Below are 72,089 nucleotides of genomic sequence, written 5' to 3' on the forward strand. Positions count from 1 at the left end.
AAAGCTATGGAGAGGATCATAATGGAGCTCATAAACAAAGATATAGGGGACTTGCAGACATTGGACCCGACCCAGTTTGGCTTTGTCAAGGGAAGATCATGCCTTTTGAACTTGGTCAACTTCTTTGAAACAGTCACCAAGGCCATTGATGAGGGAAAGGCAGTCCATACAGCCTACCTTGACCTTGCAAAGGCTTTTGACACACTACCCCACTCGAGTATTGTAGAAAAACTTACCAGCTTAAATGTAAACCCATATGTCACAAGATGGGTTGCAAACTGGCTTAAGGACAGAACCCACAGGGTTAGAGTTGCTGGCGCTATGTCAGACTCCATGCCGGTCACAAGTGGTGTCCCACAGGGCTCGGTCCTTGGCCCCCTATTGTTCGGCATCTACTTCTCAGAAGTACAGACCAACATGGGAGGACTTTGGCTGACAAAGTTTGCAGACGACTGCAAACTGGGTGCCATAGTGGAAAGTGCATCGGACACGGATATCCTTCAGAAGGGACTCACGGAAACAGATAGCTGGTGCCAGAGCCATGGCCTGAAGTTAAACACCAAAAATGTATAGTCATACCCTTCGGGAAAAACAAGGTAACCCCAAGCTACCATATAGGTGGCAATCCACTAAGCACAGAAGAGGTTATCAGGGACCTGGGGACCCAGGTTGACAGTGGCCTTTCTTTTGACACTCACGTTGCTAAAGTGGTTAGAAAGACCTTCTACATTGCCCACCTGATCATGAAGGGATTCACATCCAGATCTAGTGAGGTCATTGTTCCCTGTACTCTTCACTTATCAGACCAATGATCGAGTACAATGCCCCATTCGGGATGTATCTCACCCGACATCTGCAGCAATTGGAGAGACCCCAAAAGTTCCTCACCAAAAGGATAAAGGGACTCCAAAATCTGTCATATGCTGCCAGATTGAAGAAACTCCAGCTCTATTCAGTCGCATACCGTCTGCTCAGAGGTGACATGTGCCTGACATACAAGGCCATGTCCAACCTGGAATTAATGGACATGCTCCACCTCAAAAAATCCAAATCCACCAAAACCACTAGAGCAAGCGACTTAAACCTTAGCACGGACATAAATAGGACGTGCTGGAGGGATAGATTTATCACTCAGAGACTCCCTATGCTGTGGAATAAAATCCCGGTCCATGTGAGGCAGAGCACCTCGCTGGCTCTGTTCAAGAGAAATCTTGACCTGTGGATGGAAGATCATAGGTTTACCCCGGGAATCATCTCTGTGTCACTGCTGGACAGAGGCACAACAAACTAATGGGCACAGTATTTTTTCATATAAGGGGTGGCGTAAGCCACAAAAATTTGGGCTAGGCTTATAAATGCCTTAGGGCAGATAGCCTAGTATAAACCTATGAACCTATGAACCTATGTAGAATGCAGCCTGGGATATTGTCAGGTCCCATGGATGCTGTGTTCTTGGCTTTGGAGAGTGAGTTTTTTACCTGTGCAGCCGTGATTATAGGAACTCTGCATTCTTCCGGTATAGGGATTGGCCATCTAGGGGGTGAGAGGGGAGTAATGTTAGCACTGAACCTATCTGCTAGGATGTTGGCAATATCAGTTGGTTCTGTATATTTAGTTCCATTGTGCTGTAACTCAGAGCAGATCTGAGTGTTCACATTTAGATTCTTGACATAGCTACAGAATGCTTTGTGGTTGTCTTTAGAGTCAGTGGCAATTTTGTTTTCGTAACTAGCTTTGGAGGATTTTATGAGGGATCTCAGCTTCTTACTGAGGTTGACCAGGGAGTTCCTCCAGTCATGGGATTTTACTATTTTTTGCAACAGTTTCTTTCTTCTGTTGTAGAGTTTGTTTATGGCAGAGGACCACCAGATTGGCTTCCTTTTTTTGGAGGATAACATCTTGGTTCTATTAGGGATAGCATGATCCATGCATTTGTGTAAGTGCTTATAAAGTGTATTTGTGTAGGATTTGGCAGTCATACCTCTATTGTCTGTCTGCATGGGTGTCGTGAAGTTTGCCACTTCTGTCTTAAGAAGTGTGAAGTTGGCTTTGGAGAAGTTTTTTACGATGGTTTCCCTAATTGGGGGTGGGATGTGTATGTCTAGGCTGATTAGCTTGTGGTCAGATCTGACCAATGAGGAATTGACCTCTGGTGTGGAATACCGGTTTCCCATGTTGGTAATGACCAGGTCTAGGATATTGCTGCCCCTGGTGGGGGTGTGAATAAGTTGATCCAAGGCGTTGGAATTTATGAATTCTAGAAAACGTTGAGCAAAAGAGTTGGTACATGAGTAGCTTTCTGTGTATTTTACCATCGTCAGTACATATTCAAGTCTGTATCGTACCATTGGGATTTTTTTCAAGTTTTCGAGAAATTTTTGTATGGTGCACTTTACGGAACATTGGATTACATCCAGGATACATGTCTTTTGGCCGATGGGTTTAAAAATATCGCTTAACCAGGTACTGTGATTTTCTACATTGACTAACTGAATTTTGTGGCAACTACAACGGGAACTGATAACCGCTACGGTGTGTGGTCTCTTTTCTAAACTTGTGCGGATGTCATGGCATATGCTTTACTATTTTGAACTTTGTTCGTTCCTACTTTTTGCTGTGGTATTGAGGGCCTTGGTCGCATTTGATATACATGCTGATATGAGGGAAGGTTCACAGCATGCTATTTTTTAAATTCCATACATCTTATGGAATGTTGTGGAACTAAGCTTCTAAATCTGGAATATTTCTTTCAGATCTACGAGTCCAATATCACGGCATATTATATTATATACCTTGTTGAAATATTGTCAACTTACATGGTGTATTTATAAATACAAAAGTAAGGGGAACTATTTTCAAACTTATTTTGGAACTATGTCATAACCGTGAACTTTGTTCTACATTTTTGGAATGGTTTACATCGAGGGCCGGTGTCACATTTGGTGTATACGCTCAGACGAGGAAAAAAGGTTAACAGAGCATCATTCTTCAATTAAACATACCCTGCAGATGGTCGCGGATGCATGGACCATAGCATGTCAATTTGGGATAATCTTTTTATATACATGGAACTTTTACAGACATTTTCCCTTTTTTTGTCAACTTGGAAAAATCTCTTTTTGTATACTGCTTTGAGATTATGTGGTATTTATATATGACTATGATAGGGATCATTTATACATGTTGAATACTTTGGACAAGCATTGTTTTGTTATTTAGACCTTTGGGTCAGTTATATATTGGTCACTAGTCAGTTTTCAAGCATCTTAATGATTTATTATCCTATCCAATATCTTTATAGCGTTGGTTTTTGTTTCAGATGTCATTATTTTTTATGGCATTGTTATTTGCTTGAAACAAAAAATTTTTATGACTTGGGCCTTGATGTAACAAACCATTACCTGATTTGCCACTTCATATTTGTCACAATATTTGTGCGATTGATGACATTTTTGATTTTCAAGGGTGAGATATATACATATTTCACTTATCATTTAGACATAAAGTGGATTAGGGTAAAAGACTTGTCTAATTTTTTCAATAAGATTTTTGCATTCTCAGTTACAATATATTTCTCCATGTATGTAGAATATTTTTTATAGGTGGATAATTAAGATACTATAGCAATAACATTGGTATGTTTTATTGATCTTTGAACTAGTCTTTGCTATTATGAACATGATGATTGTAAGCAATATTTAGCTCAGGTTATAACCCTCATGGACACAATTTTGGGAGTTAACAACGCCGTGGATATTTTTTCATGACGTGCCCCTAGATTGAACCTCATATACAAAGAACAAATATATTTTTTCTTAGTGTAGCTTTCTGACATAGAGTCACATATTCAACTCATACTAGTTGATTGTTAGTTTGCATATGGTCTACTCAACATAGGTCTATATATTAGCAGACCTTGCAGTTCAATCTACATAAGTTTTGTATGTTTTTTAGCCATTCTCTTGGACAATAGGATTATTGCCAATTTTGGGTGTACATTAATGTGTTTTTCATATATTATAGGTGACCTATTTGTTCTGGATTTATGATCATTATAGGTTTTGTTTACTCTAATTTTGGCATTTGTTACACAAAATACTCCAATTTTTGCATAATTAGTTTATGACAGTGTATCACTGGGATCTTACGCATAGTAGTTGGTTATACACAGGTCCAATTATACCTTTTGTTTATTATATAGGGTTTTTGACTAAACATTTTGTATATTGGATATTAGGTACAATTATTTTAGGATTCTTCATATGATACACTGGGGGACTTTGGTCTAAAACTGGTCCCAATAGCATTTCAACATTTGTTGACCCTTTTTTTGCTTAACAACTCTGGACTATCTGGTCCTGTCCTTGTTACATTTGGTCTTTTGCATCATTTTTACAGTTTACTCCTTGGACAAGCCCTCTTTATAACATGGATCTGGACAAAATTTTGGATGGGTTGTGTGCTGATAGGGAGGATTTGGCCATTTTTGGTCTTAATCATATCCCAAGCAGCAACCCTAACCAACCGATTATTAACACTATTGATGATTGTGAGGTGTCTTTTAGGAATTTGGAAAAGGGCCTGAAGGGATTGAGAGCCAATATTTGGCATCTCAGGCTGTTTAAGGCTTACCTTTGTAAAAACATGGCACCCAGAGGATTACGTATTAAATTGCATCCACTTGTAGGCAGATCTGAACAGAGGCTTACTGAAGAATGGGATGCAGCCCTTCGAGAAGGCTCTATGGTCTTTGTTAAAATTCTCGCTTCCTATTATGAAAGAACAATAGATTTGTGTTTATCAGAAGTCAAGGATCTTGCTAATGAATGTAAGAAACATGAATCCAGCCCTAAGTATCTTGAATTTTTGGGTAAATTGTCCAAGGAGTTAACTTTATATGATACTACCATTAAGGATAGGAAAATAAAGAAATTTAACAGGGATACTAATGATTATGATAAGGGACATCCTTTTCAAGTACAAAGAACTGTTAGATTTCAGGAGAATGTCCCTAATGTAAATAAGGGCAGGACCAGAAAAAGACCCAGATCTATATTAAAGAATAGGGACCAGTTTCACACCAGTACCTCTGGGGAAGAGTCTTCTTACACTGACAGTGAATCTGGTAACATTGCCAACTCTCCACTTAAAAAGAAAACCAACACCAAATACCCTTTAGGTATGGGAGGAAATCCAGAGGGGGGGAGGAAACATAGAAACAAACATATCTACAGAGTCCATGACGGGACTAATTCAAGCACTACTGAAATAACTACTCCAGTCTTTAAGAATGTTTTGAACTTATCAGAGCATGTACTTACAGAAGATCAAGAAAAAATTTTGAATAAAGGACTTAACTTTGTTCCTAGTTTCTTTTCTGATGAGTATCAAACTTCACTTGATGTCCTTGATTTTTGTCATAGACTTAACCTCAAATTGTTTTTTGCTGAACAAGATAGTTCCAATACTCAAAGATCTACTGATTTTACATTCCATAAGTCCACATTTCAACCGCCTATGAATAAAAATGTATCTATTTTTCAACAAGCGGTGTTAAAAGACTTACATTTTCTGCTTTTTGAAACTTCTATTGGCAGGGATAATGTCACCACTTTAGAAAGGGAGGCCTTATCAGAACTTAGAGCCAATCAAAATATAGCCATTCTTCAAGCTGACAAGGGTGGTGCAGTAGTTATCCTTAATATGGACTATTATGTTAATGAGGGCTTACAACTATCGGATGGACATTGTTATATGAAAATGGCTATAGATCCAACTAGTCAATTCAAGCGTGAAATTGACTTATTTCTACAATCTGCATTGGAGGAGGGTATTATCACATCTAAAACTGTACAACATTTACAAGTTAAAGATCCTGACAGACAAATTTTATATTTGCTCCCTAAAATACATAAATCTATCACACACCCACCAGGAAGGCCAATTGTTTCTGGCCATGGCTCCCTCACTGAACCATTATCTGCATTTCTAACCCAATTTCTTAAACCTTTATTGTCATTGGTTAGAGCAAGAATTCAGGATACCACGCAATTCTTGAAAATAATTGAGGATAGTCAGCTCGAGCCCAATTGGTTGATGTGTACATTGGATGTAAAATCTCTTTATACCAGTATACCACATTGGGCCGGGCTTCAGGCTTTGGAATATTGGCTTACTAGAGCAGAACTCTATCCTCCGGGCTTTAATACTTTGCTTATTTGCCTAACAGAACATGTCCTGACCAAAAATGTGTTCTATTTCCAAGGGGAGTGCTATTGGCAGCTGCAAGGTACGGCCATGGGGGCTTCTTTCGCCCCTATTTATGCAGATCTTTTTATGGCCTACCTGGAGGAATGCATTATCTACAATCCCCTACACAACATATTTCTAGTGGAAATGGACATATGGAGGAGATATCTGGATGATTGCTGGATTGTGTGGCGTGCGGATGAAGACTATCTTAAAGAATTTCTGGAATATCTTAACAATAATATCTGGGGAATTGAATTTTCGGTCACATTCCATAAGGAGACGATTGACTTTTTGGATGTAACCATATATCGGAACATTGATCATACACTTAATACCAAAATTCACCGGAAATATCCTCAGTTCAATACTCTATTACATGCTCAGAGTATGCATCCACGTCACACCATCCGCAACATCCCCAAATCTCAATATTTGAGAATTCGGAGAATTAATTCCTCTCAAGAAGATTATACAGCTGCCAAATCTGATTTAAAATCCAGATTTTTGGATAGAGGATACTGTACCTCTGATATTGAATCTGCTAGAATTTAGTCAGATAGACAGGAAAGGGCAACACTGTTGGAATACAGGGACAAAAGTCTACATCCCAGTAGTCAAAATATCAGACTCATCACTACTTTAGGTAAAAACTACCAAACAGTGAGGCAAGCTGTGAATAATAATTGGAATATTCTATTAGCCAATGACTTCTTGAAGGGTATCCTGGATAACCAATGCTCTTTTTCATTTAGAAGAGGTAAAACGTTGGGTGGCTTGCTTTCCCACTATAAACACAGGGAAAGTGGTGCAGCTAAATATAAACAACTTACCATCATGGGGGATGAGTTAATAGGAACATTTCGATGTGGACATTGTGTATCTTGTGCCAACGTCAGTCAGTTAAAACAGTTCACGAGTTCTAACACAAGTAAAGTATATGATATGAGGATCTTTGGCAATTGTTCAACTAGCTGGGTTATATATCTGGCTACATGCCAATGTAAATCCTTTTACGTTGGCAAAACATCACATTCATTATGTATAAGAATTGGTGAACACCGTAGTGACATCAGGAACCACAAAACATCCAATGCACTATATCTACATACGATTAAACATCCAAGTGCCAAGTTTATGTTCACTATTATTGATAAAATTACTGGTAACAGAAATAATACGACAGGTTGGCCAGGAATACTGAGCCATAAAGAAAAGTACTGGATCACACACCTTGGTGCCCTTTTTCCACCTGGCTTGAATGACCATCTATAAATCATGATATTTACTATTTAATCATCATTTGTGTATATGGTTGCCATTATTGTATGTATACTAATACATAACATATTATTAGCCATATATGTCATAGGATCAGATATTTAGATGTTCTTTTTCCATCTGGTCTGCATTATTATCTATGCATTATTATCCATACATTATCATATTTACCTTTCTTGTCATCATTTGTATATCTCTTGGTTTTATTGTAGTAATATTTTTATGTAATAACTTACTACTTGCCTATATTATACCTTGCCAGAGGTTTGTTTCTGATAATTATATTTTTTGATTACATGTTATTATCAGGCTAACATATGTAATTATATCCATGAATTTGGATATATATTTTTTGTTCATCATACTAATTTTTCTGTTTTTGGTATGACTTTAATTTTGTGCTGAGAGCCTAATTTGAATGTCTCTATTCCTATTGGACAACAATAGTATTTATACTGACGTTGGTTTGAATTTAAATAATTTTGTCTGCTTATACTCACTGAAGAAGGCGGGTGCCGAAACTAGTATGAGTATCTTTGTCTAAATTACGGTACCATTTGGTCCATTTTCTTACCTCTAAATAAACGGTGGAACTAATTTGCTGGCCTCTTCGTGTTTGTGACATGAGTAGCTTTCCCAGTTAATGGTGGGGTAGTTGAAATCGCCCATTATTAGGGTGTTGGGTTGTACCCTAATACTTTCCAGTGTATCAAGAAATGAGGAATGGGAATCCTGGGGCATGGTGGGGGGTCTGTAGCAAGCTACAATTTGGATTGCGGTCTTGCCCAGAGTTAGTTGCACTTGGATAATCTCAAATGCATTATGCTGTGCAACTAGCCTGGATGTGTGGATATCCTTAATGAATATGGACACACCTCTGCCTTTAGTGCTTCGTTCTGGGTTAGGTGGCCGAAAGGTGTGGTATGAATTGTAGCCTGGTAATGAAGGGGTGCTCTCTGGAGCTTTGAACCAGGTCTCTGTCACTGCACAGATGTCAATGTTCTCCATTTTAAGGAGTGCCTCGAGTGAATGCATTTTGAGGTTTAGTCTTCTAGCATTGAGTAGCATTACCCTCAGATTTTGCTTGCTTGTACCTGTTATGGTGGCGAATTTGTCATTTGAACCTTGCCTAAAAAAGGCACTATAGGGGTGGCAAGAGCCTTAGCCAGTATCCGGAATCCTAAGGGTGACAGGTGCAGGCCATCTCTGGCAAAGCATCATGGTCTGTTAATCATGTCGTCCCAGGCAGACAAATACTGGATCCCCTTAGAATGACACCAGAAGCTTAGCCAATTGTTGAAGTCAATCATTTTGTCCTTGTACTGTGGTATCATTCTGCATGATGGCAGGATGCTACTCAGGGTTAGGGTCATACCTGCCTGGGATACAAGATCGGAGAGCTTCTCCATGTCTCTTTTCATGTAGTCCAGGGAGGTACATCTCAGGTCATTAACACCAACATGGACAATGACAGTGTCATATTTGTACTTATTGTGGAGTGACCTGAGTGCATGCGTTATGTGGTAGATCCTTGCACCTGACAGGCAGCTGACAGTAACTTTCTCCTTGTTTAGTCTATTGAGTGGAACATCAGTGTGCCTGACTATAGAGTCACCTATGACTAGAGTGTTGGGTATGTTGTTATGCCTTATGGGCTGTGGTTGAGTGGCACACTGAGTTTTTGCGCTATGTGTCATTTTGGTTGTGTTGGGAGGTGGAGTTTGCATACGTTTATGCTTTGGATGTCCCTGATGCTAGGGCAGGTTTTTATTGAGAGTCTCCTTGAATGTAGGTGCGTGTTTTGTGATTCTATGTGTGTGTTTTGGTGGTGTAGGTTTTGAGGGACTATATGATGAGTGTGGTGTGGTGCAAGTGTTTACCTTCTCCTCTTGAATGTCCAGTCCAGTCTTGGGTGAAGAGAGCTTTGCTTCAAGTTTGGCTATATAAGTGCATCTCTCACAGGTTGTAGTGTCGGGTGGTAGGAGGAGAGGGTTGTCTGTGTACATGAGGCAATTGCTGTATTGCCCCAAGATGCCCAGATTCATCAGGTAGACAGGAGAAATCACTGGGAGCTGACCCTTAGACATGCCTGGATAAATGCTTATTTATTAAGTACTAAAAACTGCTTTCCTCTAGACAAGTGAAGAAAGTTGAGTGCTGTAGTAATTTGCAGCTTATGTAGTGCTTACAATGAGTTCTGAACAAGTGCTGAGTTTAAACAAACAGATTTGAGTGCTGAAACTAGAAGACTGGCTAGTTATAAGAAACAAAACTAAGCTAGAAGGCTTCCCTCCAACACAGAAGGGGTTGGGTCTCAGAAGCCTACAAACAGTCTAGACCACTTAACAGAAAAGGGAGGAAACAAGCTAATTTTTTTTTGTTCTTCTTCCCAGATGCTCTCTTTGTACACAGTAGGAGTGCCTGAAATCAGTATATGATCTCACTGCACTCAGTTGGGTGAGCAAATGAGATGGGTCCAGAAGGAGTATCCAAACACAAATTTACAAGAGGGGCTGGCAGTTTCAAAGCCACTAAGATTAACACCAAAACAAAAACAGGGAGGGTGGGAAAACTAACTGAAGAGCAGATTCAAAACTTCCTGCTCAGTTAATATCCGTGCAACACAATTTAATCACTTTAAATACTGTATTATTTGAAAAAAAGTGCAGATAAAGGTACTTAAATTCTCTTATACATCCAGTTGAATACAACTAGATCTTAGCTGGCCAAAGCTGAGGTTTGTAAGCAGAAAATATTTCAAACTGTACCACTTAAATAGTCACTGACAGGAAATCAAAGAATGTGGCTACCCCCACACCTGCAATTACTAACAGATAATAAAATTTAAGCATGCACTGAATGAAGAGCAGATTCAAAACTTCCTGCTTAGTTAATATCCGTGCAACACAATTTAATCACTTTAAATACTGTATTATTTGAAAAAAGTGCAGATAAAGGTACTTAAATTCTCTTATACGTCCAGTTGAATACAGCTAGATCTTAGCCGGCCAAAGCTGAGGTTTGTAAGCAGAAAATATTTCAGACTGTACCACTTAAATAGTCACTGACAGGAAATCGAAGAATGTGGCTACCCCCACGCCTGCAATTACTAACAGATAATAAAATGTAAGCATGCACTGAATGAAGAGCAGATTCAAAACTTCCTGCTCAGTTAATTTTCATGCAACACAATTTAATCACTTTAAATACGGTATTATTTGAAAAAAAAGTGCAGATAAAGGTACTTAAATTCTCTTATACGTCCAGTTGAATACAGCTAGATCTTAGCCGGCCAAAGCTGAGGTTTGTAAGCAGAAAATATTTCTAACTGTACCACTTAAATAGTCACTGACAGGAAATCAAAGAATGTGGCTACCCCCCACACCTGCAATTACTAACAGATAATAAAATTTAAGCATGCACTGAATGAAGAGCAGATTCAAAACTTCCTGCTCAGTTAATATTCGTGCAACACAATTTAATCACTTTAAATACTGTATTATTTGAAAAAAAGTGCAGATAAAGGTACTTAAATTCTCTTATATGTCCAGTTGAATACAGCTAGACTTTAGCCGGCCAAAGCTGAGGTTTGTAAGCAGAAAATATTTCAAACTGTACCACTTAAATAGTCACTGACAGGAAATCAAAGAATGTGGCTACCCCCACACCTGCAATTACTAACAGATAATAAAATTTAAGCACGCACTGAATGAAGAGCAGATTCAAAACTTCCTGCTCAGTTAATATCCATGCAACACAATTTAATCACTTTAAAAACTGTATTATTTGAAAAAAAGTGCAGATAAAGGTACTTAAATTCTCTTATATGTCCAGTTGAATACAGCTAGATCTTAGCTGGCCAAAGCTGAGGTTTGTAAGCAGAAAATATTTCAAACTGTACCACTTAAATAGTCACTGACAGGAAATCAAAGAATGTGGCTACCCCAACACCTGCAATTACTAACAGATAATAAAATTTAAGCACGCACTGAATGAAGAGCAGATTCAAAACTTCCAGCTCAGTTAATATCCATGCAACACAATTTAATCACTTTAAATACTGTATTATTTGAAAAACAGTGCAGATAAAGGTAATTAAATTCTCTTATATATCCAGTTGAATACAGCTAGATCTTAGCCGGCCAAAGCTGAGGTTTGTAAGCAGAAAATATTTCAAACTGTACCACTTAAATAGTCACTGACGGGAAATCAAAGAATGTGGCTACCCCCACACCTGCAATTGCTAACAGATAATAAAATTTAAGCATGCACTGAATGAAGAGCAGATTCAAAACTTTCTGCTTTTATATAATTTGGTATTATTGATGAAGTATATAAGCTTTTACCATCCTCTGATATATCAGTCTTACATAAAGCTCTGAATGAATCATACTTACAAGGTATAATTCCACCTTCGTGGAGATACTCATTCATTACTCCTATACTAAAAGAAAATAAAGATTCTCATTTGTGCAAATCATATAGGTCAATTTCTCTGATTAATAATGACTATAAAATATTAATGTCTATTTTAGTTAATAGATTTAAGAAATCATTAACTCATGTCATCACTGAAGATCAGATGGGATTTATTTATAATAGACATACTCAAGACAATATTCAAAGAATTCTAACTACCATAGAAATCTTAAAAACACTTAAGAAGCTCTTATAATTACTCTTGATATTGAGAAGGCCTTTGATTCATTAAATTGGAAATATCTCTTTAAAATTATCAAATTATGCAAATTCCCTATTCAATTCATTACTTTTATAAAAAGTATTTATAATAACAATTTAGCCTATGTAAAATTAGAGCCATTTATGTTGGAATCTATCAAAGTTACTAAAGGTACCAAACAAGGATGTCCAATGTCTCCAGTCGTATTCGCTTTAGCAATAGAACCCCTTTCTTTGGCAATCAATTCTGATCCCAAAACTATAGGCTTGAATATAAATATACTCTAATGAAGCCCGGTTTATATTAATGGGTGAAAGCGCTTAGTAGTTTAACTCAATTCTTTGGTGCCATTTGTGTTTTTTGTGGTTTTCATTGTGATTTTGCTTTGTGGTCTGGTCCAATAAAGCACTTTGTGTTCAGGATATCAATCTGGTTATTCTTTACCAGTTAAATATAAATAAACAATTTAACTCTAAGATAATGCTATTTTCAGATTATATCTTACTTACTTTAATAAACTCAGAAGAATCCCTACAAGAATTAGATTTACTAGATAAAAATGTTACTGTATTTCTGGTCTAAAAATCAGCAGCTCTAAATCTAACCACATGCTTTTAAATAAAAAAAATCAATGACAATACTAAATTGACTACTAATGAAATAATAGGGAAACAGGTTTCTTCTTTGAAGTACTTAGGGATTGACCTATGTGAAAATATTGACCTAACTTTAAGCACAAACTATAAAAATGTTATAAACATATTAAACATTTTACAGAGAAATGGAATAAATTACATTTAAAATTTGAAGATAGGTTACAATTTATTAAAATGATTTTGCTACCAAAATAAATTGCATTCCTCTCTCTATTCCTATATCACCCAGTGAAAGTGTTTTAAAAGAAATAAATACATTTCTCTTAAAAATTTTCTGGTATCCTAAAAAGCATATAATAGCTTTATCAAACCATATTAGACCATGGGAACTTGCAAGAATAAATTTCCAGATCTAGAATATTATATTAAAGCCACTAACCTCAAAACAATATTAAATTGGACTGATCCAAAATATTCTTCAGCTTGGAAATCTCTATATGTACCTATTATACTAAATGAAAATAAATTAATAAAAAAATTACAATTAAGCAAACTAAGTAAACTTTGGTATGTACTCTGTTTTAATATACAATATACTACTATTAAACTCACTAATTTAAAATATTTAAACCATATTTACAATACTTTTAAAAGTTTTGTTAACCACAATAATACTATTAAACTGTGGATCCAGCTTATATTCCCCTTTAAAACTACAAAAAACGTTTTTGATAATATTAGCGTACATACTCTCAGCAATTGGGAAGTGAAAATATTCACATGCTGGTACCATTGCACAAAGAACCTAGTTACCCTAAATGCTCAAAATTTGATTAAAATGTTTGATTTACCATCATCAGACTGGCTAGCTCTCAATAGTCTACTTCCAGTCACTAAAGATCTATGCAGAACAATACAAAACTCTTCCTTTAATTCATCACCCAAATTTATAATTCTTATGCATGAAATACTACATGGTGAATTTAACTGGAAAAATCTAATCTCAAAACTTTATAAAATCGTTATTAATTATAAAAATATTCCTAATCAGAAATTTTGGGATTTTGTTACTAGAGACTGTACATTGTCCCTAACTCCTGCGATTAAATCTATTTTTTTTTCACTCTCTTAAATTAACTTCTAATCTAGAAGTATGGATGATTTTCTCCTGGAAATTTCTGCTTAGAGCTTTTTATACTCCTAGTAAAATTATTAAATTTAATTCCTCTGAGCAAGTAATATGCTGGAGATGTTCTTTAAAATGCAAGGCTGATTGGTCTCATATCTTTTATGATTGTTCTCACATTAGGAATTTTAGGAGTGACACAGAAAATTTTCTTCAAGCTATCTTTACTAATTCGTTTATATTATCAAAACCTTTAATTTTTGAGTGTAAATGAATCTATTACAATGAGTAACAAAAATAAATATCTTCTTTGGACAATCCTGGCAGTAGCCAAAAATGTATTACAAGAAGATGGAAATCACCCTCCATTCCAACCATACAAGACTTCATGATCCTATTGGATGAAGTAGAGTCAATGGAAACTAAAAGTTAAAGAATCAAGAATATATCCCAGAAAAATGACTAATAATCCTTGGGTGAAAGTTCTATCTCTTATTAAGTCATTGAATTCAGGTATGTCTTCACCTAATTAATCATTTTGGAAGCATGAATTAGTGAATATTGTATAACCTTCTTTATATGTTTATATTACCTGCTGTTCCCTTTTTTCTTTGTACTTGAGGCCTTTGTAAATTTTGTACATAGTTTTATCATAATTTGTTATTTAAATGGAAAAAAAAAATGTTCTCACTCTATTGTCATTGGAAAATTAAATAAAATATTTTGAGAACAATTCATATACTCAACTTTGGCAAGGCTGCTGATATCATCCAATGTGATATGCACCTTTGGGGAAAGAGTACTCCAGTAATCTCCATGGTGCATGCTATAATTGCATAATGTTGTAGTGTAATAAACTAGTTAGGTAGAAGTTCTATCCCCAGACATCGTAAGTTTGAATGTTTGTGTGTGTTCCTTTGTCAGAGTAGGGAGCAATGTTTTTGAGGCCATTCACAGGCAATACAACCTCCATTGCCCTACTTTGGCATGTCTGCTGACATCATCAACTGTGAAATACACCTTTGGGTTAAAAGTATCCCAGTTATCTCTGTGGCACATGCTATAACTGCATAATGCTGCAGTGTAATAAACTAATTAGGTAGGGGCTTGATTCCCAGACATGGCAAATGTGAATGTTTGTGTGTGTTCCTTTGTCAGAGTAAAGAGCAATGTTACTGAGGCCATTCACAGGCACTACAACCTCCATCGTCCTACATTGGCATGTCTGCTGACATCAACAACTGTGAAAAACATTGTTGGGGTAAACATATCCCAGTAAACTCCGTGGTGCTTGCTATAACTGTGTAATGCTGTAGTGTGATAAAGTAGTTAGGTAGGTGCTCTAAACCAAGACATGGCAAGTGTGTGTGTGTGCCTATCTCTGACTGTTAGAGAGCAATGCTTTCTAGGGTACTCACACTCCTTACAATTCATATACTCAACTTTGCCAAGGCTGCTGATGTCACCAACCCAGAAATACACCTCTGAGAAGGTTGCAGACCAGTAATCTCGGCAGCATGTCTTGTAACTGCATACTGCTGTAGTGTGATAAAGTAGGTAGGTGTTCTAACTCCAGACATGGCAATTATGTGTGTGTGTCTGTCTCTGACTGTAAAGAGAGCAATGCTTTTTAGGGTACTCACACTCCTTACAATTCATATACTCAACTTTGCCAAGGCTGCTGATGTCCCCAACCTAGAAATATACCTCTGGGAAAGTTGTCACCAAGTAATCTCCATAGCGCATCCTATAACTGCGTACTGCTGTAGTGTGTTAAAGTAGTTAGGTTGGTGTTTAAACCCTAGACATAGCAATTTTGTGTGTGTGTGTGTGTGTGTGTGTGTGTGTGTGTGTGTGTGTGTGTGTGTGTGTGTGTGTGTGTGTGTGTGTGTGTGTGTGTGTGTGTGTGTGTGTGTGTGTGTGTGTGTGTGTCAGTGTATGTCTGGCACCCGTGGCCAATGTGAGGTGGGTTTTGCATATTTTTTATATGGTGGCCCTACTATAAATCACAATGTCATTCGTACTGGGAAAACAGATGTGAAATAGCTGAGAGGCTGCGGTGCAAAGCCATACACATACATGTGACATCAAGTCCAGGCAATGACAGTTAACAATGCCAGTACTACCCAGATCACACTCGCTACCCATGTGTCAAACACACACATGCCTAGGCAACAACCAATATTTGGGTAGTACACTGCATATTGGCTACCGATAGTGACAATGGAGTGATAGCAGTGGGCTACAGAGAGCATGTCACCTTGCCCATCTGTCCAATATGCACATACATGCAGACAGTGCACCTCCCCCATATTCTCCAATGGACACCTGCACCACCTGTGGTGCCTTCACATGTGACCCACAATAGACATACTATGCCTGACATCATGCCCTGTATGGACAGATGCCACTGACACCAAGAAATGCTGTTGGCATGCTATCAATGTAGGTTCAGGGTAAACCTGCTGCCCATAACCAGTTCCTGCCACAGGTGGGCAAGACTGGCACATCTGATGATAATCCATGTTCACAATATGGGCCAGATACCCCAGGTACAGATCCACATGTCACTGTACATGCATGTGGGAGGTGTGCACATCCGAGACACCATCCATGTCATGGACTAAGGAACACATACATGGCAGGTTATGCACAGCATTGGCCACACACAATAGTCACCCAGGTGACTGGATGGGGGATACAATATCCACATGTGTGGGCAAATGCAGAAACTACAGCCCTGAGCCACAATGCAGACCATTGTCATGTGGCCTGATGCTAAGATATACCCATCACCTACCCTTGTATAGCCTGCTGGCACAGTTGACCATCACGCACCCATGCATGTCAGTGCTGGCACCCAGTGTATTTGTGTGTGTCTTGTATTGTGCATATGGCCACATCCACACTCACTACATCCCCATGGACTCATTGAAGCATGTTGTCCAATGTCTGACACCTCCTCATATTCTTTGCCCTTATGACCTCCATATGACCCGTGTGGTGCATGTGAAACCTGCACAGTGATGTGTTGTGGCAATCCCACTACTGATGGGTTGTACTCCTGGCCCTGCCAAGTGTGTCAATGTGTGTGCGTCCCTGAGAGACTGTGGCTGTATTGGCACCGCCACCTTTTCATGCAGACAGGCACGTGTACCTTATATGTACCATATCCCTGTTGCAGATGTTACGCACCATCACATATATGTCCTGAGTGCTTCACAACAGGTAACCCATGTGGTGCTTCCAATAACTGCATCTAACTGCGATAGCACTACATAGTAGTCGGGGGTTTGATACACTGTACTGGTAGGTGTATGACACAAACATGCTACAGTTTTACTCTCCCACCCCTCCCTGACAGGTATTTGCCTCTGTTTGCCTCTCCCACCCCCTCTCTGCTGGATGTGGAGACCTACACCTGCTATGCCTAGGCAGCAGCATGTGTAATTTAAATGATGCTCATGATCAGCTGATGGCCTCCACACAAATTACAGCCCTCCCCTAGCTGATTGCATGTGACAGCTGTGGTAACATTCCCATAGCCAATTGCATGGAAACACACTCAGATATCTTGGAACATCATGGTGGTGTTGACCCTTTTCATTCACTGTGAGCAGGAAATAGATCTGTTGTTTGGCAAACAGCATCTCAGATGGATTGGGGATTTACCTCTAACAACATATACTGTGAAAAGAGGGCAACAAACTGGAGGGAGATGTGCCTGACCTGACTACACACTGTATGTGCTGCTATACTGCATTTGGACTAATGTTGGTTTAACAGTGTTTATCTGGATATAATACATGTTGCAATACCTGCCATGTCAGTTCCATGTTTATGAGGAATCCCCATCTGCAGGGTCATCTGCAGAATGGCCAGTGTTGTGCCTTTGGTTTCATGTGTTAACCATGGCTGCAGAATGTAGTGTGAGGATTGCAGTCTGTAGATGGTGAAGGCCTTGACAGTTACTGACTTCATATCCCTCATAGGACATATGTTGCAACAAACCCTGTTACAACAGTAAATGTATGAGGGTATCACAGCAACATATCAATATTGTCCCTGTGTATGTGCTTCCAGCCACACCTCTGTCAACCTATGTACATATGTTATGCATGAAGTGGTGCATATGTGCCATACACCATAATTAGTGTCATCATATCTGATAACAAGCCAGTTATATATCAGACTGCTACACATGTTATGTACAGTAGGGGTTATATTTCATGACATAACGTGGACATTCTGTGGATGATTTTACAGTACTGAGGTCTGTGTACTTATGATGAATGATGGCAGAGTGTGTGTGTATTGTTAATATGTGCTTTAGCCTGTGTACAGACTGTGGAAGATGTCATTGTTCTAGCTCCCCTCCTATCTGATGTTACATGCTGCCCCACTGCATGGTACCGTACTGGCGTACATGTTCGTAAGCCATACATACACAAGTCTATATATATATATATATATATATATATATATATATATATATATATATGTATATATATATATATATATATATATATATATATATATATACATGTCATATATAGATATGTTGTATCTGTTTACAGATTAATATATTCCACACATACATCTAGATGATGATATACATTCTCTATACTATCACAAACCCACTTACAACTGCTTTAAAGTGCCTTAATCACTCTGTATCCAGTGGCCCGTGTTCTGCCCAGCAACAAAATGAACAGCTCCTGCAAGGCTCAAAACCAGGATCCTGCACACCATACACAAAGTGATTTACCACTAAGCCATGGCAGATATGCATAATCATGATGTTTTCACAAACATATCATCCAGCCCAGGTATTCAACACTATGGGGAATGTATTCCACCATGTAGATGTGTGTGTGTGTGTGTGTGTGTGTGTGTGTGTGTGTGTGTGTGTGTGTGTGTGTGTGTATATATATATATATATATATATATATATATATATATATATATTTAAATGGATATAACATATCTATATATGTAGATATAGATATAGGAATATATACATATATGTATGCCAATATATACATATATACATAGATATACATACATCTATAGATATATATGTATACATCCATATGTCCACATATATACAGCAATAAATATATATTAACATTTTGTGGTATCCTAAAAAGCATAGAATAGCTTTATCAAACCATATTAGACCATAGGAACTTGCAGGAATACATTTTCCAGATCTAGAATATTATATTAAAACCTCTAACCTCAAAACAATATGAAATTGGATGGATCCAAAATATTCTTCAGCTTGGAAATCTCTACATGCAACTATTATCCTAAATGAAAATAAATTAATAAAAAAATTACAATTAAGCAAACTAAGTAACAAATGTTGGTATGTACTCTGTGTTAATATACAAGACAATACTATTAAACTCACTAATTTAAATTATTTAAACCGTATTTACAATACTTTTAGAAGTTTTGTTAACCACAATATTGATATTAAACTGTGGATCCAGCTTCTATTCCCCTATAAAACTACAAAAAATGTTTTTGATAATATTAGCGTAGATACTCTCAGCAATTGGGAACTGAAAATATTTTCATGTTGGTACCATTGCACAAAGAACTTAGTTACCTAGATGGGCAAAATTTGATTAAAATGTTTGATTTACCATCACCTGACTGGCTAGCTCTCAATAGTCTACTTGCATTCACTCAAGATCTGTGCAGAACAATACAGAACTCTTCCTTTAATTCAGCACCCAAATTTATAATTCTTATACATGAAATACTACATGGTGAATTTAACTGGAAAAATCTAATCTCAAAACTTTATAAAATTGTTACTAATTATAAAAATATTCCTAATCAGAAATGTTGGGATTTTGTTACTAGAGACTGTACATTTCCCTAACTCCTGCGATTAAATCTATTTTTTACACTCTCTTAAATTAACTTCTAATCTAGAAGTATGGAAGATTTTCTCCTGGAAATTTCTGCATAGAGCTTTTGATACTCCTAGTAAAATTGCTAAATTTAATTCTTCTGAGCAGGTAATATGCTGGAGATGTTCTTTAAAATGCAAGGCTGATTGGTCTCATATCTTTTATGATTGCTCTCACATTAAGAATTTTTGGAGTGACATTGAAAATTTTCTTCAAGCTATCTTTACTGATTCTTTTATATTATCAAAACCTTTAATTTTTTGAGTGAAAATGAATCTATTACAATGAATAACAGAAATAAATATCTTTGGACAATCCTGGCAGTAGCCAAAAATGTATTACAAGAAGATGGAAATCCCCCACCATTCCAACCATACAAGACTTCATGATCTTATTGGATGAAGTAGCGTCAATGGAAATAAAAGTTAAAGAATCAAGAATATATCCCAGAAAATGGACTAATAATCCTTGGGTGAAAGTTCTATCTCTTATTTAGTTATTGAATTCAGGTATGTCTGTACCTAATTAATCATTTTGGAAGCATGAATTAATGAATATTGTATAACTTTCTTTATATGTTTATATTACCTGCTGTTCCCTTTTTTCTTTGTACTTGAGGCCTTTGTAAATTTTGTACATAGTTTTATCATAACTTGTTATTTAAATGGGAAAAAAAAATTCTCTCTCTATTGTCATTAGAAAATTAAATCAAAAATGTTGAGTACAATTCATATACTCAACTTTGGCAAGGCTGCTGATGTCATCCAATGTGATATACACATTTGGGGAAAGAGTACTCCAGTAATCTCCGTGGTGCGTGCTATAATTGCAAAGTGCTGTAGTGTAATAAACTAGTTAGGTAGAAGTTCTATCCCCAGACATCGTAAGTGTGAATGTTTGTGTGTGTTCCTTTGCCAGAGTAGGGAGCAATGTTTTTGAGGCCATTCACAGACACTACAGCCTCCATTGCCCTACTTTGGCATGTCTGCTGACAACATCAACTGTGAAATACACTTTTGGGGTAAAAGTATCCTAGTTATCTCTGGGGCACATGCTATAACTGCATAATGTTGTAGTGTTTGTTTGTGTCTTTTCGGCTTTTCCCAGTTAGGGGTCGCCACAGCGGAACTCCGGTCTGCTAATGATTGGCAGTTGATTTTTATGTGCCGAGTTGCCAGCCTTGATGCACAACCTTCAACGAAGGTACGCCCATTCACTCATGTCTCCATGCAGAAGATGCTCTAGATGAGAATTGAACCAGGCAGCGTCTTACAGTGAGTTGACAACTCTACCGCAGCACCACCACCGCAGTAATAAACTAATTAGGTAGGGGCTCGATTCCCAGACATGGCAAATGTGAATGTTTTTGTGTGTTCCTTTGTCAGAGTAAAGAGCAATGTTTTTGAAGCAATTCAAAGGCACTTCAACCTCCATCGCCCTACTTTGGCATATCTGCTGACATCATCAAATATGAAAAACACTGTTTGGATAAACATATCCCGATAAACTCTGTGGCACTTGCTATAACTGCGTAATGCTGTAGTGTAATAAAGTAGTTAGGTAGGTGATCTAACTCCAGACATGGCAAGTGTGTGTGTGCCTGTCTCTGACTGTTAGAGAGCAATGCTTACTAGGGTACTCACACTCCTTACAATTCATATGCTCAACTTTGCCAAGGCTGCTGATGTCACCAACCTAGAAATACACCTCCAGGAATGTTGCAGCCCAGTAATCTCCGCAACGTGTCTTGTAACCTCATACTGCTGTAGTATGATAAAGTAGGTAGGTGTTCTAACCCCAGACATGGCCATTAAGCGTGTGTGTGTGGGTGTGTCTGTCTCTGACTGTATAGGGACCAATGCTTTTTAGGGTACTCACACTCCTTACAATTGATATACTCAACTTTGCCAAGCATGCTGATGTCACCAACCTAGAAATACACCCCTGGAAAAGATGTCGCCTAGTAATCTCCATAGCGCATCCTATAACTGCGTACTGCTGTAGTGTGTTAAAGTGGTTAGGTTGGTGTTCGAACCCTAAACATGGCAATTGTGTGTGTGTGTGTGTGTGTGTGTGTGTGTGTGTGTGTGTGTGTGTGTGTGTGTGTGTGTGTGTGTGTTAAAGTAGTTAGGTTGGTGTTTGAACCCTAGACATGGCAATTGTGTGTGTGTGTGTGTGTGTGTGTGTGTGTGTGTGTGTGTGTGTGTGTGTGTGTGTGTGTGTGTGTGTGTCTGTGTGTGTGTCTGTCTGTCTCTGACTGTGTATAGAGCAATATTTCATAGGGTACTCACACTCCTTAGAATTCATATACTCAACTTTGCCAAGGCTGCTGATGTCACCAACCTAGAAATACACCTCTGGGAAGATTGTAGCCCAATAATCCCTGTAGTGCATCTGGTAAGTGTGTACTGTTGGAGTGTGGCAGTTCTGGATATTTTGTGTGTTTAATGTCTGTGTACAGAGCAATGCAATATAGGCTAGTCACACGCAGTACATTTGAAATGCCCTACTTTGGTAATCCTGCTGATGTCATCCATTGTGAACTACACCTTTGGGGACGGAATACTCTAGTAATGTCCATGGTGCATACTATAACTGCATAGTGTAATAAGCTCATTAGGTAGGGGTTCTACTCCAAGACATGACATGTGTGTGTGTGTGTGTGTGTGTGTGTGTGTGTGTGTGTGTGTGTGTGTGTGTGTGTGTGTGTGTGTGTGTGTGTGTGTGTGTGTGTGTGTGTGTGTGTGTGTGTGTGTGTGCGTGTGTGCGTGTGTGTGTGTGTGTGTGTGTGTGTCTGACACACGTGGCCAATGTGAAGTTAGTTTTGCATATTTCTTATATGGTGGCGCTATATATCGCAATGTCAACCGTAGTGGGATAACAAATGTGAAATAGATGAGAGGCTGGGGTGCAAAGCCATACACATACATGTGACATCAAGGCCAGGCAATGACAGTTAACAACCCCAGTACTACCCAGATCACACCCTCTACCCATGTATCATACACACACATGCCTAGGCAACAACCAATATATGGGTAGTACACTGCATATTGGTACCGATCGTGACTATGGAGTGATAGCAGTGAGCATGTCACCTTGCCCATCTGTCCAATATGCACAAACATGCAGGCAGTGCACCACCCCCATATTACCCAATGGACACCTGGACCACCTGTGGTGCCATCACATGTGACCCACAATGGACATACCATGCATGACAACATGCCTTGTATGGACAGATGCCACTGACACCAGGGAATGTTTTTAGCATGCTATCAATGTAGGTTCAGGGTAAACCTGTTGACCATTACCAGTTTCTGCCACAGGTGGACAAGGCTGGCACATCTGACGATAATCCATGTTCACAACATGGGCCAGATACCCCACGTACAGTTCCACATGTTACTGTACATGCATGGTGGAGGTGTGCACTTCCAAGACACCATCCAAGTTATGGACTAAGGAACACATACATAGCAGGCAATGCACAGCATTGGCCACACACAATAGTCACCCTGTATGGGCAAATACAGAAACTACAGCCCTGAGCCACAATGCAGACCATTGTCATGTGGCCTGATGCTAAGGTACGCCCATCACACACCCTTGTATAGCCTGCTCGCACAGTAGACCACCAGACACCCATGCAGACATGCACCCATGCATGTCAGTACTGGCATCTAGTGTATTTGTGTGTGTGTGTGTTGGATGGTGCATATAGCCACATCCACACTCACTACAACCCCCATGGACATACTGAAACATGTTGTCCAATGTCTGACACCTCCTCATACTCTTTGCCCTTATGTCATCTGTATGACCAGTGTGGTGCATGTGATACCTGCACAGTGATGTGGTGTGGCAATCCCACTACTGATGAGTTGTACTCCTGGCCATGCTAAGTGTGTCAATGTGTGTGCGTCCCTGTGAGACTGTAGCTATGTTGACACCGGCACCTGTTCATGCAGACAGGCACGTGTACATCACCTACCTTATATGTACCATATCCCTGTTGCAGGTGTTACTCACCATCACATATATGTCCTGAGTGCTTCACAACAGGTAACCCATGTGGCGCATCCAATAACTGCATCTAACTGTGCTAGCACTACATAGTAGTCGAGGTTTGACACCCTGTCCTGGTTGGTGTGTGAAACAAACATGCTACAGTTTTACTCTCCCACCCCTCCCTAACAGGTATTTGCCTCTCTCTGCCTCTCCCACACCCTCTCTGGTGGATGTGGAGACCCACACCTGCTATGCTTAAGCAGCAGCATGTGTATTTTAAGTGATGCTCATGATCAGCTGATGGCCTCTGCAATAATTGCAGCCCTCCCCTGGTTGATTGCATGTGTGACGGCTGTGGTAACATTCCCATAGCCAATTGCATGGAACCACACTCAGATATCTAGGAACATCATGGTGGTGTTGGCCCTTTTCATTCACTGTGAGCAGGAAATAGATCTGTTATTTGGCAAACAGCATCTCAGATGAATTGGGGATTTACCTCTAAAAACATATACTGTGAAAAGAAGACAACAAACAGGAGGGAGATGTGCTTGACCTGACTACAGACTGTAAGTGCTGCTATACTGCATTTGGAGTAATGCTGGTTTAACAGTTTTTGTCTGGATATAATGCATGTTGCAATACCTGCCATGTTAGTTCCATGTTTATGAGGAATCCCCATCTCCAGGATCATCTGCAGATTGGCCAGTGCTGTGCCTTTGGTTTCATGTGTTAGCCATGGACTGCAAAAGGTAGTGTGGGGATTGCAGTATGTAGATGGTGAAGGCCATGACAGTTACTGACTTCATATCCCTCATAGGACATATGTTGCAACAAACCCTGTAACAAACAGTAAATGTATGAGGGTATCACAGCAACATGTCAATATTGGCCCTGTGTATGGGCTTCCAGCCACACCTCTGTCAACCTTTGTACATATGTCATGCATGAAGTGGTGCATATGTACCATACACCATAATTAGTGTCATCATATCTGATAACAAGCCAGTGATATATCAGACTACTACACATGTTATGTACAGTAGGTGTTATATTTCATAACATAACCTGGACATTCTGAGGATGATTGTACAGTACTGAGGTCTTTGTATTTATGATGAATGTCGGCAGTGTGTGTGTATTGTTAATATGTACTTTAGCCTGTGTACAGACTGTGGTAGATGTCATTGTTCTAGCTCCCCTCCTATTTGATGTTACATGCTGTCCCACTGCATAGTACCATATTGGCGTACATGTTCATACAGCCATACAGACATGTATATATATATACATGTCATATATAGATATGTTGTATCTGTTTGCAGATTAATATATTTCCACACATACATCTAGATGGATGTATACATTCTCTGTACTATCGCAAACCCGCTTACAACTGCTTTAAAGTGCCTTAATCACTCTGTATCCAATGGCCCGTGTTCAGCCCAGCAACAAAATGAACAGCTACACAAGGCTCGAAACCAGGTCCCTGCACATCATACACAAAGTGATTTTCCACTAAGCCATGGCAGATATGCATAATCATGATGTTTTCACAAACATATCCTCCAGCCCAGGTATTCAACACTACGGGGAATGTATTCCACCATGTAGATGTATGTGCGTGTGTGTGTTTGTGTATATATATATATATATATATATATATATATATATATATATATATATATATATATATATATATATGTGTGTATATATATATATATATATATATATATATATATATATATATATATACATATATAGTTATATTTAAATGGATATAACATATCTATATATGTAGATATAGATATATGAATATATACATATATGTATGCCAGTATATACATATATACATAGATATGTATACATCTATAGATATATATGTATACATCCATATATTCACATATATACAGCAATAAATATATATTAACATTTTGTGGTATCCTAAAAAGCATAGAATAGCTTTATCAAACCATATTAGACCATGGGAACTTGCAGGAATACATTTTCCAGATCTAGAATATTATATTAAAACCTCTAACCTCAAAACAATATTAAATTGGATGGATCCAAAATATTCTTCAGCTTGGAAATCTCTACATGCAACTATTATCCTAAAACAAAATAAATTAATAAAAAAATTACAATTAAGCAAACTAAGTAACAAACTTTGGTATGTACTCTGTGTTAATATAAAATATAATACTATTAAACTCAATAATTTAAATTATTTAAACCATATTTGCAATACTTTTAGAAGTTTTGTTAACCACAATATTGATATTAAACTGTGGATCCAGCTTCTATTCCCCTTTAAAACTACAAAAAACATTTTTGATAATATTAGCATAGATATTCTCAGCAATTGGGAACTGAAAATATTTACATGCTGGTACCATTGCACAAAGAACTTAGTAACACTGAATGCACAAAATTTGATTAAAATGTTTGATTTACCTTCATCAGACTGCCTAGCTCTCAATAGTCTACTTTCATTCATTCAAGATCTATGCAGAACAATACAGAACTCTTCCTTTAAATCATCACCGAAATTTATAATTCTTATGCATAAAAGTTCAACTAGAAAAGAAAAAGCAGCAAATGCACTGTATGCAAAATTCCGTCTCTGTGTCTTGGAAATTCACCTCTATTCAATGCTCATAACAGTCCTCAACACCTTCAATGAAACCAGGTAGAAGTGAATAAAAGTTTATTGTAATGCCAACAAACAAAGAATGGTTAAGCGCTTTCACTTGAATAAAACAAGCTTCCTCAGAACACCATAGCTTGCATCACAGTTGTTTAAATAACATTTTTGGCGCCAAAATTCAGTTTGAAATTTTAAAGCTATACACACATCCTATAACCATTGTTCTCTATTCATAAAATCTTAAATAATATTCATATTATTTCTGAAATCAATGTTACATATAATATATATTGATAAAGTGAACAAGTTAAAAAACTGAAAAAATGTTAACAAATACATTTACATCTAGATCATATCAAAACATGTTTAAAAACATATGACAATGTACCTTATAAATAGTTCATTTTAAGGCCAGTAGTGGTTTGACAGATACAGTGTCATTTAAACCTGGTATAGTTGAAGCATCCGTGTATATTTGCCACCAAAATTCTTTATATAATAATAAATTATTAAAGTCACCCCCTCTGTTATTGGTGTGCACAATGTCCACTATACCAAAATTAAAATAATGTTTGTCACCATGTTGTTTAATATGTTTATACAAAGCATTTTTTTCATCCTTCCTTCTGATGCTATAAAGGTGAGAGTATATACGTTTGTTTAAACTCCTTTTAGTCTTACCTATATAGAATCCTGAACATGTTCTACAGATGGCAATATACACCACCATTTTAGTTGTACAGTTGCCCCCACAGAATTTAATTCTAGTGAGTTAGTAATTATCCAATTTCACACTGTCTCCCTGAAATATGGTGTGACATTGTTTACATGCCCCACATTTTGCAGTTTTCATGTATTCTGTCTTCTTAATAAAGATACCCTTCTCTAAAATGGATTTTATGTTGGCCCCTACCTTGTAAACAAACCTTGGGCATTCACCTAATGTGGGTGCTATATCTTGATCAGCAGATATTATATGCCAGTTATTCATCAAAATCTTCTTGACTTTACCTGAATATATGCCAAATTCCAAAATGCAAGATTTACCAAAAATGCAAGTTTCAGACTTCATATCATGCAATATATCCACAGTCAAAACAATAGCTGTCCTATATTTTTCACCCAACAAAGGCTTGTACTGGTTACCCCATTTCCTCACAACATAATTACTTACATTTTCCATGACTCTAACGTCATACCCTCTGTCCTTAAATAAGGACATTATAAATTTCACCGCCTCCAACATGTCCTCATACCGTGAGGTCATCCTAACTGCTCTAATAAGCTGACCCTTATATATATTCGTGAATTGTTTCTTCGGATGGTAGCTAGAATATTCCAAATAACTATTCGAAAAAGTGTTCTTTCTATAAAGTTTGGATTTAAACTCATCCCCTGTTTTTGACACAAATGTGTCTAAATAAGCCACACCTTCGTGACTGCTAGAGGAGGTAAATTTTAAAAAATTACTGCTACTGTTAATGTATTGTAAAAATAATGCTAGCTGTTGTTCTCCACCATCCCAAATCAAATATATGTCATCAAGGTATCTGACGTAATATTTTATGTATGTCATAAAGTGACTATCTAAAATAGTCCTCTCTTCCCATTCAAGCATGACCAAGTTGGCATATATGGGAGTACAAGCTGCTCCCATAGCTACGCCTTTGGTCTGCTTGTAATATTCTCCCTCAAATATAATGTAATTATGCTTGAGAACCAGGGACATCATATCCGTGAGAAGACAGATGGTGTCCCATTGGATATCTGTATGTTTTCTTATTCTCGTAGCAAAAGCTGATAGACCATCTTCTTTTGGTATACAAGAAAATAAATCTGACATCAATAGTCACAAATGTCAGATCTGAACTAGATAGGTAAATAGGATACTGTTTCAGAAAATCCCATGAGTCCTTAGCTATATGTGGAATAGTGGCGTATATGTGTTTCAAGTAGATATCAATAACCTTACCTATATTGAACGTCTTAGACCTACTCCCTGATATAATGGGTATAAAGGGCGGTTCATCTGTATTCTTGTGAATTTTAGAAATACCCACTATAGAAGCTAATACAGGATGTTCAACCTTGATATAAGTGTAGATGTCATTATTGATCCTGTTATCTAGTAAGTATTCTTCAATACATGTGTCTATTTTTCTATACCCTATGTTGATCTCATTCAAGGGCAACATAGAATAATTTCCAGAATTGTGTAGTAATTCATGTATCTTACAAGTGTATAAAAAACTATCATAGATGACTGCGCCCCCCCCCCCCTTATCTGGTTTCATGATTCTGATGTTTCTAGCACATCTTAATTCCTGTAGTACCCTGCTCTCTTCTTTTGTTAAATTGGAACTGATCTGATGTCCAGCGATTTGTCTATCCAACTTGTAAATCTGTTTAGTCACTACTTTATCAAAGATATAAATGGTGGGGTGCATGGGGGGTATATACGTACTTTTCTTTTTGACTACTGGAATGAACGGCTCTGCATGAGAAATGTCACCCACTGGGTTGGGAGGGTGGCCTAATGGTTAAGGTGCTTGCCTTACAAACACAAGATGCAGGGTTTGAGTCTCACAAGGGATAATTGGCTAGGCTTACAATGGCTCGCAAGGGCAGTTAGCTTAGTACTGACCTATGAACCTATGAACCTATGAACATTAGGTGAAAGCCCATGGTTTGTTTACAAGGTAGGGGCCAACATAAAATCCATTTTAGAGAAGGGTATCTTTATTAAGAAGACAGAATACATGAAAACTGCAAAATGTGGGGCATGTAAACAATGTCACACCATATTTCAGGGAGACAGTGTGAAATTGGATAATTACAAACACACTAGAATTAAATTCTGTGAGGCAACTGTACAACTAAAATGGTGGTGTATATTGCCATCTGTAGAACATGTTCAGGATTCTATATAGGTAAGACTCAAAGGAGTTTAAACAAACGTATATACTCTCACCTTTATAGCATCAGAAGGAAGGATGAAAAAATGCTTTGTATAAACATATTAAACAACATGGTGACAAACATTATTTTAATTTTGGTATAGTGGACATTGTGCACACCAATAACAGAGGGGGTGACTTTAATAATTTATTATTATATAAAGAATTTTGGTGGCAAATATACATGGATGCTTCGACTATACCAGGTTTAAATGACACTGTATCTGTCAAACCACTACTGGCCTTAAAATGAACTATTTATAAGGTACATTGTCATATGTTTTTAAACATGTTTTGATATGATCTAGATGTAAATGTATTTGTTAACATTTTTTCAGTTTTTTAACTTGTTCACTTTATCAATATATATTATATGTAACATTGATTTCAGAAATAATATGAATATTATTTAAGATTTTATGAATAGAGAACAATGGTTATAGGATGTGTGTATAGCTTTAAAATTTCAAACTGAATTTTGGCGCCAAAAATGTTATTTAAACAACTGTGATGCAAGCTATGGTGTTCTGAGGAAGCTTGTTTTATTCAAGTGAAAGCGCTTAACCATTCTTTGTTTGTTGGCATTACAATAAACTTTTATTCACTTCTACCTGGTTTCATTGAAGGTGTTGAGGACTGTTATGAGCATTGAATAGAGGTGAATTTCCAAGACACAGAGACGGAATTTTGCACCCAGTGCATTTGCTGCTTTTTCTTTTCTAGTTGAACTTTTATGGTTGCTGCACTGTTTGCTTCAGTTGAATTCTTATACATGAAATACTACATGGTGAATTTAATTGGAAAAATCTAATCTCAAAACTTTATAAAATCGTTATTAATTATAAAAATATTCCTAATCAGAAATTTTGGGATTTTGTTACTAGAGACAGTACATTTCCCTAACTCCTGCGATTAAATCTAATTTTTTACACTCTCTTAAATTAACTTCTAATCTACAAGTATGAAAGATTTTCTCCTGGAAATTTCGGCATAGAGCTTTTTATACTCCTAGTAAAATTGCTAAATTTAATTCCTCTGAGCAGGTAATATGCTGGAGATGTTCTTTAAAATGCAAGGCTGATTGGTCTCATATCTTTTATGATTGTTCTCACATTAAGAATTTTTGGAGTGACATTGAAAAATTTCTTCAAGCTGTCTTTACTGATTCTTTTGTATTATCAAAACCTTTAATTTTTTGAGTGTAAATGAATATATTACAATGAATAACAAAAATAAATATCTTCTTTGGACAATACTGGCAACAGCCAAAATTGTATTACAAGAAAATAAATCACCCTCTATTCCAACCATACAAGACTTCATGATCCTATTGGATGAAGTAGCGTCAACGGAAATAAAAGTTAAAGAATCAAGAATATATCCCAGAAAATGGACTAATAATCCTGGGTGAAAGTTCTGCTTCTTATTATGTCATTGAATTAAGGTATGTCTTCACCTAATTAATAATTTTGGAAGCATGAATTAATGAATATTGTATAACCTTCTTTATATGTTTATATTACCTGCTGTTCCCCTTGTTTCTTTGTACTTGAGGCCTTTGTAAATTTTGTTCATAGTTTTATCATACTTTGTTATTTAAATGGAAAAAAAAAGTTCTCTCTCTATTGTCATTGGAAAATTAAATAAAAAATGTTGAGTACAATTCATATACTCAACTTTGTCAAGGCTGATGATGTCATCCAATGTGATATACACCTTTGGTGAGAGAGTACTCCAGTAATCTCCATGGTGCATGCTATAATTGCATAATGCTGTAGTATAATAAACTAGTTAGGTAGAAGTTCTATCCCCAGACATCGTAAGTGTAAATGTTTGTGTGTGTTCCTTTGTCAGAGTAGGGAGCAATGTTTTTGAGGCCATTCACAGGCACTACAGCCTCCATTGTCCTACTTTGGCATGTCTGCTGACATAATCAGCTGTGAAATACACCTCTGGAGTAAAAGTATCCGAGTTATCTATGTGGCACATGCTATAACTACATAATGATGTAGTGTAATAAACTAATTAGGTAGGGGCTCAATTCCCAGACATGGCAAATGCGAATGTTTGTGTGTGTTCCTTTGTCAGAGTAAAGAGCAATGCTTTTGAGGCCATTCACAGGCACTACAACCTCCATCGCCCTACTTTGGCATGTCTGCTGACATCATCAACTGTGAAAAACACTGTTACAGTAAACATATCCCAGTAAACTCTGTGGTGCTTGCTATAACTGCATAATGCTGTAGTGTGATAAAGTAGTTAGGTAGGTGATCTAACCCCAGACATGGCAAGTGTGTGTGTGCCTGTCTTTGACTGTTAGAGAGCAATGCTTTCTAGGGTACTCACACTCCTTACAATTCATATACTCAACTTTGCCAAGGCTGCTGATGTCACCAACCTAGTAATACACCTATGGGAAGGTTGCAGCCCAGTAATCTCCGCAGCATGTCTTGTAACTCCATACTGCTGTAGTGTCATAAAGTAGGTACGTGTTCTAACCCCAGACATGGCAATTGTGTATGTGCGTGTGTGTGTGTGCGTGTGTGTGTGTGTGTGTGTGTGTGTGTGTGTGTGTGTGTGTGTGTGTGTGTCTGTTTCTGACTGTATAGAAAGCAATGCTTTTTAGGGTACTCACACTCCTTATAATTCATATACTCAACTTTGCCAAGGCTGCTGATGTCACCAACCTAGAAATACACCTCTGGGAAAATCGTCACCTAGTAATCTCCGTAGCACATCCTATAACTGCATACTGCTGTAGTGTGTTAAAGTAGTTAAGTTGGTTTTCGAACCCTAGACATGGTAATTGTGTGTGTGTGTGTGTGTGTGTGTGTGTGTGTGTGTGTGTGTGTGTGTGTGTGTGTGTGTGTGTGTGTGTCTGTGTAGAGAGCAATGCTTCTTAGGGTACTCACACTCCTTACAATTCATATACTTGACCTTGCCAATGCTGCTGATGTCACCAACCTAGAAATACACCTCTGGGAAGGTTGTAGCCCAGTAATCCCTGTAGTGCATCCGGTAAGTGGGTATTGCTGGAGTGTGGCAGTTCTGGATGTTTTGTGTGTGTTCCAATGTCTGTGTACAGAGCAATGCAGGATAGGCTAGTCACATGCAGTACATTTGAAATGTCCTACTTTTGTAATCCTGCGGATGTCATCCATTGTGAAATACACCTTTGGGGAAGACATAGTCCAGTAATGTCCGTGGCGCATACTATAACTGCATAGTGTAATAAACTCATTAGGTAGGGGTTTTACTCCAAGACATGACAGGTGTGTGTGTGTGTGTGTGTGTGTGTGTGTGTGTGTGTGTGTGTGTGTGTGTGTGTGTGTGTGTGTGTGAGAGAGAGAGACACCCATAGCCAATGTGAAGAGTGGGTTTTGCATATTTCTTATATGGTGGCCCTACTATATTTCACAATGTCAACCGTACTGGGATAACAGATGTGAAATAGTTGAGAGGCTAGGGTGCAAACCCATACACCTACATGTGACATCAAGGCCAGGCAATGACAGTTAACAACCCCAGTACTACCCAGATCACACTCTCTACACATGTGTCACACACACACATGCCTAGGCAACAACCAATATGTGGGTAGTACACTGCATACTGGCTACCGATAGTGACTATGGAGTGATAGCAGTGGGCTACAGGGGGCATGTGACCTTGCCCATCTGTCCAATATGCAGGTACATGCAGACAGTGCCCCAACCCATATTCCCCAATGGACACCTGCACCACCTGTGGTGTCTTCACATGTGACCCACAATGGACATACCATGCCTGACAACATGCACTGTATGAACAGATGCCACTGACACCAGAGAATGCTGTTACCATGCTACCAATATAGGTTCTGGGTAAACCTGCTGACCATAACCAGTTCCTGCCACAGGTGGGCAAGACTGGCACATCTGATGGTAATCCATGTTCACAACATGGGCCAGATACCCCAGGTATAGTTCCACATGTCACTGTACATGCATGTGGGAGGTGTGCACATCCGAGGCACCATCCATGTCATGGACTAAGGAACACATATATGGAAGGCGATGCAAAGCATTGGCCACACACAATAGTCACCCAGGTGACTGGATGGGGGATACAATACCCACCTGTTTTGGCAAATGCAGAAACTACAGCTCTGAGCCACAATGCAGACCATTGTCATGTGGCCTGATGTTAAGGTATACCCATCACCTACCCTTGTATAGCCTGCTGGCACAGTTGACCACCACACACCCATGCATGTCAGTACTGGCACCCAGTGTATTTGTGTGTGTGTTGTATGGTGCATATGGCCACATCCATACTCACTACATCCCCCATGGACATACTGAAGCATGTTGTCCAATATCTGACACCTCCTCATACTCTTTGCCCTTATGACCTCCGTATGACCCATGTGGTGCATGTGATACCTGCATGGTGATGTGTTGTGGCAATCCCACTACTGATGAGTTGTACTCCTGGCCCTGCCAAGTGTGTCAATGTGTGTGCGTCCCTGTGAGACTGTGGCTGTGTTGACACTGGCACCTGTTCATGAAGACAGGCACGTGTACTTCACATACTTTATATGTACCGTATCCCTGTTGCATATGTTACTCACCATCACATATATGTCCTGAGTGCTTCACAACAGGTAACCCATTTGGCACATCCAATAACTGCATCTAACTGTGATAGCACTACATAGTAGTCAAGGGTTTGATACCCTGTGCTGGTAGGTGTGTGACAGAAACATGCTACAGTTTTACTCTCCCACCCCTCACTGACAGGTATTTGCCTCGGTCTGCCTCTCCCACCTCCTCTCTGGTGGATGTGGAGACCCACACCTGCTATGCTTAGACAGTAGCATGTGTATTTTAAGTGATGCTCACGATCAGCTGATGGCCACTGTGCAAAATGCAGCCTTCCCCTAGCTGATTGCATGTGTGACAGCTGTGGTAACATTCCCATAGCCAATTGCATGGAAACATACTCAGATATCTAGGAACATCATGGTGGTGTTGGCCCTTTTCATTCACTGTGAGCAGGAAATAGATCTGTTGTTTGGCAAACAGCATATCAGATGGATTGGGGATTTACCTCTAACAACATATACTGTGAAAAGAGGGCAACAAACAGGAGGGAGATGTGCCTGACCTGACTACACACTGAAGTGCTGCTATACTACATTTAGAGTAATGTTGGTTTAACAGTGTTTGTCTGGATATAATACATGTTGCAATACCTGTCATGTCAGTTCCATGTTTGTGAGGAATCCCCATCTGCAGGGTCATCTGCAGACTGGCCAGTGTTGTGCCTTTGGTTTCATGTGTTAGCCACGGACTGCAGAAGGTAGTGTGAGGATTGCAGTATGTAGATGGTGAAGGCCGTGACAGTTACTGACTTCATATCCCTCATAGGACATATGTTGCAACAAACCCTGTTACAACAGTAAATGTATGAGGGTATCACAGCAACATGTCAATACTGGCCCTGTGTATGTGCTTCCAGCCACACCTCTGTCAACCTTTGTACATATGTCATGCATGAAGTGGTGCATATGTGCCATACACCATAATTAGTGTCATCATATCTGATAACAAGCCAGTGATATATCAGACTGCTACACATGTTATGTACAGTAGGAGTTATATTTCATGACCTAACCTGGACATTCTGTGGATGATTGTACAGTACTGAGGTCTGTGTACTTATGATGAATGTTGGCAGTGTGTGTGTATTGTTAATATGTACTTTGCCTGTGTACAGACTGTGGTAGATGTCATTGTTCTAGCGCCCCTCCTATCTGATGTTACATACTGCCCCACTGCATGGTACCATATTGGCGTACATGTTCGTACAACCATACACACGTGTCTATATATATATATATATATATATATATATATATATATATATATATACATGTCATATATAGATATGTTGTATCTGTTTACAGATTAATATATTTCCACACGTACATCTAGATGATTGTATACATTCTCTGTACTATCGCAAACCTGCTTACAACTGCTTTAAAGTGCCTTAATCACTCTGTATCCAATGGCCCATGTTCTGCCCAGCAACAAAATGAACAGCTCCTGCAAGGCTTAAAACCAGGACCCTGCAAACCATACACAAAGTGATTTGCCACTAAGCCATGGCAGATATGCATAATCATGATGTTTTCACAAACATATAATCCAGCCCAGGTATTCAGCACTATGGGGAATGTATTCCACCATGTAGATGTATGTGTGTGTGTGTGTGTGTGTGTGTGTGTGTGTGTGTGTGTATTTATATTTAAATGGATATAACATATCTATATATGTAGCTATAGATACAGGAATATATACATATATGTATGCCAGTATATACATATATACATTGATATGCATACATCTATAGATACATATGTATACATCCATATGTCCACATATATAGAGCAATATATATATATATATATATATATATATATATATATATATATATATATATATATATATTTATATATATATCCATATGTAAGCATATATATGGTTCACCTTTCAAAGGGAGAAAATCATTTCTCCGAAAGCTGGAAGGTCGAAAGTAGGTTTTCAACATTGCACAGTCTTGGAATAGATGCACTGAATCTGCAATGAGCGAATGTCTCTATGCATTCGCTCACTGCAGATTCGGCATTTTGTTTGCAGAATGCATTATAGTGGGGATCGGGAAAATGTCCCTTTCCCCACTGCAGTGACATCTCTGAGTTAAAATATTAAAGTAGGGGGTGTTGGAGGGTGCAGCCCCCCAGATGGGGGGGTGCAGGGTGGCTTGCCCCCTGCATTATGATATGTATTCCAACTTGTAGTTTGAAAATCAGCGAATCTGTTTTTCGATTTGCTGAGTTTTGAACTTCGGTGCAATTCAAAATGACTGATTTGTCCTTTTGGTTCGCAGAAAGGGCCGTGTGTAGAAATGATTGTCTCCCTTTCAAAGGTAAACCCATATATATCTATATAGGTATATATGGACATACATCTGTAGATGAAATTGGGAACATAACCAAAACATATATATCCACATGCACCATTAATGGTTTTGAGAGACCCAAACAACATACGTTTGGCATGGATAGGTATCCCCCCCACAGCCAAACACGTCTGGCCTGCAATACACCACCATCCTTAGCAGATCCCATAACCAGAACCCTACACAACAAGGGCAGTACATGTTAACAGTACTCCATCCTACCTGTAGGATGTCAGGCTGGCATTACTAACATATCATGCAGTACAGTCAAGTGAAGTGTCATGCTTGGGGGAACCCGCTGGGCATGCACAATAAGTAGCTGGGATCCCTCATATGATCCAACAGGCCTACACCTGACAATGGATTCAGCAGTGTTGGCAAGGACAAACACAAATCCACCATGTCAGCTGGGAACTACCATCCAGTAGCCTGATGAGCCTGGTCTGCAGGGACATGGAACATATCAGCAATGAACCCATGGCCTATGTCACTGGGAATCTTTAAACACTGGACCCCGCCAATGTTGGACTTGTCAAATGCAGAGAATACAACCTGAACCAGGTATACCTCCTTGAAGCAATCATGACAGGAGTAGATGAGGGTTAGAAGGTGCACACAGCCTATGTAGATCATAGCAGGCTTTTGTACACCATCCCACATGTAGGAAAGTGTGCAGATGTTAAGGGATCTACCTCCGTTCACAGAATATGTTTCCCTCAGGAATGCTTGGCAAATGCCAACATTCCACAGGTGCCATCCCGTGGACATACAGTCCTTCACAGGTCATAGATATGTTAATCCCCTCCTCCACACTGTAGAGGTGTGCAGTAATATTGGGATTGCTCTAACTCACTGTGTGTGGCTGTAGTGGATGCATCCACCATCATTGCAGTTGCTGTTGCATCTATCCTCCCACATAGCTGTCTGTAGTACTGTGCAGTGTATGTTATAAGGTTGGTTAGTTGCTGTTTACACCATTCACAGTAGTAGAGTGCTCACACCCTCCTAAGGGTAGGGCTATGCCACTGGGATTGGCACACCTATGTTACTGAGGTGAAGAACGCAGTAGAGAAGGGAAAGCGACATGCACCCTGCTGTTTACATGTTCAATGTCATTCAAATAGCAGACTACATATATACCAATGTGTGGTTGTGCCTATCCTGTCTTGGTGGAATTACATGGGCAACAGATGTGTTACCTGCATGGGGACATACCTCCATGTGTACAGTCTTGTATCTGTACTGCATCCAAACCAAAGGCTCAGTGTGTGTTGTACCCAGCCATGTCATGTGTACCACCCACTATACTTACTGGTGTCCACTGTAGAAGGCCTGCTGACACCACTTCACCCATCAGCCATGTGGCACATGGACACCCACAACACAATCAGAATAGATAATGGTGAAAACAATACAACATTGTTAATTACAGCTATAATGCATCATGGCTACAGAGCTACACCTTCCAGGATGTTAGCATTTCACTTTACTGCTGACAACATGCTACACGGCATTCCATTGCTACACGGTTGTACAGTCACCCTGTGCATCAGCACCATGTTGGCCTGTCCCTGCATTGATGTTATGGATGACAGGATGTGGCACAAGTATCATCATATGCATGGGGTGTGTTGTTGGTTTGCCAGAGGCCTAGGCTGAGCCATACCATTGACAACGCGCGCGCGTGTGTGTGTGTGTGTGTGTGGGGGGGGGGGGGCTGAGTAGTTTTATGGGCCAATGGTGATGTTGTGTGTAGCTCTCAAATGTGGGCCTATTCATATGATAGCCAGAGGATTGGCTGTTAGGTTTTGCCTGTGCACCACACAGGTATTGTCCCAGATATATCAGTGGCATTCTGTCTGTTGAGTGCTATCAGTACATGGCTACATCCATTTGTATTTCGATGTCGTATTCCTGCATAAGGGTATGTTGCAACAAATCCTGTAAAACCAGCAATTTCCAGGGTGTGTAACACCAATAATGCACATATGGCCCTATGTTCCTGCCTCTGTCCTCCACATATATGACAGTCTTTGTCCTGCTGTGATATGGACAGGAGTTGTTAGGTAATGACCTATCATTATTTACTGCTAGCATAACTGCTGTCATCCCAGTCATGTCATGGACTCCCACACCAACTGTTGGGCAACGTCTATATATATATATATATATATATATATATATATATATATATAGGGCAACAGCTGGACAACACATATGTGCCAATGTACATTCCAAAGGTTAGTGTGTGGTAAACAGTGTTCCTTGCCCTTGTACAGCCATTTATGGGAGAGGTTCAATGCCATTAACCTAGGCTGTGACACCTTTTCAGGGATATAAGTGTTAAGACAAGGGCCATTCAGTGTGATAGTGAGATGTTAGGTTAAGCAATGTTATGTATGAGATACTGTGATATTACCACAAGTGCTACATTTCCCCCTAGGGCTTGACTACAGGGTGTAATTGGAGGGTGCTGAACTACATCTGTAATTGCTGATTGTACTTATATTGAAGGTAAATTCTGTTTCTACTGTTGTACTAATTGAAGGCCTTGGCCTGGATAGCATAGTATGGTATATATCTACATTGCTTGCATCTACTGTTTTGTGTGGGCCTTGCATTCATCACTGATTACTTATTTCAAACTTTATGTGGAGTAAGTACTGGCATACATTATTGTATAGTACACAAATAAAGGTTTTCTGTGTATGCATACCTGTGTGTCATGTCATGTCCTTTGAATTGTGGGTGGGTATAAGTTTAATGTAAGTATTCTCATTTTTGGGAATGGTTGCCACACTACACATTTCACAGGTGCCAGTTACAGGGCTTGTGGCTGAGGGATATACTTTGCACCCAGTACTTCCACACCGCTTCTACATATGTATGGCTACTAATACCTTTTGTCTGTGTATATGTGTATGTACCTATATATATATCTCATATAGCTATATCTATATATATGTATCTATATGGGATTCGTACTGATCTCCGAATGACAACATCACTGAATCACTATCGGCCGGGCATACTTACGCGAAAGTGCTTTTCACCGAAGAAGCACTTTCGCGTAAGTATGCCTGTTGTGGAGATTGTACTACGGTGTGGATAAGGGAATATTCCCTTTACCTCACTGTAGTGCAATCCCAAAGTGAGAATATTGAAGTAGGGGGTGTGTGGGAGGCACAGCCCCCCACGTGGGGTTGCAGGGGGGCTTGTCCCTGCATAAAAGTAGATGTATTGTTTTTTTTTTGTTTTTTTTAACACACTTTAACAAAAGCGCTTTTTCAGTGAAAGCACTTTTTAAGTCTGTTCGATGATTGTGGATTCAGACTATTGAACTTTTGTTCAATAGTCCTAGATCCATCTATTTATATGTATCTATAGTTATATATATATATATATATATATATATATAGATATATATATATATATATATATATATATACATATGAACATATTTATCTATCTATATACAATTGATGTTATATGATTATTTGTGAGTTATACACACACACACACACACACACACACACACACACACACACACACACACATATATATATATATATATATATATATATATATATATATATCCACACACAAGCAGCCCAAACTAAAAGACAAATAATAAATAGTCCAGTAGCGATAAGCAGCATACAACCCAGGACTTATTCTGAAGTCCTCCGTTCTCCAGTTTCAGATAAACCCAAACAGCGAGTTTAAAATAACTTGATTTAATTCATAAAAACAACAGGACGAGACAAACAACATAAGCGCTTTCACGGGCTTTCCCGCTTCATCAGACGTAACAGATAATGAATAAAGCAGCTCACCTATATATATAAAATATTTAAAATGCTTAATTGGTCAATTAAGCAAGACATACAATTTAAAGTGCTAATGCATAGAAAATGAGTTTAAAAACTGATATAGTCAAAGCTTATATATAGACATAATGGATTCTATTTCATGTGAACAAGACATCATTGAAACCTATATTAAAATCATATCCGTTATATAATGGCACAATTCATGTTCGATAATAATATACAAAATCAATTGCTGCATACTCCTCATATGCTATAGATTGGAAAAAGGTATGCTGAGACAGTATTCCAAGTGCAAAATCTGGAGCTCTACGTTAAATTATATATAATTAAATGTATTAGAATAATAATAATAATAAATAAATAATGAAGCTAATACAGATGTAGAAATTAATACTCTTGTAGTATTGTAAATGAAATAAAACTCGCTAACCATAAATAAATATAATTAAGTACGAATTAATATATGTGTATGTAGATAAATGAATAAAATATATAAATGTATATAGATATAAATATAGAAATATATATAAATATATAATTATATAAATATATAAATATTAAAACTTAAAAGGATCTGATAATTAATATTACTGTGAATAATGATTTCAATAACATTTGCAGCTTCTTATGCACTAGGTCACCTCAATCCTCTTGCTTTTAAAACAGGTTTCAATGAGATGGAATCATTCAGGCCCAGGCCCCGATGTGCTCCCAGCCTGAAGATCCACTCTATCTCAGCATATTCAGTATCATTTGTGATGTTACCCAATCTAAGATTCACATACTGTACGTGGAGAATCTGAAACATAAAAACATGGGATTCACCATACTTTATGACATGTTTTGCCAGTGCATTATATTCCTCTTTCCTGGCTATACTATAATAATGATCTCTAATTCTCTCACGAAATGTACGGTTCGTTTTGCCAATATAGTAACAGTAACAGATTTTACAATAGGCTACATATACAAGATTCTTGGTACTACAGGAGCCATTAACTCTCAGCTCCCACAGTCATCCTGTCTCAGGGTGTCTATAAAATCTGGACTCATCTATGTATATACATTGTTTACAGCTATTGCATTTTCTAGTACCTGTGAATCTGGGGGCATCATTTAATCCCATACAATTCCCTATTTTATTACGGTAGCAAAGCTGTTGTTTCAATGTTTTGTTATTGCTAAAAATGAACCTTGGTTTGTTGCCTAGCAATTCCTTGGTCTTGTCATCGACTAATAGAATATCCCAGCAACTATCAATAGCTCCTTTAATTCTGTCAAAGTTTGTACCATAGGGCAAGACTAAACCTAGTTTATCATTGTCCTTATGTTGTATTGCTCTTTTTGTACTACTGCTAGAAAAATAGGGTTTGGCAGTGGTTCTCCTGTTATTAAGGATTTGTTTGCATATATTCTCAACCTCAGCACACCTCAGCATACCTTTTTCCAATCTATAGCATATGAGGAGTATGCAGCAATTGATTTTGTATATTATTATCGAACATGAATTGTGCCATTATATAACGGATATGATTTTAATATAGGTTTCAATGATGTCTTGTTCACATGAAATAGAATCCATTATGTCTATATATAAGCTTTCTATATCAGTTTTTAAACTCATTTTCTATGCATTAGCACTTTAAATTGTATGTCTTGCTTAATTGACCAATTAAGCATTTTAAATATTTTATATATATAGGTGAGCTGCTTTATTCATTATCTGTTACGTCTGATGAAGCGGGAAGGCCCGTGAAAGCGCTTACGTTATATGTCTCGTCCTGTTGTTTTTATGAATTAAATCAAGTTATTTTAAACTCGCTGTTTGGGTTTATCTGAAACTGGAGAATGGAGGACTTCAGAATAAGTCCTGGGTTGTATGCTGCTTATCGCTACTGGACTATTTATTATATATATATATATATATATATATATATATATATATATATATATATACATATATATATATATATATATATATATATATATATATATATATATAGCCTTCTAAAAAACATGCTTCTGGAGCATTTCTCCCCGGGCCTCCGCTGAAAACAGGATTTGTGGAACCTAGTCGGACTTTCCCGGTCAACAAATGTTAAATAAAATAAAATAAAAAAAAAAGATATATATATATATATATATATATATATATATATATATATATATCTGTCTATCTGTCTACATTTACAGATATATATCTTTCCATATGTCCATGCATGCTCGGCTCATATTTTGGCCTGTACCTCATTCTCTTGGCATTTGACATGGATGACTGCAGCACTGAAATCAGTAACTAGTGCCAACACTTTTGTGTTTCAGACTTCATCTCCTTCTACATATGTGTTATAATACATATAACTGTGTAACTAGCAACATTTTAAGTGTATTAGAGCAATAGTTGACATACATCCCTATTTGTACCCACATTGTGGCACACTTTGTCCAGACTTCTTGCATTAACAGGTTGTGTGGCATGATATTACTACATTTCCTGTACAGTTGACTGATTGTGGTGGATGATATGTTTGTGAAGACATCAAGGTTATTTATATCTGCTGTGGTTTAGTGGTAAATCCCTTTGTGTATGGAGTGCAGGATCCTGGGTTTGAACCTTGGAGAGGCAGTTTATTTTGTTGCTGGGCAGAATATGGGCCATTGGTTACAGAGTGATTAAGGCACTTTAAAGCAGTTGTAAGACAGTTTTCATGGGGCTGTGTGGAGCTAAGCACTGCCAACTGCCGGTTACAGTTTTTTACAGTCAGTTAGCTTCTATATTGCTTAACCTGTGTAGCAGTTTTAACTCCCGCACAATCAGGCTGAAACCCGCTTACTGCTGCTTAAAAGTGCCTACTACTGCTTACCCTCATGCTAATTTCTTTAAAAGAAAAGAAAAAGGGGTGATAGGAAAGTGGTGAAAAAAGGGCACAAAGAGGGAAAGACAGTAGGCAAGATAGCTAGGGATGTGCAGGAAGGGTGTAGGGAAGGTCCATAGCTGCTCATTTCTTCTACAGCAACAGCTGTGTATATGCAGTGAATTTGGAGGTACATTTGAACACTCCAACCTCTGGGAGAGGGGTGAGGACAACAATAATATGTTGTGATGCCAATTAGACCAGATTACATATGTCCAGTGGACAGGTGTGCAAAACAGACAGCTATGTATGGGGCATGATTTTGTTTTGGGAACAGATTGTCCTTTTTTTGTTTTTTTAAGGTGAGAGTTGGATGTTGGGGAAGGAGAGTAGGTATGCTCAAGGAGGATAAGTTGGGCAGGATGACAGACAAGACAGCATACAGGGGCAGTATATGACACATGTGGGGGGAACACCTTGGATGGGGAGGCGTGTTTTGAAGTCTCAAGTCTATGGGCACCCAAATGGAAACAGTGGGACTGAGGTCCCCACCCATTGGCAGTCATGACTGCACCTTCACAGCCCCAAAGGTGGCTGTGCTGGGGGCTGTGTAGGAGGGGCAGGCTCACCCTCTAATTGTGCCGCTCCACCCTCAAGCTCGCGTAGCTGGTCTCAAAACTCCATATCGAGCTCCTTACACACCACAGCCCGGACCTGATGATGGGTGACATGTTCCTCTCCACGCCCTTTCCCGGGGGGTGAGCCCCATCCCCTATGGTGGTTCCACCCAAAGGTGGTGCAGGGCCAATGGAGGAGGCAGTCCCAGGCTGGGCCCCAAAGTCCAGCTGAGGTGGGACAGGTGGGTCCGCTGGGACCGGCCTTCCCATACGAGCTATGTTGTAGCAGGTTTTTGACAGATATGGGTTCATAGGTTCATAGGTAGATACTAGGCTATCTGCCCTAGGGCATTTATAAGCCTAGCCAGAGTGTATTTGGCTTCCGCCTCCCTATTAGATTAGCCTACTGTGCCTCTGTAAAGTAGGTCACAGAAGGCACCCTTTTAAGATTAGTTTACTGTGCCTCTGTCTAGCAGGGACACAGGAGAGATCCCAGGGGTGAATTTGCGATTTCCCATCCACGCGTCCAAATTTCGCTTGAAGAGGGTCAGCAAGGGGCTATGTCTAACATGAATTGGGATTCTATTCCAGAGTGAGGGGAGCCTCTGGGAAATGAATCTGTCCCTCCAGCATGTCCTATTTATTTTGTGTTGAGGTTTAGGTCCCTGGAGCGTGTAGCTCTAAGGGACTTGGATTTTTTGAGGTGGAGCATGTCCATTAATTCTGGGTTTGACATGGCTTTGTACGTCAGGCATAGATCACCTCTGAGTAGGCGGTAAGCAACTGAGTAGAGCTTGAGTTTCTTTAGTTGAGCTGCATAGGACATCTGTTTGTAGCCCATTATCCTCTTGGTGAGGTACTTTTGGGGTCTCTCCAGTTGCTGCAGGTGTTGGGTAAGGTACATCCCAAAAGGGGCATTGTATTCAATTATGGGCCTGATGAGTGATGAGTAGAGGGGCACAATGACCTCTCTTGATCTAGATGCGAACCCTCTCATGATAAGGTGAGCTATATAAAAGGTCTTTCTAACCACTTTGGCAACGTGATTATCAAAGGAGAGATTACTATCTATGTTGGTCCCCAAATCTCTAATTACTTCTTCCGTACTTAATGGATTACCACCTCTGTGGTAATTTGTGGGCACCTTGTTTTTCCCAAAGGGGATGACTATGCACTTTTTAGCATTTAGCTTGAGGCCATGGTTCTGGCACCAAACATCTGTCTCTGTGAGACCCTTTTGGAGGATGCTTGTGTCAGCTGGAGATTCAATTATGGCCCCCAGTTTGCAGTCATCTGCGAACTTTGTCAGCCATAATCTCCCGTGTTAGCCTGAACCTCAGAGAAGTATATACCGAACAAGAGGGGTCCCAGAACTGAGCCCTGTGGGACGCCACTTGTAACTGGTTTGGATTTGGACATGGCACCTGCGATTCTGACCATGTGGGTTCTATCTCTGAGCCAGTTTGCAACCCATCTTGTGATATAGGGGTTGATATTTAAGCTGGTAAGCTTATTTATGATGCCCAAGTGGGGTATTGTGGCGAATGCTTTTGCGAGGTCCAGGTAGGCTGTGTGGACTACCTTGCCCTCATCTATGGCTTTGGTAACTGTTTCAAAGAAATCAACTAGGTTTAAGAGGCAAGATCTGCCCTTAACAAAGCCAAATTGGGTAGGATCCAGTGTCTGGAGGCTCCCAATGTCTTTGTTTATGAGTTCCATGATAATACGCTCCATAGCTTTACAGACCAGACTAGTCAGGCTTATGGGGCAATCGTTTAATAGTTTCCAGGGTCTGTTGTGGCACCACCTTTGTGGAGTGGGACCACTGTAGCTGTACGCCATTCTTTGGGTACATATCCTGTAGTAAGGCTAAGTTTGAACAGTGACTTAATGTGAAGGTTCAGTTCTTCTTGGAGCTCGTGTAAGACACAGCCTGGGACACCGTCCGGTCCCAGTTAGTAATAGTCGGCAGCATTTGGGATTAGTTATAACAGCATACATATGTATTTACATTAACACAAAACACCAGTTTTAACACAGTTGCAGAGCAAGCAGAACACATGCGTATATGGAACATCAGTGGCCATTACAACATGGCCATTACAACATCATGCAGGTTTCATTGATGGCAACATGCCACCAATATGGGTGTATTATAACATGGCACATGCATAGCAACAAATGTGAATATTTATAAACCATTAGGACATATGTCCCAACATAGGTTTGGAGTGTAAACATACCGGTTGAAGTGTGTCATTGTGTTATTTTTGCACATATGGAAGAAGTGAGAGAGAGAGATTCAATTAACAACTAATATATCCTTGAAGTTTTCACAACATTCTTAGTCACTGCACTGATCTGTCCCTTACATGTATTATTACACTACCCATTGGTCTTATATTGTACACTGGTATGTTTATAGATTATTATATACGTGACCTGTGTCTTACATACAGGCATGACATGATGCAGGTGTTACTGCAACATATGTTGAGAATTGCTCTCATGCACTTTGGATGAGGTGCTAGAATGACAGGTTTGTTTTCATATACATTCTCTGAGTAAGTACACGTCTGACTATCAGTTATATGTCATTAACAGCTGCCTACATTTCTTGGATCATCACACTGATTTTTCGGGGGAACAGGGTACCAGGCTGGTGATGTGGGCCATTTATCTAGACATGCTGGACAGATTGGAACAGTTGTGGGGTATGAATATTCATACAACTTTCTATTTGAATTTTCTATCAAATTCTGTACAGTTGTTGGGTGTAATTATGCATACAGCTTTCTATCTGGACATTGTAACAAAATCTGAACAGTTGTGGGGTATGATTATGCATATAACTTATTAGTACTCCTGGGATTCAAACTCCTGCTGTGTGTGACAAATAAAGCTACAGTTAACATCACAGTACACTGTGCTGTCAGGGAATTGATGTGAAGCTTTCTACTGTTTTCTGTCTAAGTCTCCCTCACTTGTACAATATGACTGACCTCTTGGCACTTCCAACATTGTTATACAGAACTTCATACACATTTTATCTGCATACCACAGTGTGGGTAACACTGCTTAATACAACAGTACTATGTATATTATGCAACAGTTCAACAAAATATGACAGAAGAGTAAACAGAAGCACTCCAAGGGTTATACCTTTATTCACAGGATATTACACATTTATTTCTACTGGTATGACACTTTCTAAGGCTCTTATATTTATTTGTTATCACAGTACATGCTGAATGATTACTAACCTGCCTCGCGATGCAGCCTTTGCAACCTAGCATCATGGGCTTGCTGGTTCACAGCCTGCTCATCTGCAGCTGTCAGAGAAATACAGTGATAATTAGCCTTACCTATCTATAATGTACACAAGCTAGGCAATTAACTATTTAGCAGGATGAGTACTTAGTACTGGGGCATTAGTCATCTGGCGAGACTCCTGGATCCACTGTTCCAGTACACCCCCCTCCACCGCTTCAGGTCAGCATGGCGGTGCCTGACCTGTCCACCAGTCCGGGGGATACCTGGTGAGGTCATGGGCTAGACTGTCCCAGGCCTCCGTTTTATACTGTGAGCTCTGGTACTGGCCCTGCAGTAGTCTCTGCTCATGGTGTTTTACCAGGAGCCATACCATAAATTTTGACTCCTGGATGCCCCAGCACTGTGCTCTAAATCGAGTGCCTTCACCCACACCAGCCATTCTGCCTGCAGTAGGAAGCTACAACCAGTTATGGGAAGTATTCCCACCTGTGGGGTTTAAATACGGCCAATTAGGTGCACTTTTCTGTGATTGGCCGGTTTTGAAAAGGCTAAGCTATGGGCGCACCTGCTTACCTAGGGTTGGCAGTGCTTAAAGAGGTATACCACTAGGCAGATTGAATTGGCTCTCATACACATTGCTCACACTTACTGAGTTGAGCTGTGCTGCGGTTAGCATTGCTTGATAGTTAATTAGCACTATATTTGCCTTTTGGCAGTGATTTATTATTCATTACGGGTTATATATGTGTCTGGTATCCGTGATTCATGTGTATATGCACTGTATGGGGTCTTGGGGACTTCTACACTTTACTACAATAACACCTCACATCTATGCTTACTGCACTACTCCAGTTCACATATTTATGTTCTTTGGCAGGTTATACAACATCACACTGTACATAGATTCAGTTCACATGTTTGGTTTGACTTTCCTGTGGTGAGGATTAGTTTGCTGATACCTCATTTGTATGCATTGCTATGATGGCTTAGTGGTCAACTACTGTGACTGAGGTGTACAGGGTCCTGAGTTCGAGCTTTGCAGAAGTTGTTTATTTTGTTGCTGGGCAGAACATGGGCCATTGGGTACAGAGTGATTAAGGCACTTTAAAGCAGTTGTAAGTGGGTGTGTGCAGATTTGCGCTGAGCTAAGCAATGGTAACCTCTGATTACAGTTTCTTACACTCAGTTAGGTTCTACTTTACTTAATCTGTGTAGACAATGCTTACCCCAGAGCAAATGCACCTACACATGCTTACTAGTGCTTATATATGCTTACTACTGCTTATTTGTGCTTAAACCTGCTTACTAGTGCCTTATTCATTATGACACTGACACTTCACATGTGCATTAATGCAGTACTCCAGTTCACATTTAAATGTTATTTAGTAGGTTATACAGCAAAAAAATGTAAAAAAAATGTTCATATACAGATTTCATATGGAAAATGGTATGTGCTGCAGTGGGACTTGAACCAGGAATGTCTGCTTATTAGGTGGATGCTCTGATCACTACACTATTGCTGGGCTGCTTCATTTTCATATATCTTTCTTGTTATCCTCTTCAGCCTTTTATGCTGCTTTAACCGTAGCTAAGCAGTGGCCACACCTGCGCACCTACAATTAGCTGTACTCGGAGATTTAAAAAAAATACAGGGGTTTCTTCTTTTTATTTTTATGTCCTGTTGCTGTTGTACACATTTGGGACTGTTGGTGGGGATATGCGGGCACCTATGAGTGGTCTCACTCATTTACTTACACTTTCTGCTGTTCTGCTTTGCAGGGGTGAATTTATTCTGAGAGCTCTGCTCTCAGGCATGCCCCCTGCACTTGTCCACGTCTCCATGTAGGATTAGGAGTTCAGGCAGCGCGCCTTCATTAATATGCATGGCGGGCTGCCGTCCTCCTCCTAAATGGCTGCTTCCGTGCAGGACTAGACTAGCCCTCCACAGAAGATTAGTGAATCCGGGGGAGAGAATCTGAAAGTCACATGTCTGCTATTATTTAATGATCACAGTCTGCAACAATTTGCCAGACAGCACAACGTTTATAAGGAACAGATCAAAATGCATCTCAAGTTCTTTGCTCAAGAATTCTAAAGAAATTTATAAATAATGAGGCTCAAAAAGGAACACATTTTAAATATTCCCCCGGATTTAGCAAGCCCTGCACAGTGTGTAGGACTACTGCAGGAGCTCCAGCAGGCAATATGTCTGCCATGCAATCCAGGAATATGCTGTAGGGATGTGCACGAGTGCTCCTGCACTAGTCCTGCATGGACTCAGCTTCTGTATGCAAATTACCCCATTTGCAGGTGAAATCCATGCAAATGAGGTGAAATTGCGATCTAGGAAGCTGGAAGCTGGTCGTGCAGGACTAGTGTAATCTGCAGAAATGTACTCGGTTAGTAATCGAGTACATTTCTGCAAACTACAAAATGGAGCCATGACAGCTGCAAATAAAGGGTGGATATTATGTAGAAAGCATGCCAGTGGCCAAATATATGGCCATTGGCATGTAAAACAGTTGCAAAAATAAAAAAAATTAAAGTTTTTTTAGGCCGATCTCGGCTGTTTAAGCATAGGGCAGCGGCTCACAAACGGGATCAGGTGAAAAATAAAATAAAAATGCTAAAATAAGCAAGCATTCTAACCAAAATCACTATTTTGACATTATACTCCATGGCAGGCAGAAGACAACATGGCCAGTGAATAGTGGTTACTAAGGGGGGATGCTCAGTGTGGGACCTGTAACTATGCATCAGCAGGCAATCCTATGTAAATGAGGGGAATGATACTGAATCCCAGATTTCCCCTGCATGCTAGTTAGCACCCAACAGTTTAAAAACAGGAATAGCTTGGTGCAAGACTAGGAGTTAGCTGACATCATAGGGGGTATGTCAGGCATACTGTAAGTGGATTGAAGCTCTGTGACTCAGGTTTGCCCTTAGATTAGCAGAGCTAATCAAGGGTGTGTGTCTGAGGCTGCCTAGCACTCTTTACCTTGCCTAAGCTGTGTTTTAAAGGAAAAAAAAAGTAAACCAGGAAATAGCAGTACTGTGCATATTTGAGCACTGTGTTTGTGTGGCGTGCCCCCAGGCTTAAACAGGAAGGCAATGGGAAGGGAAGACAGCAGTAGGAAGGTAATCTAGGAGAACTAGCATAGCTGGCAAGTGAAATGTATCAGAATCAGCCAATTACACAAGCAGTAGACCAGCCCAGCCCAGAACACTACTATAAACTATGCAAGCAGCTTTCCCTCTGTTTTTTCCCACATACTCTACACCACCGGTGTATACAAGCGAGGAACATTTAACAAACAAAAACAACAAAATGATAGGGGCTGCAGCAGCTATCAGACATCAACATGTGTAAGAGGCTGAGGGTGATGAGGATGAGAATGCTGTCAACCAACCCACAGTGAGGAGATGGAGAAGTGTGTACCCACCCAGGGTAACCTACTAGGGCCTACATGAGCTGGAGATAGTGGAGCGCTATAGGGTGGACAGGGACCTCCTACAGCAAATTTTTGAGCTGTGCCGGCCACGCCTGTGACACAGAACTAACAGAGGGGAACCCATCCCAGTGGATACCAATGTATGTGTAGGCCTAGGAATACTAGCCACAGGCACCTCCCATAGCCCAACTGGGGATATCATGTGGATCTTACAGGCATCAGCATCCAGAGTATTCCACCAGTTCCTGGATGCCATGTCAGCACAGCCAGTGAACATGTATATTTTCTCAACACCCATGAGGTGTTGGCCAGCAATATGTGTCTCTTCCACCAAATAGCAGAATACCTTGAGGTAGTGGGTGCTATAGACTGCACGCACATATGCATCAAACCACCTCCCGGTCAGCAAGGTAGGGTCGACATCAACAGCAAGCACTTCCCTTCCATCAACTGCCAGGTCATGTGCGATGCCCAGGGCATTATAATGAATGTGTGTGCTGGCTGCCCAGGAAGCTATCACGATTCCCACATCTGGCATCTGACTCAGCTGTACCAGAGATTTGCCAAAAGGGACATCCCTTATGGTCACCTAGTGGGGGAAGCTGGTTATGCACTGGAACCGTGGCTGATGACACTAATCAGAAATGCACACAGACCCAAACAAGAACTCCATAATGAGGCACATGCACAGACCAGAATTATAATAGAGCGTGTGTTTGGGATGCTCAAGTCATGGTTCTGGTGCCTGGACACATCCAGTGGAGCCTTGCAGTACTCACCAGCTACATGTACTCAAATTGTCATCGTATGTGCCATGCTACAAAATATGATCTTGTGGAAACAGTTGCAGCAGGAACAGCATGGGGCAGGGCCACACAGCCCCCCAACAATGCATGGCCTGCACAGGCACAGAGTGACTCAGAGGAGGAACAACCTGAGCCTACCCCAGTAGGCAGATGGAGTCATGCCCAGTATGCCCTGGCCTTGGCAAAGAGGCAAGCATAGCACATAGACTGACACAGTAGGGACCCAGGGAATGACACCTCTCTCTGACTCGCACATACAGTAAAAAGGATGCCAAACATGACACCACCTGTGCTCAACCATGTATAGGGAGTGTACTATGTGCATCCAACATAGGCAACCCTCCAGCACCATCCTCAGTACTGGCATACCCACAAGGTAGGTCACTCTCCTTACCAATTGCTGAATGGAGTATGAGCTGTTACTTGTATCTATTGTATGGATGTGAGCATGCAAGGGAATCGGGTGGCTGAATGGGATGCCAGCAGATAGCAGACACCTATAGTGGCAGCATGAGATCTGTAGCAAATACTGGTGTCACCATAGTAGCCAGTACTACACATGGTGACAAAACCCACTGCAGGAAATGTGCTGGGCCACATGTGTGCCCATATTACACACACATGCCAGTCAGGGAGGTTCATATACCCATCAACAGTCTCAGCCAACAGGACAGGTGTAGACAAGCACAAACAAAGGCTGTGCTAAGGCCTATGAATGATGCCTATGGGTAACCTTCCCCCCCAGGACTACAGAGACAGACTACATCAGGTCAGGCAGTGGGATGTTAGTTCTGATGGGTAGGAAGTCAGAAACTAATATGTAGGTCAATCAACCCTAAGACCTGTAGTACACTGATATGCTTCTAGTCAGCATGATAGGTTAGAATACAGAATGAAATGGAGTACCTGACATACCAGTACAGTCATAGAAAATGTGTACAAGTGTCAGGTGTGCCCCCCCCAATCCTATGTAGAAATGTAAAAAGTCAGGTGTGCCCCCCAATCCTGTGTAGACATGTGAAAACAGTCAGGTGTGCCTCCCAATCCTATGTAGAAATGTAGAAACAGTCAGGTGTGCCCCCTCCAATCATGTGTAGAAATGAAGAAACAGTCAGGTGTGCCCCTCAATCCTATGTAGACATGAAGAAACAGTCAGGTGTGCCCCCCAATCCTATGAAGAAATGTAGAAACAGTCAGGTGTGCCTCCCCAATCCTGTGTAGAAATGTAGAAGCAGTCAGGTGTGCCCCACCATTCCTGTGTACAAATGTAAAAACAGTTAGGTCTGCCCCTCCCAATCCTATGCAGAAATGTAGTAACAGTCAGGTGTGCCCCTCCCAATCCTGTGTAAAAATGTAGAAACAGTCAGGTGTACCTCCCATCCTATGTAGACATGTAGTAACAGTCAGGTGTGCCCCCCAATCCTATGTAGAAATGTAGAAACAGTCAGCTGTGCCCCCCAATCCTGTGTAGAAATGTAGAAACACTCAGGTGTGCCCCTCCAATCCTACATAGAAATGTAGTAACAGCCAGGTGTGCCCTACAATCCTATTTAGAAAGGTAGTAACAATCTGGTGTGCCCCCCCCAATCCGATGTGCACACATTGTAACAGTCAGGTGTGCCCCCCAAATCCTATGTAGAAATGTAGTAACAGTCAGATGTGCCGCCCTCCAATCTGATGTAGACATGTAATAACATGTATGTGTAGGTATAATACCAGTGGAGCACAGATGACCTGAGGTGGCCAAGGTAGCAGGATAGACTGCAGCATCTGTACAATATGCAGGTATGCATGTGTTAGGTTGGTGTGCATTTCATATTGTGTGAGAGTGGTCAGTATGTATGCATGTTGTGGTTTGCCTGGTGGCCATTGCCCACTACTGCCGATGACAGGGCCAAGTCCTCACAACTGCAGTGCCAAAGACAATTCCCTCCAGTATAACACATGCTAGCAGTAAGCCATTGTAAATGTATGGAGGTAATATGTGTCACCATCTGAAATATGGACATGGCTTGACTTTTGGGCTAGATATATAAGCAGTACACAGGGAAAAGTACCCCAGACATACAGTATATAATGTGTAACCATGAAATGGACACATCCTTGGCATTGTACATACAGGTATGCATCACATTATCTGGGCTTGTAGTAGGGAATACCGATGTCATCTGGCCAAACACCTGCAGATCACAAAGGTGATAGGACAGATGTATTGGGAAACAGCTGCTGTCCCTGCACAAGCCAGAATAACTGGAATGCCCCATGCATATCTGTGAATCAGATGCAAGTAGAGTCCATAGCACACATGCACCCAGCTCACCCAAATACCACCCACAGGTATCTCTCTGGTCGTATCCTGCTATTGGGAATGGGTACAATATGCCCCTAACTGTGTATGGCAATAGCAAAAGAATGCAACATGCAGTGCAGGTGTCCCATGCAGGTGTGCCCATAGCTATAAGTAGCATCCTGCCAGCATCCACACCACCTGATCAATACAGATAGAAATTATTGGCATGAACACCTAGCACACCGACCCTATCACCCCAGGGGAATATACTGTATGGAAGTCTGGGACTGTAGAACTGACAGAATGCAATTCCTTCCCATTGCCTTCCTGTTTAAGACTGGGGGCACGCCACACAAACACAGTGCTCAAATATGCACACTACTGCTATTTCCTGGTTTACTTTTTTTTCCTTTAAAACACAGCTTAGGCAAGGTAAAGAGTGCTATGCAGCCTCAGACACACCCCTTGCTTAGCTCTGCTAATCTAAGGGCAAACCTGAGCCACAGGGCTCCAATCCACTTACAGTATGCCTGACATACCCCCTATGATGTCAGCTAACTCCTAGTCTTGCACCAAGCTATTCCTTTTCTTACACTGTTGGGTGCTAACTAGCATGCAGGGGAAATCTGGGATTCAGTTTCATTCCCCTCATTTACATAGGATTGCCTGCTGATGCATAGTTACAGGTCCCACACTGAGCATCCCCCCTTAGTAACTACTATTCACTGGCCATGTTGTCTTCTGCCTACCATTGAGTATAATGTCAAAATAGTGATTTTGGTTAGAATGCTTATTTTAGTATTTTTATTTTATTTTTCGCCTGATCCCGTTTGTGCACCACTGCCCTACACTTAAACAGCCGAGATCAGCAAAAAAAAAATGTTAATAATGTTAATTTTTTTATTTTTGCAACTGTTTGGCCATTGACAAGCTTTTTACATAATATCCACCCTTTATTTGCAGCTATCATGGCTCCATTATGTAGTTTGCAGAAATGTACTCGGTTACTAACTGAGTATATTTCTGCAGATTATACTAGTCCTGAACAACCAGCTTCCAGCTTCCTAGATCACAAATTCACCTCATTTGCATGGATTTCACCTGAAAATGGGGTAATTTGCATACAGGAGCTGAGTCCATGCAGGACTAGTGCAGGAGCACTCGTGCACGTCCCTACAGCATATTCCTGGATTGCATGGCAGACATATTGCCTGCTGGAGCTCCTGCACTAGTCCTGCACACTGTGCAGGGCTTGCTAAATCCGGGGGAATATTTAAAATGTGTTTCTTTTTGAACCTCATTATTTATAAATTTCTTCAGAATTCTTGAGCAAAGAACTTGAGATTTATTTTGGACTGTTCCTTGTAAACGTTGTGCTGTCTGTCAAATTGTTGCAGACTGTGATCATTAAATAATAGCAGGCATGTGACTTTCAGATTCTCTCCCCCAGATTTACTAATCTTCCGTGGAGGACTAGGAGACCTGCTACAGCTGGCCTGCATCACCACCAAATGGCTTACAGGCCTCTGCAAAAGGCCTGTGTCTCACCAGTACTGTCAATGTATGTTATGTCATGGACTCCCAAATAACATAACACACTCCACATAAGCCATACGCTAGGCCATGTGGACAAACCACAGTAACTTTTCCACCATGTCCCACTGCAAGAACTGTGGACCAACACCAAAACACAGCTGTGATGAGGTGATAACTATAGGGAAAGTATCAGAGAATGTATGCATAATGTATAGAAGATAATAGAATAATAGATAATGGGAGCATGGGCAGCATGGAATGTGCAAGGTCCGACACACAGCTATGTGCACATATTATCCCTGGCTGCAAACACAAAAATGGGTGGCTAGAAACCTGCCCATACACCACAATAGGGGTAATGTCCTGACTTATGACCCCTGCCTCTGGGTAACCTGTGTGAATCTGTACAGCTGTAAGGTATTGCCACAGCAAGATAAGGCCATACTGTCATGTCGATGGATGTACAAGTATGGGATCCTCTGCCAGCACTGTACCAAGGTACTGAACTGGATACACAGACCCAGCAGCAAGTGTCTGCAGCTCCCTCTCCAGAATGGCATAACTTTCCATGAATATGTAGGCATTTGACCACAATACTGGACACAGCTGCATTCACCCTGTGTTCCCCAGGGCATCACTGTGAGCAGAAAATGTCCACCTGACAGTCCTTGAGGACATAAAACATCACAGTATATAACAGTACACATGTCTGAATATCTCTGCTATCACCAGTTCTATGTAGCAGAAGCAGCACAGACACAATCACCTACAGTACACACTATCACTTGTACAATTTGACCCCATATTGCCACTTGATCTACAGATATCCTGCAGAAACAGTTTGCTACCTGTAGGTGTAGAACACAAAGGTCTGTGCCGGAGTACAAACTACATGGAATGGATCCACACATTCAATACAGAAGAGTATACTGAGAATGCTCATACACAACCAAATGAAGCCCATGTCTGCCAAAAGCAGTGTACCATACATATCTGACAGTTGCAAATGTTAGTGCATATGCTCCACAGTATGCACCAGTCATGCTTTGCACACACACATTGGATGGGAATACACACATATATCCAAGGACAACACATTATAATATGCCAGAAGTACACATACATAGATGTGTGGAAGAGAGTGACAGTAACAAAGAGCCTTCCATCATGAGGCCTGTCCCACCAAGCACACAGCCAAATGGCTAGAACCACATGATGTGTAAATGTCACTCACTGTAAAAATTAGCCACTGGTGTCCCTAAGCATTACAGACTTTGGTGCTGCTAGCTGTGCAATATAACAGTACAAGGCAGTAGTCATCTAGCAGTTGTATAAACATACTTGCGGAATATAAACCTGCATGTGCCCGAGTTTGGTGTGTCTACCTCTAGATGAATGGGTTATTGCCCATGCACACACACTGCCATCCCCGTAGCCCTACTATGACAAGCCTGCTGATGTCATTCACTTTGAAATGCACCTTTGGGAAAGGAGTAGCCCAGTAATCTCTGTGGCATGTCCTATAACTGTGTAATACTGTAGTGTGATAAGCTACTTAGGTAGGAGTTCTAATCCCATACATGGCAACTGCGTGTGTGTGTGTGTGTGTGTGTGTGTGTGTGTGTGTGTGTGTGTGTGTCTGTGTAGGGAGCAATGCTTTTTACTCTAGTCACACTCACTACAATTCAAATGCCCGACTTTGGCAAGGCTGCTGATGTCATTCACTTTGAAATACACCTTTGGGAAAGGAGTAGCCCAGTAATCTCTGTGGTGCATCCTATAACTGCTTAATGCTGTAGTGTGATAAGTTAGGTAGGAGCTCTAATCCCAGACATGGCAACTGTATGTGTGTTTGTGTGTATCTGTCTGTGTAGGGAGCAATGCTTTTTAGGCTAGTCACACTCACTACAATTCAAATGCCCTACTTTGGCAAGTCTGCTGATGTCATTCACTTTGAAATACACCTTTGGGAAAGGAGTAGCCCAGTAATCTCGGTGGTGTGTACTATAACAGTGTAATGCTGTAGTGTGATCTAGTACTTTGGCAGGGGTTCTATTCCCACTCATGGCAAGTGTGGATGTTTGTGTGTGTGTGTTTATTAGTCTGTGTAGGGATCAATGCTTTTTAGGCTAGACACACTCACTGCAATTCAAATGCCCTACTTTGGCAAGCCTGCTGATGTTATTCACTGTGAAATACACCTTTGGGAAAGCAGTAGCTAAGTAATATCCATAGTGTGACCTATAACAGCATAATGGTGTAGTGTGATATGATACTTTGGAAGGGGTTCTATTCCCACACATGGCAAGTGTGGATGTTTGTGTGTTTCTATGTCTGTGTAGGGTACAATGCTTTTGAGACGATTCACAGTCACTACAACCTCCATTGACCTTCTTTGGCAAGCCTGCTGATGTCATTCCTAGTGAAATACACCCTTGGGGAAAGAGTACTCAAGTAATCTCCATGGCACGTCCTATAACTGTGTAATGCTGTAGACTAATAAACTAGTTAGGTAGGAGTTCTAATCCCAGACATGACAAGTGTGTGTGTGTCTGTGTTTCTTATTTGTACCCTGTGTGGTGGTGCCTGGGAGTGCATTTTGCAAATGTCGTATATGGTGGCCCTATTATATGTCACAATGTCCACCTTACATGGATAACAGATGTGAAAGAGCCAAGAGGCTGGGGTGGCAATCCATACCCCAACATGTGACATCAAGGCCTGGTGAACAAAATTAGCAGCCCTTGTATTACCCAGTGAACACTCTCAACCCATGTCTCATACACAAACAAACTTGCCTAGGCAACAACCGCTATGTTGGTAGTACCCTGCATATTGCCCACAGATAGTGACCATGGTGTGATTGCAATGGACCACAGAGGGCATGGCACCGTGTCCAGCAGTACAAGAGGCACATACATGCAGACAGTGTTCCTTCACTATGTTCCCCACTGGATGCCAGCAACACCTGTGGTGCCATCAAATGTGACCCACAAATGACATACCATGCCTTAAACACATGCCCTGTATTGACAGATGCCACTGACACCAGGGAATACCTGTATCATGCTATCAATGTAGGTGCAGGGTCACCCTGCTGTCCATTACCAGTTCCCACCAAATGAGGCCAGGACAGGCACATCTGATGATAACAATCTGTGTACACAACATGGGCCAGACACCCCAGGTACAGTTCCACATGTCACCGTAGAGGCATATGGGATGTGTGCACATCCCAGACAGCATCCATGTCATGGACTAAAGAACACATACATGTCTAGCATAGCACAGCAATGGCCACACACAATAGTTACACAGGTGACTGGATGGTGAATAAAATACCCACATGTGTGGGCCAATCCAGACATTACACCCCTGAGCCACACTGCAGACCATTGTCATGTGGCCTGATGCCATGGTATACCCTTTATTTAACCTTGTATAGCCTTCTGGCACAGTCAACCTCTACACACCCGTGAAGCAATGCATGTATGCATGTCAGTACTTGCACCCTGTGTCTGTGTGTGTGTGGTGTATGATGCTTTTGACCACATTCCCACTCACTACAACTTCCATTGGCATATTGAAGCATGCTGCCTGATGTCAGACACCTTCACATACCCTTTGCTCTTATAACCTCCAGATAACTCCTATGGTGCATGTGATACCTGCACATTACTGTATTGTGGCAAACTAACTAGTTAGGAAGAGTATTCCTGACCCTGCCAGGTATGCCAATGTGTGTGAGCCCCTGAGAGAGTGTGGCTGTGTTGATGCTGACACCTGTTTATGTGGAAAGGCATGTGAACTACACCTACCATATCGCTATCGTATCACTGTTGCAGATGTCACTCACCATCACATATATGTTTGGGCAGCTCCTCAACATGTAAGCTATGTGGCACATGCAATAACTGCATAGACATGATCTAATGGTTAAGGTGTTTGCCTTACAAACACAAGGTGCAGGGTTTGAGTCTCACAAGGGATAACTGGCTAGGCTTAAAATGGCTCGCAAGGGCATTTAGCTTAGTACTAGACTATGATGAGAACACAATAGTCAGTCAGGGGCTTGAAACCCTGTACTCGGAGGTGTGTGATACAAGAATGCTTAGGTTTTACTCTCCACCCCCCTCCCTGACTTACTTTGTTTCTGTCTGTCTCTTTCACTCCCTCGCTGGTGGATGTGGAGAATTACACCTGCTTTGCTTAGGCAGCAGCTTGTGTTTTGTAAGTGTTGCTCATGATCAGCTGATGGCCTCTGCATGAACTGCAGCCCTCCTCTAGCTGATTGCATGTGGAACAGCTTTGGTAACATTCCCATAGCCAATTGCATGGAAACATACTCCAATATCTAGGAACATCATGTTGGTGTTGGCCCTTTGCATTCACTGTGAGCAGGACCTAGATCTGGTGTTTGGCAAAAAGCATCACAGATGGATTTGGAATTTACCTCAAACAACATACACTGTGGAAACAGGCCAACACACAGGAGGGGGATGGGCCTGACATGACTACAGAATGTAAGTGTTGCTATTCTGCATTTGGAGTAATGTCAGTTTAACAGGTTGTGTGTGAATATGACTGGTCTACATGTTTTAATACCTGTCATGACAGTGCTATGTTTTTGAAGAAACCCCCATCTGTATGGTCATCTGCAGACTGTGCAGTGTGTGGTGCCTTTTATTTCTTGTGTTACTCACAGGACACCAATCTGTGTACTGCAGAAGCATAATGTGAGGACTGCAGTCAGTACATGGTGACAGCAATGAGAGTTGCTGACTTCATATCCCTCATAGGACATATGTCACAACAAACCCTGTTAAAACAGTGAATGTATGAGGTTATCACAGCAACATGTCAATATTGCCCCTGTGTTTGTGCCGCCAGCCACAACTCTGTCAACCTTTGTACATATGTTATGCAGTAAGAGGTGCATATGTTCTGTATACCATTATTTATTGACATCATATCTGATAAAATGCCAGTGAGATATCAGACTGCCTGGCACGTTATGTATAGTAGGGGTTATATTTGAGGACATAACCTGGGCATTCTGTGGTTGTGTGTACAGTACTGAGGTCTGTGTACTTATGGTGATTGTCGACAGTGTCTGTATTGCGAATATGTACCTTGGCCTGTGTACAGACAATTGTAGATGTCATTGTTCTTAGTCCTGTTCTATCTGATGTTACATGCTGCTCCAGTGTTTAGTACCCTATCAACTTACATGTTTGTAGGGCCAAGCACACACATGTCCCATACCACAGACAAGCATCAGACTTCACCGTGTAGTGGCCTAGTATATGTAGGGTTAGTGTGTGAGTGGCACATATGAGGATGGTGTTGATCAGACAGTCCATATACTGCAATATTAAGCTAGCTTATCATATGTGGCTGTGTTCACATTGCTTGTGGGTATGCACTTTCACACAGGTGTCTGTTACTCTAATCTGTGACATTCCTGTATAGCCTGCTATATTTGCAGGTACATGTGTATTCCCCCATAAGAAATGCAGGCTAGTGTTGTGGCAGTCTGTCTGTAGCTTGCACAGTGCTTTGTTACATGCTTAGCAGCTTAGTGAACTTACCCAGTGTTATGTTATGTCCAGATATTTGCCAGATGTACTGCTGCCGGGCCACCATAACTGTTATGTATTTCTGACAAAGCAGTGGGATGCTGTAGAGATGTATATCACTAACTAGTGGCTAGTATGTGGCCATGTGACCTCTGCACCAGTGGTTATTATGTGTCAGGACAGACAGGAGTGTGTGAATGTATAACCTATGTGGGCATATGTATTCCAGTATTTATGTGATATACCCATCTACATGGCTGTTAACATCCACACTGTCAGGCTTGGTCCACATGTCTTGCACTAAGAGTGTGTCAGACTGTCCACATTTATTGGCCATATCTCTGCTGTAGGCCACAGGATCATTACTGTGCTATCAGTGGTACTGTAACATGATGTCTTTAGGATGTCTGTCAGTAGCCAATGGCGCACATGTTAAAAGCAGACGTGACCTCCCACACACAACATGTCTGTTAAGACAAACCCTATTACAGTAGCAACAGTTTACATATATACCTGCAATACATACCAGACATCCCCTTGCACTAAGAGGTTGGGACTACTAGGGCTGAGGTAGGACTCCACTCCATGTTCTGGACACATGGTGAACATATATGTATATATAATTATCATATATCTATATAGATATATACACATATACATATCGACATACATGGATATATGTATATATATATATATATATATATATATATATATATATATATACACACACACACACACACACGCACGTATACAGATATAGATACATATGCACATATACTTAAGGATATCTACATATATATTGACAGTAATAGGTATATCAGAATAGATATGTATGTGCATATAGTTATAGATCTCTACATATACATCTACATAAATAGGCATATCTGTACACATAGGATGTGCATACATACATAGCTATATATGTACATATATATATATATATATATATATATATATATATATATATATATATGTATATACAAAGAGATGTACACATGACCATATATAAGATACACTATACAGATGTGCATACAGACATATGTATTAATATACATGTGCATGTACATGTAGACATATATCAACATATGTATATGTATATATCCATATTCCTGTCATGTGTAAACATCACGGTTGTGTATAGCTTCCCAGATGTATCTTACTGTATGTATCTGATATGTGTACATTATAATAAAACAGTATATTTGATGCAACAGTCATATTAATAACAAGTACTACACAAATGTGGAAGTAAAGGCAATTGATCAATACTAATCAATATGTGTACTGACAGATATATTGGAAAAACAACAGCTGTTTTCACAGTGGTCATTGAGTAGTGGTTAAATGTTGTGACTATAGTGTACAGGGTCCTGGGTTCAAGACCTGCAAGGGCTGTTCATTTTGTTGCTGGGCAGAACAAGGGCTGTCAGATATAGAGTGGTTAAAGCAGTTGTGAGCAGCTTTAAGCATGTTTGTGCAGGTTTGCACGAAGCTAAGCTGTGCTAAGTTATGGGTAAACATACGGGTGCTTACACAGTGTAGGCTTTGCTTACCAGTCTGCAAACCAGCTTAGCTGTTATATTTGAGCAATTTTGATACCTGCTAAGCATGGCTTAGCCCTGGTAACCAGTTCTCACCACCTAGTCTGATAACATAGCAGGGTAATGACATCTGTAATAAGTGTATGTAATGCCATGTACAATACATGCACCTATGTGCTGTTATTACAGTAGCAAGGGATGTTAGTGTCATGTCTGAGACACACAAGTATATGAGGCCTGTACAGCACTGTTATTCATGTGAATGTGTTACATAACATGGGTAGTAGCCCAGGGTATGTCCTGTCAGACTGACATGTAGTGTATCATGACAGTACTACTGTTGACAGTGCTTTCCCAGGTAAGAGTAGAGTGCTAAATGTAGTACTGACAACAAGTACACCTGCAGGCATAGCTGGACTCTGACGCTTCCCTGCGGTGTCCCAGGTGTGTGAGCTGTGTCACAGTATATATCCCCTAGTGGATAATGATCCATGTGGAATGTAACTGTAGACTACCATTGTACAGCACATGTTAGTGAGGGCTTCCAACATGTAGTTATGGCATACATATTGTCAAATGTCTATCTATAAACACATTCACCCTACTGCTTAGCTATTTGCCAAGCTGATGACTGTCAGTCTCTGTACAGATGTGTAGATGGCAGCTATTCAGCTGGGATATGTACAGGCAACCTATGCTTGATTGACACTGACATGTCTGCCCAGGTGTGTAAGAACTGGCACATATAGCAGCCACCCTCCTTTATGCTCCACATGCCACGGGTACCTCCACTACACTACCACAGTCAACAGAACATGCTTGGGTACAGGTCTCCATCACAGACACTAACCATGTGTTGTAATGCATGTTGCATACGTGTCAACTTGGTCACCTCACTGGCCATGTGTAGGAGGCAGCCAGAGGATTGGCTGATGCATGTCACTATCACCCTGAGGATCACCACAGTGGTTTCTGTTGATAGATTGCCTGTTGCCACATGGCAGGTGGCAGGATACTACTTTACAGACATCCACTACACAACTCATCTCTCCATGGACAACAGCTAGGTACACAGCTATGACCACCTTCAGCGATGCACCTCAGTACTGACACATGTGTACATGTGCATTACTGAGGATAGCAGTGTCTGTGTGTTAGTACAACTGTACTTGGGAATTCCATGAGGGCCATCACAACCAATGCAACACCCATTGCCATAGTCAGTTGTGGCTGCTGAGGTGTGGAACATTGCATGTACCCTGTTACACTACTCTCCCTACTGGCTACATGAGCCTTGCAGTACCAGCACAACAGTGTTGTACAAATGGGTCAATAAGCATGGGATACCCATTCAGTTCTGGCAAGTGTGTGTATGTGTGCATGTCCGTGTATTTGTAGGCTACAGCATTCTGAGGCCACATACTCCTATCTCAATACCCATTGCCACACAGTAGTACAGACAGTGTTGTTGCTGCCCATAGGTGAAACATGACAATGCAACACCCTACTATGCCTGTGGCATGTGCATTAGATGCATATCCATGTAGTACCACTGTTGGGATATACAATGGGTTGTATCGCAGTCGTGGGCAATGTGTGATGGTGGTTATGTCAGAGTGTCATCATAGGTGTCAGGGAGTACAATATCCACTGGGGGTGTGGGTGCTGTGTACACTGTCATTACACAAAGGTACACCTGGTATATGTCCCATGTACCACTTTATGGTGACCACTGTCACCATCAACCATTCAGGTAACTGATACCACAATCCAGCCCAGATATGCATGTGCAGTGTGTAGCCTACCTGTAACACATTGGACACACTGTCAAGTTAGTTTGCAGCAATAGGCCCAGGTCTCTTGGACGTGTGTCTGTTATGTGTCTGTTAATGTGTAAATGATGGAATGTCACACTATGTATTGTACATATACAACCATTACATCCACCATTAGCATAGTGTACATGTCTGGGGATGTTCTGCATGTAACATGTAACCTGGAACACATCTCACCCTGAACACCGTGTGGTGTGTGCAATGAAAATCACACACTTCAGTAGCACTACATACCTAGGTAGGGGTCTAGTCCCAGTGTTGCCAAGTAAGAGTGGGCATGTATGTGGATGGGTCTACATCAAGTTGCAGAATATACACATCCCAGCGGGTCACCTATTCATGTGGTACAGGCAATAGCTGTTATACAAACCTGTGACATATGTTCAACTGTACCCCAGATATGTCACAGCCATGGTGTTACCACAGTGCCATACCCTTTGTGGAATATGACTGCAGACCATCCTCCTGCTGACACATGTACACTTACAACACAGATGGATAACATTATGGAGACCACAACCAACCAGTGTTACTAACAGCTATAATGCATCATTGCTGGATGGCTACACTATCGGACATGTATGTATTAAAGTTTACTCCTGACAACGTTACACTGCAGTACTTTGGTACACTGTTGTACAGTCACTGTGTGCATCAGAACAATATTAGCCTGTCCATGCATCGATGTTATGGATGACAGGGATGTGGCACAGGTATCATTATATGCACAGGGTGTGTTGTTGGTTTGCCAGAGGCCGAGGGTGGGCCATATATTTGACACCATGTGTGTGGGTGAGGGGTGTAATGAGGTGAACTGAACATGGTGATGTGGTGTGTGTAGGTATGGGGTTGCCCTAGGTGTGTTCATATAGTGTGTGGGTACGCATGCACACAGTTCTTACATGTGGCTGCCTGACACAGGTGTTTATAGACAGCTGCAGACCACACCTGGCAGGGTGTGCAGTTCACTGCCTCCAGCCATGGACACTTGGACTGTGCCTGCCAGGGGATCCATGGGCACATCCAGGTACAGGCCTCAATGTGCTACTCTCTCCTGATGATGACAGATGTCCACTAGAACCAGGACCCTCCTGGGACTGGCCAGGATGATGTGCACATGGCCTGCTGTGGTTTGGTGTGGACAGTGCCCCCCTGCAGTGCCGGGGCTGGTACTGCCACTACGGGAGCCCCTTGGTGTCCTAGCATGACCATGTTGACTGCCAGCTGTTGTGTTGCTGGCCTATGTCATTCGGCCATTGCCGCACTCCCACCACATGTTCAAGCATGGACAAACCATGGTCGATGTGGGCCATCATCTCACCAGACTGTCTATCCATGACCTAGGTATAAGCACGGATGGCACCAGACAGTTCATGGAAGTTATTGCTTGCAGGTGTGAGAGCAGCCCTCTGCAGCCTCAGGCCCTGTCTGGTGCAGTGTTCCATACGTGCCTGCACCACCATGACAGCCTGAAACATGCACCTGGTGGTACCAGTTGTGGCATGTCTGCCAGGGGCATGATGACCAGCGGCCCTACCACAAGTACCCTGGGAAATCTGCCTATGTGGTGCTCTGCCAGACATCCGGCTATGCCTGCTGTGACTGGAAACAGTAGGCATGGTTACCATACTCTCCTGTGCACTGCCACCAACCGCCAGCTGTCCCTCCATTATGGCCACTGGTGATGGGGTATGTATAGGCACTGAAACTGTGTCCGGAGTTGGGGTGGATAAAAGGGGGATGTCAAATGATGGCACTGTTTCTGCCCCTGACTACCCTACCTGTGCCTCAACAGTACTATCATCATCTTAGCTGTCTGAATGGGCACCATCAGATTGCATGCAGAAGGGACCCTAACCCACCTCACCACCTGTATGGGAAAACAAGAAACACACTATAAGACTTGTACAGCATTGCATAACAGTACACACACACACCACACACATGCTCACACGCACACACGCACACACACACACGCACACACACGCACACACACACACACACACACACACACACACACACACACACACACACACACTACCTTAACACCTACCTCTCCATGACTTTACAGACAGTCCCACATTTTTTCCCATGCATTCTCCATCCTGCATCACACTTGGTGACATACACTCATTAATACCACTCATTAACATATTATTCCTCTAAATGCCTATACAAGTTTTCACAACACAAGACCTGTTATTCTATTACCTCCCTGACCTGGGTGGAGTGGTTCTACATGCCCTCACTGCTGTCATTCAGTTGTCACCTTGTGTATGTCCGGACATCGTGAGCATGGTCCCTATATGTGAAGGGTTACTATGTTCACTCCATAATTTCATGCACTGGAGTGTCATGTGTAAGTATTGCTCAGTACATGCCAGATATGCTGCTCAATCAACCTATCATGTGACAACTGTAATATATGGATACACTCCCTGGTGTTGTCTAGTAATTCCCCAATGCATCTGTAGTTCTGCATGTGTGGGTTGTCAGTCACCTGTCTGCTGAATGCAATATTAATGGTATACCTGGTGTCTACCTTCCCTTCCAATGCATGTTCCATGCTACAGACCTTATTATACTATCAGCTATCCTGTGATTACATACATGAGAAGTATTCCTGGTGTGTCATGTGTCAATCCATGTCCATGTACTGCACGATCTCACAATCACACGTGCATACATGGACACACACACAAACACACACACATGCACACAAGCATCCTACATGCATCACCCTCCCTCCACTTCACCAGAGTGACCCTACAGAAAAAACAATCACCCACCAACACACACACACACACACACACACGCACACACGCACACACGCACACACGCACACACACACACACACACACACACAGGTGAGGTTGCACAAAGATAGTACACACAGTCCTCCTATTACCCATCTGTCAACATGCATAACATATGGTACACAACAGCATGCAGTGCAGCTATAGTAAATCCATGCTAGCAACAGTATACGTGTGTGTGATGCATGTGCTGTGTTAGTAGGTGAAGTCCTGTCCCCTGGATACCACTGCACCCATGCACACAGTATTGCTGTGCACCTGTTCTGCATCCTACCATGTACTGTGAACCAAACCTCACAAGTGTACAACCCATTGCCAAATGTGTAGTACTGTGGTAGTTATGTCAGCTCTAATGCTCACAGCCCCTATGTTTTTCAGCAACACATACCTGGGATGATATGTGGACAGATGTAATTTGTGAATACCTGATGTCTGGTTTACAGATCTCAACATCAGCGGACCATGTATGACCAATCCAATACTATTAGACTGACAACCATCAGACCATACCATGGCTATGGGGAGTGTACAAACCCTTATTGATATGATGCACCCTTCCTTGATCTGCCATGGGACCACATCACTGCATATATTAGCAGTACATGAGCCAGATATGTGACATATGTCCTGTACATTCACATGCAGTGTCTACGGAATGTGTTAGATGTGTGGATGCTGACCGCGATGCATACACTCCGTGTGTGCATTTGTGTGCACACCCTTATCATGACAATTTGTTGCACCTATTGTTATGTGTACTACAGCAGTCAATACTCCTGACAGGAGTATACTAGCATGGGCCATCTCCATTTGCCAGTGTATGCTTGGTCTGCCCTACACATGTCTCCCAAATCTGCATGATTGCAAGGTCTACTCATTTGCACACCCTTGGTGTTCACACACTGCCATCACTATTGCTGTGGGGGTAGGGTAATGTCTGCCACAGTCCATAATCTTGACTATGTGCAGATACAGCTATTTTTAGCTTCCTTAGGATCCCTGCTGCAGTGCACTGGTGTGTCATGCTGACATCCCCTCCTCACCTTCAGCCTTTTTGTAGATGCTTGACAAGTAAGGCCTACACGTGTGTCAGTTTGCAGTGTCCCATACACTGAACACCACATGTTATAGCCTAGTCCCAGCTAATAATGTGGACCACAGTAAAACATTATGTCATAGTGTAAATCTGTAACAGTTGCCATGGTATATACATTGTTGTTGCACTGTTTATGGGTGATGTTTCACACATGTCCTTACGGTAGGCCATGTCTCCCACCATTATGTTACTCCCTGTGGACAAATTCTGCAATAGCAGGATGTTAGTTATCTTGCAGATGTCTGACATACCCTTCCAATACCCCATCATGGTCACCACTGTGATGCCATGCATTTAACAGCAACAATGTGCACATGTACAGCATGCATTCTGAGTAGGTGTGTTAGATGTGTGCATGGAATATACCATAGGCATTACATGCCCGGTGTATTGGCAAGCATCAACATAAACCATACTCACCAGCTACAGGCTGCTGCCTTGGTGGTATACCGGAGGGACCTACATAAGAGGGTGAGAGATACAAAGTCAGTGGCCACACTTTTGGCATTGCTACAGGGTGGGTGAAGCATTACAATACATCAACAGTACATGTCCACAATACTACCACATATGAACATCTGTTTATTACTACTATGCAGTGACAAACTATATATATGACACGTCAGATATGCATGATCTACCTGTACAGATGCGGATGCATGCGCAACAGTGGCCTATTGATGTGCCCTATGGCCTTACCTGCATGCTCCTCAATTGGTGTGTGGGTAGCACCCACCTCCACAATGGTGTCTGGCAGTTGTTGGCTGTGCAGACAGGCAGGTGCCCCAAGGGTGGGGAGGAGCTCCTCAACATGTGTCGGGGGGATTGATGGTATTGCCCCCCTCTATTGCGAGGTGATCCCCCCGGAGTGCAGTAGCATGCCTACGGGCATTGTGAAGCAGGTCAGAACAATGATGCCGGACCTGCTCATAACTGCAGTTGTGCAGTCTGACATCATTGACCCTGTGGACTAGGATGTTCTACAGGGCGGTCCACTCTTGCTGCTCATGGGCGACCTGGCCAAACAGGACAGGGTAGTGCAGGATTAGATAGGTTAGTACTATTTCATTTTCAGCAGCTGAATAAGATGTGAGCCATCCATGTGACATCTTGCCTGAAAGACACAAAGATGGAAACAGGTCTGAGCAACTCATACACCAAGGTTACCACAGTTCTTAATACACATCACTGTCACCCCCCCCACCATATCAGCGACAACAAACTGTACACACAACTCAATAGGTATGGCTACAGCTTACCTACCAGTGGGACAGGTATTGTATTGTACCACACTTTGTGCTATGTGTTTGTAGAGATGCTGCCTGTGTGGACACTATCATTGCTGGCCTGTTACGGACTATTCACCTGCATGCCATTGTCAGGGCCACTATGGTTCCATATATGCCTGTGGTATGCTTGCTATGTGATTGCAGCACATCTGACATTCTGTGTTATTGGTGCTATCTATGCATGCTGTTGGACATGTTCCAGGATTGTGTAGACTATTACTACCCACATATGTTCTATAACAGTGATACATTTGCATGTTTAGGGCATTTTTGCTAGCAGAAACACCTCTTCTAACTCATCTGCCATGTTACCAGGCCACATCACATGTAGGACCCACACTGAGGCCTTCTCATGTACTGGTCTAGCACTACCTTCAGGTGGAACCACCTCAGGGGATATTGTCCCCACCGGAGGCACACATAGATATGATCCTGTCCCCCGAGGTCAGGTCCAGGGTCTGTTCCATAATGGACTCAACAGACACATGTGGGATGTACTAAATCACCTTGAGGCACCCAGTACACATTCACAGGGTCCACATGCTCCTCCTGCTCAGCCTCCAGGCCGGGCACCTTCGGAACATTGACTGCTGTTGTGAGTAGCAGTGGGTGGGAGGCTTGCTCCCATTGTGTCCATATTGGGGCCCATGGGGCTTCCACATCACAGAACACACACACCATCCAGGGTGTTTACCCACCACATGTGTCATATGCCACCCCTGTAGGCTGTCCACCTCCATAGCTATACCTGCCATACTTCCCCGTATTCCCATTCCATACTTCACAGACAAGGGCAATGTGGTCTCAAAAATGGGTTCACATGTGACATACATGTCCATGTTGCACACACTGTCAGCTATATATATCTGTGTGTATTATGTGTGCTGTTCCCTCACACATAGCATGTGGCACTGCGGTGGTAATATAGGGGACATGTATTTACATACATATATATGTGTGTATATATATATATATATATATATATATATATATATATATATATATATATATATATATATATATATATACATGTGTATATATGTATATGTATATATATATATATATATATATATATATATATATATATACATATATATATTTCTAGATATATATGATGTATATATGTGTTTATATATATGATGTATATATGTGTTTATATATATCTCTACACATGGGTATCTGTATATCTGTGGACATACATGTATATGTATATATATATATATATATATATATATATATATATATATATATATATATATATATATTTATATATATATATATATATATATATATATATATATATATATATATATATATATATATATATATATATATATATATATATATATATATATATATATATATATATATATATATATATATATATATATATATATATATATATATATATATATATATATATATATATATATATATATATATATATATATATATATATATATATATATAGATCCAGGACTTATGCACAAATGTGCAAAGTACAAACTTGAAGACCACAAAGTCCCAAATCCATAATCACCGAACATATATTAACAAAAGTGCTTTCACCGAAAAAGCGCTTTCGTTAATATATGTAAAAAAAAAAAAAAAAGAAAGACATTTATGCAGGGGCTTCACCCCTGCACCCCTCACACCACCCTACTTTAATATTTCACTTGAGACAAGACTACAGTGAGGAAAAGGGAATGTTCCCTTATCCACACCATAGTACTGTTCAAGAACAGATATACTTACGCCAAAGTGCTTTTTCAGTGAAAAGAACTTTCGCGCAAGTATGCCAAACCAAAATTAGTTTCGGTGATTTTGTCTTTGGGGATCTGTACGGATCCCATAGATATATATATATATATATATATATATATATATATATATATATATATATATATATATATATAAATACACATACATATACATACCTATATATGGGGTATATTCAGACTTCAGGTCCACAATCTCAAAACGCCTTCCTGCTCAGCTGCACTGTTCTGCCTTGCTACAACACAGACAGGTGCCACATATGGACACTGCCTAACATTAGGGGGGTATATGTAGGGCTAGATTGCAGGTAACCCTATTACACACCAATGGCATTTCAGCACGCTATAATACAGGGTAACCTGAGTGCCCTGCAAGTGGTGGGCTGTAGAACCCATGTGTCCATCATTATGGCATTACTTCCACCACCAGCTATTGGCCACAGTAATATACATGCTTTTCATTACACAACACACACTATGATGGCTTACATCTTATCAGTCAGTGTTGCTCTGCACAGCTGATGGGTATGGCCCACTACCCACAGGGACAGGCTCTATTGTCCTTAGCAGTTGTTCAACTGAACATCATTACAACAACAACACCTGATGGCACATATAAATCATTCCACATCATCGATCCGATTATTATGGACCAAGTACTACAGTCAGTTACATACATATATACTTCACATACCTGTTGTGGAAATGAGGTGTGTTCTGGATAATGTCCTTGTAAGGATTTTTTTTTCTCCGTTGGCTTGGCCTTTAGCCTGCTTTCTTTCTTAGTATGTTTTTTGTTTGTTTCCCTTTCAATTTCACTTTCTCTCTCTCTCTCTCTCTCTCCCCAGTAAATGGATTGAGCTGCTTTGAATAGATTGCAGCATGACTTTTGTAGGTGATGCACATGATCAGGTGATGGCCTCTGCACCAATCAGTGTCCTCCACTTGCTATCTGCATGCAGCATGCTGTGCAGTGCTTCCAATTACCACTGTCATGGCAACCCACT

Source organism: Protopterus annectens, chromosome 1.part0 (genome assembly GCF_019279795.1).
Source record: "Protopterus annectens isolate FY-2018-M chromosome 1.part0, PAN1.0, whole genome shotgun sequence".
Lineage (NCBI taxonomy): Eukaryota > Metazoa > Chordata > Ceratodontiformes > Protopteridae > Protopterus > Protopterus annectens.